Source organism: Asterias rubens, chromosome 3 (genome assembly GCF_902459465.1).
Source record: "Asterias rubens chromosome 3, eAstRub1.3, whole genome shotgun sequence".
Classification (NCBI taxonomy): Eukaryota; Metazoa; Echinodermata; class Asteroidea; order Forcipulatida; family Asteriidae; genus Asterias; species Asterias rubens.
In genome coordinates this window covers 18,812,239-18,884,327 of record NC_047064.1, presented here as the reverse complement: position 1 = coordinate 18,884,327, position 72,089 = coordinate 18,812,239, and the positions used below count along the sequence as shown (strand labels likewise).

At 39.2% G+C, this 72,089-nt stretch overlaps 1 protein-coding gene across 1 annotated transcript; it reads right to left on the bottom strand.

Annotated features, from left to right (window-relative positions):
* Window positions 1–34,145: 34,145 nt before the first annotated feature.
* On the bottom strand, window positions 34,146–62,262 carry LOC117287824. Its single transcript, XM_033768360.1, has 3 exons — window positions 62,061–62,262; window positions 54,815–54,893; window positions 34,146–36,850 (listed from the first exon to the last, which is right to left on the bottom strand). Exons 2-3 carry the CDS (start codon window positions 54,885–54,887, stop codon window positions 36,597–36,599), a joined length of 327 nt encoding a protein of 108 aa, XP_033624251.1. The 5' UTR covers window positions 54,888–54,893; window positions 62,061–62,262; the 3' UTR covers window positions 34,146–36,596.
* Between the last annotated feature and the right edge of the window lie 9,827 nt (window positions 62,263–72,089).

Below are 72,089 nucleotides of genomic sequence, written 5' to 3'. Positions count from 1 at the left end.
CACCTCTTTAATATGCTTTTTACCGGGTTAGTTTTAAAGTTAATGTTTGTTTTGAGTAATTTCCAAACGTGTACCAAGTTCCCTTAAAGAAATAATCCGGTTTTGTGCACAGCCGCAGTCATGGGTACACTTTTTGTTCAAAGCTCCCAACACAATGAACAATTTTTACAAATATATTTGGTTTGCGGTAACACCATGTGTGTATCTACTTGCCAGGTAGGGTTTGTTCTTTAAGAAACTGTCTTGCTATAATTATTCTACAACGTTGAAGTAGATTTATCGGATTATTCTGGAAACTTCTCATTTCTGAAAAGAACTGTCCTGCTTTTTAACTACTACCTGAGCGAAAGGTATAGACAGATTGCAGTTCCCTAAAGAACAAACTCTACCTGGCAATATAGATACACACATTGTGTTACCACAAGCCAATTAACGAGTGACTCTTAGCAGGTCTTATGTTCTACAAAAATTAAGCACTTTTAATTCATCATTGACGCTGTGATTATTGTATATAACATTGTTTATTAAAGTGTACAGTCATTGGCACAATTGTTTTACAAAGATACTAACTGAACAATAAGTAATTTTTTGAGTAACTCTTTGCAGATCTTTTAATACATTCAAGTACTTTTCATTTATCATTTTCATGATTGTTAATTGGTGCGTAAATGACATGCAGACAACTTCTACATCTGATTCAGTGGTTTTCACCATGATAATCGTAAAATGGAGAGAGGAAAAAATACGTCTGGCATAAATGTGGCGGTGCACTTAAACATTCAGCGTTTGTGACGGCGAAAGATTGAAATTTTAAATCATCCCTGATAAAGTGATATTGTAACAAAGTGAGACAACTCTTGCTCTAGTGATTTCTATAGCTGCCTTTATTGTGCCTAATTCACCGAAATGAATTGTTTTAAAGGGAGAAAAAGATACACGTTTGATAATTGTCAAAGACCAGTCTTCTCACTTGGTGTATCCCATCATAACCGTTTTGGGCTTAATCGGTCATCAAATTTGCGAGAAAAGGATGACAAAAAATACACTTGTCGGACGAATTTGTGTGCTTTCGAATAGGAATAAAAGACTTCTTTTATTATTTTAGTGAGCAATTACCTCTTTCTCAAAACTACGTTACTTCAGATGGAGTCCTCTCCCACAATGTGTTAAACTATCAACAACTCTCTAATGCTCGTTACAAAATCAGTTTTAAGTTAATACTTGTTTTGAGTAATTACCAAACGTGTATACCTTCCCTTTAAATCCTTGTTTTTCTTTGAGCGAATTTTGACAGACGAGGGTGTCATTAAAACGAAAGAGCATACAATCCATTTTCACAAGAAAGTTGCACATTAATGCCTTTAACATACCAGTTTTATTGTACGTGGCGGATGTTCAGATAGTTCAGATAGTGACAATAATTCGTTTTAAGTTTTATGATTTATCGTTGACAGATGTATGTTATGCTGTTCCTTAGCGAAGCAATTTTCTTGCATAAACGGGGGGGGGGGGGGGGGTATCGTTTTTCCCCCACGATATCACTACTGTTTTGTTGACACTGGTATAATGACATTTTAATTAATGAAATGTATAAATGAATAAACTGTCTTTGTATGTTTATTTATTTGTTTAGTATTTTTAATGTTTTGTTGGTGTGACTATTTGTGTTTTTTTTGTATGTATAGCCGTGCAGATCAACCACTGTGTTTCCATGTAAAACGGAAAGAAACCTAAGAGACTCGGGTCGGATTCGAACCCACGACAGGCCGAGTGCTGGATGGGCCATCTTTGCTGCTTAACCGACTACTGAACATGCGACGAGAGGTAAGCTTAAGTTAAGTTGTTGCCATTGATATAACAGATGAATCCCTGCATCGGAATTAATTATTATAAACATGTAAAGTTATCGAAAATCATACAGTAGTGGAAATAATGTTCATTGGTATAATATTCCTTCCCCAGGTATAGGATTATATTTATTTCGATTCTAGTCGTGAGCCCGAGGGGGCAACAAATATTTATCTCATAACCAGTCTGCATATACCCCCAACGATTTGATGGGAGTGACTCCTTTAAATTAAACTCGGTGTTGTTGAACAACAAAGTACTTAAACACCACTTTTTTATACACACAAACCTGTAGCTATGCCATTTTCACAGAGCAATCCACCGGTTCAATGATAAGTTGCGCAACATTTCGTGCATGACTTTCATGTGTTGGCTGTGGGCGTACGTTGTTTTCACTGCAATATACTGTCAAAATAAGATTGCGTGACTCTCTCCGTTTCTCTCGTCACGTTGTATGACGCTGTCTTTTGAAATTCTAGACGGGAGGAGCAATCTACGGGAATCTTTATGTCACGTCGCAACTCCTAATTGCCTCCGAATCTCACGTTTTCCTTTTTTTTTTTTTTTTTTCAATACACCGGACTAGCCTCGGTCCAAAACAGTATCAATCTGACAAACCAACCCGGGTGTGAACGGATCGTCTTGTCGGGGGGATGCATGGTTACCGTGTTTGGATAAACGCTCCGTTCTTTAATTCTGACACCGACACGCCGCAGGGTTTTACCTTCTGCTCTCTGAAGGCGTAGAGGGACCGCACGTCACTCATGACCCGCGTCTCAAAATCTTCAGTTGTCTCAGTTTTAAGATCCGTTCGGAATGATCGTGTTTGGCCGAGTGCGCGTGGACAAACATGCCTTCACTAACAACAGATGGGGGCGAACAAACTGCGTTAACATAAGACTGAGCTTGGCACTTGAGAACTGGAACACGATGAGGGGAAGGTGACAGGCACGTAATCTAACGTCAACATTCATTTAGGTAGCTCTGAGTTGGATGTAATTTCCCAGTTGTATGCCCTTGACCACTGCGTAAACACACCATTATTGACTTGTAATTTCGCGAAAATACTTGTAAGCTCTTGCTTAGTTGTAAACAGACAGGGACACGATTAGGGGCCACAAGGGCACTGCTATAAAACAGCCTGAGTGACAAATTCTTAACTCCTAGATTTTACCGTAAAGACATACCTTCTTCAAGTTGAACCTCCAAGATCAAACAGACTGAACAACAAACATTTAATACAAAATAAAGCAACAAAATGTCACAGGGCAAAGCCAATGCTATTTAAGATATTTGGTATAGAGCTTGGAACACTAACACAACCTTAGTGGGGTACAGCACAGCTCGAAGATGATGTAGAAATTAGTGATCACGGCCGTACACACACATAACTTATTTATAAAAGTGAAGTTGCCTTTAAGCACCAGTAATTACTAAAAAATAATTGTTAGCATAACAAATTTACTTGGTAACGAGCAACGTAGAGCTGTTGATAGTAAAACAAATAGACTCGCAACTCCGACGACCAATCGAGCTCAAATTTTCACAATTTTTTTTTTTTTATGCACATAATGAGATACACCAAGTGAGAAGACTGGTCTTTGACGATTACCAATAGTGTCCATTGTCTATTAGTCTCTTGCAACTTAGTAAAAGTTTGCACAATTTTGTTATTGTTTGCATAATGTTGGGATACACCATGTGAGACTAACTTGTCTATTCATTATTCTCTTGTAAACTTCACAGACAAATTGGGAAACTTTTGTTCACAGTTTTGTGATTTATGGGTATGTTAATTGGGATACACCAGGTGAGAAAACTGGCTATCGTAATTACCCAAGGTGCCTTTAAGTCGATCGTCAAGAACAAATCCAAGGATTGGCTAGCCAGTGCCCCTCCCCCCCCCCTGAAGATACAGGAGCTTGAACGGCTTGTTCTCCTCAAAGAAAGCTGCCCAAGTGCTTTTAATAACTCTTGTCACAACATCATGATCTTGGATTTCAATAATCGTCCACCCCAAGGAGTTACACACGGAGTTTGTGATGGTCGTTTTTATGTAGTAATCGTGGAGTGGTGTAATTCGGGCATCGAACAATGTCAATAGACCACAATTTCTTTCTCATCTCAAACCTGGAAATGGACGGATCTGTCATTGGCGGTATTTTTTTTTCTTAACCAGGAAACATTTTTTTATACATAAAAATTGCTACTGTCGTAGTGCTTTTCAGTAGATACATTTATTTATTTTTTCTTTCTAAATCGATTAAAAAAAGGGAATACTTAACAAAAATATGGCAATTCTGTACAGCTACAGAAAAACAATCGCATCCAGGAAGGCAGTCTCTTATGATAAGAAAAAGTATTCCCTGTTGATACATTGGAAACAATAATTACTAGCCCCCCCCCCTTTATGATTTTTTTCCCCTTATTTATTTATTTTTTTTCATGGTGCAGGTTGTCACCCTCCTGCCCTTTGTTTAGGTACAACTACCTGTAAAAAAAAGTCAGCCGTCACCGCTGTAAATAGTTCAAACCTTTATAACAGTTTTGATCAGAAAGTTCTAAAATTGGAAATCCGAAGACAGCAAAAAAAAAACCGCTGACGCAATGACTTTCTGTATTTAGGCAAGCGCTGCCTACACTCACTGAAGATGCCCCCGTAATCTGGACAGCGGTTCAATAATGTGTGGACAACCTAATTGTGAAATCCGGTCATTCTAGATAACAAGATTCTGAAAATAGCAAAGTGTTGCAATTTCAGTTGTTTTCATCCACAAGAGATAAAGAGACATGGAAAGAAGCTTTTAAATGCATGTTTGCAACCACCACAGTTTGGAAACCATAATATATTCTAGGGGTCGATTCTAAGGTAGTCCTATTAAAGATTAGTCCTTGGACTCTTTCTAAGTTAAACATAATTTAAGGCCCGTCTTAAGTCAGGACGAACTAACTCGAGATTCGACTAGTCTTAAATTTCTTTGTGAAATCCACCACAGGTCCGTGAGTGTTCCCTTCCCCCACTCCAAACCCCACCAAACAGAAACCTATTGAGTGAGGATTTTGACATTATTTTGATTTTTACACGAACTTACTTTTCAGTCGTGTAAATAATAAACAACTAAACACAATTAGTAACAGCAAACTTGCCTTTAAAACCGTGTTTTGGAAACGTTCGTGTAAAGTTTTAGGACAATAACCTGTATTCTCAAAATTCGGACACCCTTGTTTCAACACTCCGCAAAGTACACTGCAAAACAAAATGGATGTTAAAAGTCGACACCATGGGTGTGGTCACATACATATACCACAACAGATTAAAATGTACAACACAGGGTATTAAAGTATCGCTTATTTCTGCAAAAACAAAAACATTTAAGTTATTTTAAAACCCCAAAGTGTTAATTGTGATGCTCTCTTTGGTATGCTTTTGGGTATTGTGTTGTTGTGTAACAGCGTCCCCCCCCCCTCTCCGCTTAAAGTAAGTACTGCTTGAGAAAGTCGAAATCACTGGTGCCTTATAATTACTTGTAGACTTATTAAGTTGGAATAAGTTAACTTGACAACTCTTCTGGTTCTATCAGGGTCCCAACGAGGTTTTTGACGGCGGTACCTTTTCTTCCTCATAGAGGGCAATTTGTGTCATTTTGGTCGGAGAGTGCAAATAATATCCAATTTGAGTCTGGGCACGGTCCCTTGCGATGAAGTGGACCTCATATTACGTCTGTTCGGGTCTCATTTTAGACTGCTCGAGAATTCGATATCTCCTCAACGAGAGAGAAGTATTTTGAAAAGGACAGCGGTTAAGCATTGTGTCGACGTTTTGAGCAGTGTGTCGTGAACGTCTTGAGGAAACGGGGAACTCTGGAAAACTTCAGTTCTTTTTAGAACCAACTCGTATTCAGAAAAGTTGTACCTTTCAAGCAGCCAGGAAAAAGATTACATGATGTTCCGTCGACCCACAAACTAAAGATTAAAGCGTTCTGAAAACTTACTCATGTGAAAATTATAATAATTATCATGTATTTAAAAGATTTAATACAATGGACACTATTGGTAATTGTCAAAGACCAGTCTTCTCACTTGGTGTATCCCAACATATGCATAAAATAACAAACCTGTGAAAATTTGAGCTCAATTGGTCGTCAAAGTTGCGAGATAATACTGAAAGAAAAAAACACCCTTGTCACACGAAGTTGTGTGCTTTCAGATGCTTGGTATCGAGACCTCAAATTCTAAATCTGAGGTCTCGAAATCAAATTCGTGGAAATTTACTTCTTTCTCGATAACTATATACGTCACTTCAGTGGGAGTCGTTTCTCACAATGCTTTATACTATCAACCTCTCCCCATTACTCAATACCAAGTAAGGTTTTATGCTATACATTATTTTGAGTAATAACCAATAGTGTCCACTGCCTTTAAGTTTTCGTGCACTCAGTAGGACTTTTGTGTGCACAATTGGTAAATATATCTGAGTTTACCCACCCATAAATCACTATGAAAGAGTAATATGTAATGGTTATAAAGAAACATCAGCGAAATAGATATACCCATTTTGAAGCTACTAAACAAAGGTAAAAAGCTGGTCCTGGGTACGGAGGTTTAAGACCTTTCTATCGCAACGATAAAATTATGCTTACCAAACTAAGGTTACCAGCTAAAATACCATGCCACGTGCAAAACCTGTGACAGGTATCCTGTCTATTTTTGCTTAGCAGAAAGATGTTAAGCATAACATTTTGCAGCTCTATGACATTTGGTCCTGTATCTCAGAACAGCATAGCAATCGTGTTTTGCTCACAACCGCACACATCACAGAACCGTTCATAATATACACCCCGTGTCATTTTGTTGTAGGCAACATGCTGCTACAGACACTATGTACATATCCGCCTCTGTGAAATAGTAACCAGGGGATTACTGACGTAGTCAGGCTTATCCATTTGAAAAGTAGTTAAACTTCTTGTCATGGTCCAATCTATGGTCCAATTAAGGTGTGGTTGATTAAGATGGTTCCAGTTGTTTTAAAATGTTGCTACAGGGACTAGTTGACATGTTAAAGAAAAAAAAAAAAAAACCGCCGACGGTCTAGGCTTCTTGTTGTGTTAGCTTGTGACAAGTAGGTTATTATAAGCACTTGTGATGGTCCAATTAAGGTGTGGTTGATTAGGATGTTTCTTGTCAACATAGCCGCCTTTATGAAATAGTAACCAGAGGATTACTGACGTAGTCAGGCATATCCTTTGAAAAGTAGGTTAAGTACTTGCGATGGTCCAATTAAGGTGTGGCTGATTAAGATGGTTCTTGTTGTTTTAATATGTTGCTACAGGGACTAGTCGACAGGTTAAAGAACATAGCCGCCCCTATAATGATAGCATAGCAACTGAAGTCGAGGTTTATTGTTGATTGGGATGTTTATTGACAGGTTAATGTGAATAGCTTCCTCTATGGTTATAAAATAACAACTGCATAAAACTAGTGAAACTATGGTAAAGCACTGGTGATGTTTCAATAGTGAGCTGTGGTTGGTTGAGATTTTTCTTGAGAAGCAGTGTACGCATGATTGATAACGAAGACACTGCCCATAGCCCAATTTCGTAGAGCTGCTAAGCACAACAATTTGCTAAGCATGAAATTTCTTCCTTGGTAAAAACAGGTTTACCAACAAAATTTCCATTTGATTTTCAGGATAAGCAAACAAAAGCTGAATACCAGTAACAAGCAATATGCAACAAATTAAAATTTTACTATCATGGTAATCCTGCTTTTATCTGGGAAGAAATGTCATGCTAAGCAAATTTTTGTGGTTAGTACCTCTATGAAATTGGGCCCTGATTGCAAGACCAATACAAACTGCATTGGAACAATATTCCAAACCATTACCGTGCGTCGTTGTATTCGTGAAATAACCACATTATTAGACGGCTATGGTGTTGTTTATGGTCGATGGGAGTTGAATGAGTAACATTTTACTCATTCATGTAAGTGCGACATAATTGTGTAAAGAGTAGTTTTATGATCAAGCAAAGTTTACCAAATCAAGATTTATATTTTGGATGTTTGTCTCACATGAGCCCTTTCTCATGCAGGTTACCGCGGTAACGCTTTTCATATGCAAACTATGAGGGATAACAAGATACCGCAATACTTTGAAGAGAGATGTTTCTCAAAATGCATTAGGGTTTCAAAAGCTATATATTGCCATTATAAACGTATGCACACCCTTTAAACCGCCCCCCGCCTGAACAGTGACCTAGTAAACTGAACCCTCGCGGGGGAAATTAGAATATCAGTTTCGCAGTGGTACTAGCCTATCATGGACCAGGGAGTCCTAAACATTGACGGCTGACCCAATAACATCTGACCCAATTCTGGCGACAGCTACAGTGGCGATGTTCACAGATAGTTGTTATCAAAAAAGTACTGAAGATACATTAAGGGAGACTCGCTGGGCACTTGATGACAGCGGATCGTGATTGAGTGGCTAAATGAGGTCGAACTAATGTAGCCAGTCCCGCACAATAAGTAAGACTTGGACTTGCAAATTGTGAACTTGAGGGCAGCTGTCCTAACGGTTGATAATAAAAACAGAAAAGAAACTGACCTTATTTTATTTTTTTGAAGAGAGTGCAGTGGCGTCAGCTCAACCTCTCACTCCCACAGGCCTTGTGTACGGGTTAAATTGTAAAAGCTTCATTCGTCTATTCCATGGTGTGCTGGTATATAAGTGTAAGGAGTGCCCAAAGCTTGCCGATAAACCGCCTTAATTCTTTTTGCCGTCGCCAAACTCTTGCTACATCAACGGTTCGCTCAGTGCTTCAACCCGGCCCCCGGGGCGCGTTCGTAAAACAAGTCAAACAATATTTGGAATGACATGCTGTATTAGCTCCACTTTCACTGCCGATGAATGTTCGAATGACAGGGTAGCTTGGAGGGGAGAAAACACGGCCATTTTAGTCATCCGAGCTTGAAGTTGCACGGATCATGCTCGGACTTTTTTCTTCTTTTTCCCTCCCTCGTAGCCTGGTGTGATATAATGACCTCCCGATGAGACGGTGGAAATCGACAGATTCTGCCCGTTATGGATTACATAGTGTGGCGCAGAGTCGGGTCGATGGTGGTTTATACCCTGTAGAAAAGAAATGAATCCTGATGTGGTTGCTTCTGGAAAGGGTGGCGGGGTGCAACACACTTTATGATCCTCAAAATATTAACACCCCCCCCCCCTCCCGAAAGAAAAATTAATAAATACACGAATAAATAAACACAAGCAAACAGGAATAATAACATAAGAAAAACAATTATGAATAAACTTGTAGGTATACAACCATGTGTCAGTCTCCTTTGAACAAAAAATAATAATTAAATAACTAGTAAAACAAAATACATGATGTAACAAATAAAAACAATATTAAATAGAAAATAAATATTTGTAGGGATGTTTTCTTCTATTATCATCATTAAACCGTGTATGTTGTATGTAAATCAGCCGTCGATTTCACAAAACTCTTCCTAACTTAAGACTTAGTCCTAAGTCTTAACTCTGCACGTAGCATGCAGACCTTCAGATTAATCCTGAGTTAGGACGAGTTACTCGTCCTAACTCGAGATAAGACGAGTCCTAACTCTTTGTGAAATCGACGGCTGTGATCTTAGACGAGTTTTTTTCTTACAATTTTTTAATGTTCCTTTTATAATACCTCTCAAAATGTAGGCAATCTTACAGAGCGCAATTAAGTTGATTAACTTCGTTTCTTTTATATGTGTTTAAATTAGGTCGCGGACATTTTCAGCTGGCAATTTGATAAAAGGCGCTTCACCATGAAACGAATCATGAATTGTTGATGAGTAGCCTGCGAGGATAAACACACGCGTGACATATCATCCATAAATTGAGTTAGTTTTTGTCTCGCATTGTGAGTTATAGGATACGCACACTTAACCAAAATTAAAAGACCTGACGGTGTTCGGTGTTTGGTGTGATGTATTTATTTATTTATTTATCATTCCTCGCTTAAGTGTTGTTTTGTTCTAGGCCAAGGCAGCTTTGCCCTTCAACTAGAAACCTAAATACTCACCTTTCGCACGATTTGTCACATCTTTATCCAACAACAACAGGGTCATGAAGTAGCTTGTGTGAAATAGGGTATGATAAAAGCTATATTTATTGTGTGGATGGTCAATGTTTGTTTGCGTCCCGGTCTTGCCTGTTTTCGTGCTTCAGAAATATGTATTGGTGTCAGATGGAGTATATAGAAGCAAGGGTTGCTTTCATGTTTTAAAGGACATTACAGAATTGATAGGAAGACACAAAATCGTCTAAGATCACAGATTTACATACACGGTCTAATGATGCTGCTTGTAGAAAACATCCCTTGAATTATTTCTTTCGAATTGTCATATTTGGAGAGAAATAATTAAAACAAATAACCCGTCTGGAGGTCATCGCTCAGCGTTTATTATTTTATTTTTTTAATCGATGTCATGCAAAATATGTTTTTATCGTTTTTTTTTTTTTAAAACTTTCTCGTGACCCAGATGGCCGATCGATTTCATGTTTGTCAGTTTATGTATATGGTGGATTACATAAAGTGCTTACACTGCCAGCAACGGTTTTGTTGGCAAAAACGAATTCTGTAATTTAAGGCTCTTCGGAGTTGTAATATACCTTGAACACCAAGGCTCCTTCCATGACGCGACGTGTGTTTGTTGACAGTCACCGTAGACGTTCCTCTTTAATATCTCGCGAGTAACTGTGTAATCTATAATATGTTGTCCTGCCTTTTTCCTGGAACCCGTTTTAAAGCTTTTAATATTGTATGTATTTGTTATTGTATTATGTGTGTTTGTTTACTATACAGGGTCCATGGTGTTTTGATATGCACCATTGTGTCCGACGTCATTTTCAGTTTTCGTAATGCCATATTTGAAACGGAGATGTTTGTTGCTTTTTTTTGTAATTTATACTAAACGCAAACTTCCACATTCATGAGCAACTTAATGTGTGATGTCATGTCTGGCGTAAATCTCAAATTCTTTCCACAGGCACATTTAGGGGCTCACAGTACTATAGCTTTCAATAGATATGAAACAATTGGCTGCAACAGCGAACTCATCAATTGTTGCCAAAATTTAAAAGGACACATTTTTGTTTTCAAATTTAAATAATAAATGAAATGAAGGTAACGAAAATTATATGTAATGTAAATTCACTTTTAAAGCCATTATACACTTTCGGCACAGAAAAAATAAATAAAAGTTCACAGATTTACAAATAACTTAAAGGGTTTACAGAAGGTAATGGTAAAAGACTTCTCTTGAAATATTATTCCATGAAATGCTTTACTTTTCGAGAAAACATTACAACAATTATCAATTCTCTATGTCGAAAATTACGGATTTGTTTTAAACACATGTCATGACATGGCGAAACGTGCGGAAACAAGGGTGGGTTTTCCCGTTATTTTCTCCCGATTCCGATGACCGATTGAGCCTAAATTTTCACAGGTTTGTTATTTTGTTATATAAGTTGTGATACACGAAGTGTTGGCCTTTGGACAATACTGTTTACCGAAAGTGTCCAATGGCTTTAAACACAGGATGAAGTAGCTCAAAATATATTTATACTTTTACAGGGTAAGAAAGAAAAGAAATTGGGGTAATAAAAAGAGGGGGGATTATTTGTGAATGTTAGGCTCATGTAGTCCTTTTTAGAGGAGGCAAAAGCGACGACCCACGGGGCTTCAAAGCCTTTCCACGTCTCAACATCTCTGTATAGCCTCACATTTGTTATAGCTAATGGCAGGCGCAGCTAATAAGTGTATTTAATAAAAAATACCTGACAATACCTCATTCCTTGTAGATGGTTTCCCCAAACGGCTGAATACCTGAACTGAGTACAGTAAATACGTGAGTTTTACAGTAAACACAGGAAAGGTAAAGATTCTCTGGTATAACGTAGAAACTAAGCAAACCCCTCCTCTCATCTCAACTTGCGCATTTCTTTTATTTATCGTATTTGTTTGCCAAAGGCACGGCTAAGAAATGTACCACAGAGACCACTACCACGATCCGAATTTAATCAAAAGACCTGATACAACAAGTTAATTCCTTGCAGATCTCCAAACGGCTTAATACCTGAACAATAAACACACGATACCAGTAAACTGTTAAGTACGGTACAGTAATTATTTTCAACTATTGTACAAACTATTCAGATCCTTCTTCATTTCAACTTGCACATTTCTGTGAAGCCTCTTTGTTTCACGATGGCGCATCTAAGAAGTGTATCAAAAGATTCCAATAATCGATACAAATTCGAATCAAAGACCCGATACAAAAAGTTCACTGCTTCAAGTATATCCAAGCGATACCCGACCCAGTCCTGACGGAGGTATAGTAAACGTAGGAAAGCAAACGAACTGCACGGTTTGTACAGCAATAATGTGGGTCAAGATTCTCCGGTTTAATGTAGAAACAATTAGTAATAGTTTACACGTGCCAACTGGATCAGCATAGTCTTGTTGAGTATCCTCTCAAGTTTGTGTTCTGTTTGCCTCTTTCTGTGTTCCGCAAGTTCTATTTGCAGTGTTCTTCCTTTCAGAAAGCGAAGACATTTTTAACCACTGAAGTAGAGTATTTAGTAAATGCCTTTGTGAACTGACTGAACAGAGACGTCCCATGGTTGTATATACTGCCCCTGTGGCAGGAAATTGTGTCCTCGGGATTCTGTTCCCCCGTACAGCAAAGTTTGTGTAGAGTTTCTCTGACAGCGCCCTATTTCGACACAGGGAAATAAATCTTGTTTATGCTTGTTTGCAGTGTTCTTCTAAATTCCTCTCAAAAAGAGAAGACCTTTTGATAACTGAAGAAGAGTATTTGGTGATGCCTTTGTGATTTTGCCTTTTGTGGTTGCTGCCACTTTGGCAGGAGATTCTGTCCTCGGAGATTCTGTTTACTCGGTACAGCACAATTTGTGTAGAGTTCCCATGACAGCGCCCTCTTTCGACCCACGGAAATAAAACTCAGTACTTGTAATCGGTGAGATGCTTTTACGGACGGATTAAACAGAGACATCCCAAGGTTTAGTGCCACTGCGGCAAGGGACTCCGTCCCCCGGAGATTATGTTCCCCCGTACAGCGAAATTGGTGTAAACTTCGTCTGTCAGCGCCCTCTTTCGACCCATTACTACCGTATGGGGGACGCACATACCGGAGTATACACCGGAGTCTACACACATACCGCCACTGTTCAGTTTGTGCAATCTTGAATAACAAAATAATATGATCTCGAAGTCTCGGCTTGGTTAGTCGTGGATTACACAGTGAGTCAGATTCACAACCCATAGATCTTTTCGCAAATACCGGGGTGCGCGCGTAACGCTTGGAATTAGGTGCATTGTGGTCTAGCTGGTATCCAAATTTGATCCATATCTATCCCACAATGCACCCAATTCAACAGTCTGCGCTTGCGCATTGGTATTTGCGATAAGGTCTATGGTCCTATAGTACCTCTAGATGCTTTTGCTAAAGAAATGTTTCTATGTGGAGCTTAGGTTGATATGGAGAGCTTCTTTTTTTTTTATTATTGCTGTGCACCATCATGGTTAGCTGATTATGCCAACAGTTAGCCACAACTGAGTATCTTAATTTGTAGTAGGCCCTCAAATAATAACGTTTGTTAGTTTGTTGTCTTATGTTCTTCAAAAGTTCATCTGGATTGTTGATATTCATTGTTCTTTCTTTGTTCTTGCTACTTTGGTTTTTAAAGTAGAGGGCTATAGTCCCACGTGTGTGTACAAGCTGTGGTTGTGCATTGCGCAGCTAGCAGTACACTCTTTCCCAATCGTGCACTGCCACAACAAGAACGTGTACCAAGCTAATCAGCGCAACCCAGCGCTGTCTGATGGGACCGGTGGGACAAAACGAGAAGCTTACTAGAGGCTGCCAAGTTAATTTAGTACAATTTAATGAAATGCAATTAATAGCTGTGTACAATAAATATTCTGTCCAAAAACTAGTATGAGATTGGTTACCCAAGTGTAAATAATCCCCTTGTTCTTGAGCAGGTGGTATGTTGCGATTACAATTAAAACCTGAACAGTCTCGCAATCAATCACTCTTTATTTCACATCATAAAGTGGACGCAAGCGAAGCATAGCGTGTGATGCATAGCCGGCAAGCCCGGTGCCACAAGATATCTGCCCCATACCCCGATACGGCGAAATGACCGTGTACACATTTCTCCTGATAGCGCCCTCCTTTGAATCAACCTCCTTCACTCTGTTTCAATTCTCACCTATGGAGGGGTGGGGTGAGGGAGTGAGGGGGGGGGGTGAAACTCCTGGGACAGATTTCCCTATGCCACTGGTATATGTTTTGTGGAAGTATCGTGGCCGAGTGGTCAAGAGCACTGAATTCAAACTCTGGTGTTTCTGATCAGCAGATTATGGGTTCGAATCTCCAGCCGTGACACTTGTGTCATTGAGCAAGACATTCAACCATTGCTTCGTCCTTCGGATGGGACGTAAAGCCGTTGGTCTAACGCATGTAAAAGAACCCAGTGCACATATCGAAAAGTGAAGGGGTTCGCCCCGGTGTTCCTGGCAGTGGCTGCTGTATGCGCCGTAGCAACTTGTAAACCTTTATAAGGTGCTACACAATTGGGTCTCGGAATTCTTCACTTCAAATCTTTCTGAAAGTTTGTATATAGTTTTAGTCTTACATCATTGCAGTCTTGCAAAAGACGTAGGTTCTCTTTAAATCGTTGTTTAAATCTACTGTCTTTAAGAATCGCTCTCTCAATTGAATTTGTGTTCATCTAGTATTAGCATACGCAAACATAAAGTCAGCAGGTTACCCCCTCCCCTTGTATAATGATTTCTGCGAAAGGATTGTGAATGATGTATCCAAACGTTCAAAAGGGGGTAGGGATGTTCCTGTGATGGTCAAAGTATTGACATTCCATGACACGGTATGTAAAACATGCTACGATCAGAGCTATTGTGCTTTTGGTGTAGTGCAAATCCCCACTGGATTGGCATGTCAGATTGAAAACCTCAACGGTCTACACTTCACCTTGAGATTAGCGGAAACTAAATTGCCAGGCGAAAGCCAGTATTATTCCAACTGTTACCCGATGCGTCTTGAATGAATACAAATAAAATGAGAACAAAGAGGGCGATATTTACAATTTACAACCAAACTTTGGGGCCTTGTTGTAAAACCTTGATGAATATGATCCCGATGTGTTTTTGATAAATACCGTAACCTTTAAATAATATTGCTGCTGACGTATCGTGCGTTTCATTGAAACATTAGGCATGTAGAAATTTGTTTCAAAGATTGTTTTTTGAAAAAAAATCAGACTAATCGCCAATAATAACTCTTGTCCTAGCAAAAAAATTCAATTATACAGGAAAGTATACTCTTGGGAAAAGACTACTGAGTGGGTCATCACACAGCAAAATAAATGTAGCTCAAACAACTATTAAGAGAAGAATGTGCGTGAGAATTTTCTTTTTTATTGATTTTGTAAAGTTTGTTTTCATTGGCTTTGGTCCGTAATATAGGTGGGAAAAATGCAATGGCAATGCTAAACACGAACTTTTTATTTCGTCTCTTTAATCAAAGCCACGTCTGCACGCACAGAAAAACACGAACAACATAGAAATCATTTCCTTTTTTTACTTTATCGACATGATTATATTACAATAATATTTCAACAGATTAAAACAAATACAATTATACAAATAAATCATATCAAATAATGCTTCAACTCAACGAACCAATAACAATTTTTTTAAACAACCGATTAACGCAGAGTTGAACCGAAACGAGGAAGTAAAGCCTGCTCAAGGATTCGTGCAAGATTGTTGTTGGAGCTAGTTAAAGCTTTGCAGATCGTGGTTATTTTCAATTTCGGTCAATTATGAAGAATGCAAAGATGGTTGCTCATCGTGTGGGAGTGGTTGTTTAGGTTTTGTTCGGAACAGTGCTGGGATCGGATTATTTCCTTCGGGATCCAACAGATTTGACTAAAACTAAAGGACTATTAGCGAGATTTACGTGTCAGTCACGTAACCCAGTCAGTTGTGACTCCAGCAGTGAAGAATACATCCACTGGGTTAAAAAGTCAGAGAGCCAAAACAGCGTGCCCTTAACACAGTGCAGAGAAAACAGGCAAGAAAACGAATTTACTGCCAAGTACTATGTGACTTGGGACAGCAATCGAAATTTCTACACCTTGGTTATCTGCAATATCTCTTCAGAAGATAGCGCAAGATACTTTTGCTTGATTACAAATGGAACAAAAGATTTCAGGGGTCGATCCAAAGGTGCGACGCTGACAGTTGTTTCCAGTCGTATAACGACAACCATTGAGCCGTCCAGCCCTGCAAAGTTCCCCACAGCCACAGCTACGACATTCACTCCTTCAGGAGCAACAGAAGTCCCCTCCGAAGCTAGCAGTACGGAAGGTACATCTACGGGTCCGAGTCGTGGGAACACACGGCCGCGTAGCTTGCCCTCTGTACCGACTGATCTAGTCTCGACTGGTGGTAATACCTTTTTGGATATGAGTTCGGCAAGTAGTAGTAGTACTCAATACTCATTCAAGCCTACCTCAACAACAACAACAAATATCAAATATCGAGGTGCACATGTAAATTCGTTTACTTCTCTCGCGATGGAACAAAAAACGACCCCGACAATGACCGAGACAACGCCCTACCTGTACACCACCCAAGAGCAGCGATTGACCCACGGTTCGATTGCCGGCATCACCCTCGCCGTTCTGCTCATTTCGAGCATACTAGTGGGCCTCATCACCCTCTTCGTCAAAGCAAGGAAAAGGTCTCGCCATAACTCGAGCTACAGATGGTCGGCTGTGAGATTCCGTACACGGATTTCGGGAAGGGACTTAGGCCCCGTGGTTCTGCCTCTCCGACCCCCGGATCATGTCCAAGTCGGTGATGGACTGTATGCCGTGCCGGGGATGCAACGAGGAACCAACGTGGGCACCATCGAGGCGTCTTCTCCCCGTAAAGACGAGCATGATGACGGTGGAGAGGGTTCCGGTGGAGCCCAACCCTTGGACAGATATCTGGTTGGGGAAGATTTGTATACTGCACCTACGAGGCTGAATGAAGCTGGGGAAAGTCCGGCCCTATCCCTAGACAGATACCTAGTTGGGGAAGATTTGTATACAGCACCAACAAGGCTGAATGAAGCTGGGGAAAGTCCGGCCCAATCCCTAGACAGATACCTAGTTGGGGAAGATTTGTATACAGCACCAACAAGGCTGAATGAAGCTGGGGAAAGTTCTGCCCTAACCCTAGACAGATACCTAGTTGGGGAAGATTTGTATACGACACCAACAAGGTTGAACGACGGTGCTGGAAAAAGCTCCGGTGTGACCCAAACCTTAGGCAGATACCAAGTTGGGCAAGACTTGTATACGGCACCCAAGAGATCGATCTCTTGCCGTTATGATAAAGAATGCTGAAAAATGTGAGTTTGTTCTCCATTTTTCATCCATTATTTGAATTGGGGAAATTACTATCGTTGCTGAGGTCAAGAACATGTTGATCTGGTTGCAAAGGTAAATGGTATTTGATGTTGGTGAAGAAAGTTGTTTATGTGTAGTGACCTGCATCATTTTGCGAGGTTGGTGAGGAAATCTGTTTCCTTGTTTCGATTGCGAAACATAACTAAGGATATCATGAAAGTGCACAAAAGCCAACACAAAATGTCAGCAGATCTTCTTTTTAATGTTTTGTATGAAAACACGACTACTTATGAGTTGATACATATTTTACAAATCATTGAAATGGTGAATGTGTTAAAAAAAGAAAAACAGAACAAAAACAGGAAAGAAAGAAAGAACAAAAAAACGGGCAGATGAGTTTTATTTTATTTCAAACAAAGCTTGAGAGCATGAATGGAGAAGCGACTATTTTATGCCGCACACAATAATATTGTTCCCAGCTGCAGTGAGATGTTTTCGTCATCAAAGAAAGTCCATCGATTTATAGCAAGCCCAGAGAAAAATAAACTAAGGAACCCTAATCTCTGACTGTGAAACATGACTTGCGCCCTCTCTTGAATCTTGACTGATTGTAAATGTGAATGACTAGATCATACACATGTACGTCGGGCTTGACTGCAAAACTCCAGAACCATGATGAAGGACATAATGAAATGATTCAAGGTCAAAGGTGATTGTGTACGTTGGCTCAGCGGCAGATCTCTGTTGTAATTCAGCCTCGAAGTGTGACGTCAGATGTTCAGACTACTAAAACATGGACCCTTTTCGAAACCGCGGCTTCTGTCCCGACTCCAGCTCCGGCTACGGCTCTGTCTGAAACTCCAGCGGTGATATTATACTAACGTGTGCTTTTGGTACGGCTTTGGATTTGGCTTCAAACAGGAGGACTGGAGCCTGAACCCGTGTTTTTTTTTTAAAAGGTCCACATAATTAGATTTTACCTTCTCTTGGATTTGGAAGCGTTTTTATAGTAATAGCGCCATCACGTGGCGGAATTATGATTTTGTTATACGGGATTTGGTGCACTGCATGGAGAGGTACTATTGGGGGATGTTTTGCTGACTCGATTTCTTTCCTGGTGTCCCTTTTAAATGTTTTATTAAAGCCCCGTAACAATCAAGTGTATCAAACCATTGTTTGTTGCTTGGCTGTTATACTGATGACCACACAAAAAATATACAACGGTGTCAGTAAAATTATGTTCACTTTCATGCCTTGGTTGTCGGTTTACAATGGTATACATTGAAGAGAAACATTATGATGGCAGATGGTTTCGAGGTGGCTGGTTTTTGTTTTGTTTTAATGAGGAGTTGTTTGTGGCTCTAAAAATAAGTAAGGGTTAGGTTTCACAAGATGTCTCAAGGTTTTTGAAACCATCGTTTCATATTATTTTTTATAGGGGTAGCAATTTGTTGTTTGCACGCCATTTTTAAACAATCATTGGATTTGTTTATTTTGTGTTCATTTCATGGCAACTCTAGTAAGACGTGATTGCATTTTGGTATTGAGCCCTTTCTAGTAAAACATAATTAATACACAGACCGATTATAGTGTCTGGAGTATTCCGGTATATCGTGGTATTGGTTTGGCGTAGTGGTTTTTCTCTCACCTTGCACCTAGGGCACTATATTGACCCCTTGCACGCGCATCACGCGCGGCGACCAATGCCACGCTCACCATGTTGGTTTACGCGTATTAACGCCGCGTCGCCTAAAATGCACCCTTTACTGCATAACGCGCAGCATAGAGTTATAAAAAATATGAAAACGCACAGTGAAATTGCCCACCAGTATGGCGCACTCAAGATTTCTCTGCTGATGACGTCAGGTGAAATGGGTCAATACTATTATCAGGTCCCTACTTGACTGCGTGAGTTACGCCTGGTATATTTTCTTGAGTTTCCTTCCCAAATCTAAAACTACAACGTCCCTGTTTGTCTTTCTCGTTAGGGTTTGTGGCTAGTGCAGTGATTAAGTTCATTTTTTTTTTGAGAGTCGGTTGCTTCATAACTAGATTGAATGTAATTGAATGAAATGAAAAGCTTTTCAAGTCACAATATCTTTCGAATGATCATGTCATGATGAAAAGCTTATTCATGAAAGTATCCATTGATGGCCATGTCTTATGAAAAACTGTGGAATGGAAACAAAAACCTGCCCTCTGGGGAGACCAATAGCAATCTAAACACTCTTGGGTTTTGTAAACAAATGATCTCTGGTGAAGGCCAGTCACTGTGAGCTCGTCATATGGCCTGTCCGATAAAGTAATCACTACAAGGGTATTCAACATGGGATGAGAAACCTGGTCCTGGACGGGCGCCGTCCGTTGGCTGTCGTCCAGGATGAGTTTTGACAACGCCCCTAACATGTCACCAGTACAAAAAAGCAAGTTTAGCTGTTCCCATGCCACTCTCTTGAGAACAAGGAACAACTGCGATTCAATTTACGTTTTTTAAATTAATTTGTAGAACGGTGTAAAGGTTGTTCAATAATTAAAACCAAGTCTTTCCTGAAAATTAGTTGACCAACTTGTGAAAATATGTATATATATAAATATATATAATAGTAGTCCTAGGGCCTAGTCACATGAGGCAACTTTTACAAGCAACTTGGAGGCAAGCAACTGCAGCGCGTGCTACAGGACCACTTTGGTAGCACATGACTCGATATTCAAACAATGTCATTATGATCAATGAGAAAAATACCTGAACATTGAAGTGTGAATGTCTTTTGTTCGTGGAGATTGCCTGGAACTGGTTGCCTAGAAATTGCCTCTTGTGTGACATGACCCTTTAACTTTTGCAAGATGTTCTTCTTCTTAAATTTAAATAGCAGACTGCAACTAGTGACGGATATGCGCGCTTTGTAATAAACCACTATTTATATTAGTATAAGTGACCACTATACTCTAACCTCGCCATCAATTTTTTTTTTCAGCAGGAACGTTGGCTTTGTACAGTTGTAAAGTAAAATACACTCTTAAGGCCGAGTCACACTGCAAGCGATAACGAAAACGATAACGAACACGGCGCAAAAAGAGAAGTTTTTTGCGCATTCTATTGGTTGAATGAGCGTGTGCGTATTCTGGTGCAGCAATTCAACCAATAGAATGCTTTCTCTTTGCGTCGTGATCGTATATCGTTTTTGTTATCACTGCAGTGTGACTCAGCCTTTAAATTTTCTGAGTTTTTAAAACTGACCCGGATTGCGTAAAGTGTGATGTCACAATACAAATCACTATAGAGATACTGACAATTTGTCTAGCGATAAATTGTGTTGCTTTGTGAAATCGGCCCGTGGACATTGCCGGGAGTTTTGTATTGTGATTCGTATTGAGTAGACATATATTGTAGTGTATTAACTGCTAAATTTTGCTTTTTGTATCTTAAAAATAAAATAGAAAAAAAAACTGTTGTAAACCATCTCGTTAAAACCATGATCCACTTTCGGTACAGAAAAGAAAAAAATTCACCGATTTAATAAAAAACGTACAGGGTTTACAGATGGTGAAAGACTTCTCTTGAAATATTATTCAATGAAATGCTTTACTTTTTGAGAAAGCATTAAAACAATATCAATTACCGATAGCGAGAATTTCGAATTTATTTTGAACACATGTCATGACACGAGGAAACGTGCGGAAACAAGGGTGGGTTTTTCCGGTATTTTCTCCCGACCCCGATGACCGATTGAGCCTAAATTTTCACAGGTTTGTTATTTTATATAGAAGTTGTGATACATGAAGTGTGGGCCTTGGACAATACTGTTTACCGAAAGTGTCCAATGGCTTTAAGCAGAACCAAATTTCTCAGAATATTGTAGATTGAATTTAAAGTAAGTTGTAAACACTGAGATATAAAACAGTGATGTAATTTCAAGTCTCAAGTTGACTTTTACATCTTCCGAATCCTGAACAATCGTCTCCGCGGTAGTAAAAATAATAGCAAGACAACTTCTCAAAGGAAAACAGTCCACGTAGCAAGGAGATACACACACATTGTTACCGCAAAACCAAATAATATGTTGGTAAGCACAACTACAGACACGCTGTCTGTAGTTCTGCTTTATCACCAAAAGAGACAGGCGAGCACTCTATCAAGTTTTTGTAAGGCTATAAACGCCATTTCTGTTTCGGAATTTGCAATTCGAATGTCCCGATTGGGAGTAGGTTACAATTTCAAGTAGTAGCCTATCACCCCGGATCTCCGTCCTTGACTATATGTGGCCGGAGGAACAAACTTCTGCCGGGGAAGTTACTATACGCTGTCATCCGAAAATTGATTGTGTAATCGGGGCCAAGAGCAAACTCTCGTTTACAACTGCGAAACAATTAGGGTGAGATTATCCGTGAAATGACTGCAAACAACCCCCGTTGCAGTCGCCCGCTGGAACTGAGCAAACACTCCTCTCATCTGACAGTCAGTCTAGTCACGGTGCCTTCGGTGATGACGTTGTCCAGGCAGGAAGGTTTTCAATCAATCTCACGCCCCTGATGTCCTTTTCCCTCTAAACATTAACCCCCCTCTCAGAATCACCACTTGAATCAACACTACGGTTGCTGTCTGCCAGCTTAGCGTCATTGTCAAGTTTGGTTGGTCTGCTTTGCTGTTGACGAGATCCGTTTTCTGCACGTGTGATTGATACTGTTTGAATACACGCGCGTGATCACAAAGCGAACTGTCAAACGGAGTAGTTCAGTTTCGTTGTTTGTATTTTGAAGTCCGTGTGGATAACATCTACCGTAGTAATCATTGCCACAATGTGCATCGGCACAGCCCAAACTATCACGACTGCAATTGTGTAATATTTGCTCTATTTTGTGTGTGTAAATTCCTTATTACACAAATACTGAAAATGTCATCCAGCAATTGTTGCAATGACTTAAATGTAGAACAGCACATAACTTTTGTGAACGGTGGTTGCATATAGAAGTAACTATAACTAGTAAACTTGCGGGTACAGGGTCGATTTCACAAAGAGTAGGACTTAGAACCAGTCTTGAGAGATATTACACATTTAAGGCTAGTCCTAATTTGAGACGAGTTACTCGTCCTAACTCGAGATAAGACTAGTCTTAACTCTTTGTGAAATCCAACAAGACCTTTATAAAATCTCTCCGGGGAGTGTCGTGGCTCAGTAAAATACCGGTGACATGGATATTTGTTTTAAATAATTGAGTAAGCATGAAAGCAAGGTTGAAATTAGAGCTAAACATGGAAGAAACATTTCACAATAAGTGGAAGATGAAAGGACAAAGTCAAATTCAATTTTGTGGCGTAGTTATTTTCCAATAGATAGAGCCCCTCATGTGAGTGGGGAAAATACAAGTCTCTAACCTGACTTCAAAAATATACATTTTCATCGTATTCGATACTCACCTAGTGCCAAAGCTGTCAACATCTAAAACGTCAGATGACCTACATTTTAAGTTGGTAACTTACTTGGTAACACATTATTCGAAACGGCTCCTTCTGAGGTAACGTAGTTTTTGAGATAGAGGTAATTTCTCACTCAAATAATAAAATACTTCAGCTGAAGCCTTTTATTTAATATGCATCTTTAAAAAAAACAGAAAATAATGGGTGTTTATTCTTTCATTTTCTTCGTTTGCAATTATTCGATTACCAATAGGTCCCAATTGTTCACAGACTTGTTATGTTGTGCAAACGTTGTGGTCTTTGACAACAACCAAAAATGTGCCCAGCGTCTTTAATAATGAAACCGGCTACTTAAATAATATCCTTTATTGGGAAACTTTGGAAAGCAATTTTTAGCAAGATTCCTTCTTCTTGTTCGTAGTTTTGCGGCTTCTGTGGCCGTCTATTCGTGAGTTCCAGAAACATTACAACACTGTAATTGGCTTTAATTAACCTTCAAAGACTCCTTTTTTGGTTATAATTTAATAGATTGTCTCTAAAACAAACCGGATTACAAAAACAGAATGCCACCACGAAGTTTAATGATTCACGGAGACACTGTTTGAAACAAAGGGGGAAACGAAATGGGAAACCATATAATGGCTTAAAGGCAGTGGACACTATCTGTAGTTTTTCAAAATAATGTTTAGCATAAAACCTTACTTGGTAACGAGTAATGGGGAGAGGTTGGTAGTATAAAACATTGTGAGAAACGACTTCCTCTGAAATAACGTAGTTTTTGAGAAAGAAGCAAGTTTTTCCTAGAATTAGATTTCGAGACATCAGCATTAAATTCGAAGGTCTCGAAATCAAGCATCTGGAAGCACATAATTTGTCCTACAATGTTTTTTTTTTCTCCATTATTCTCTCGCAAATTCGACGACCAATTGAGTTCAAATTTCCACAGGTTTATTATTTTATTATATTGAGATACACTTGGTGAGAAGTCTGGTCTTTGACAATTACCAAAAGTGTCCACCCACATACCTTAAAATCTGCCACCCAGATACCTTAAAATGTGTCATTGCGGTTTCTGAGCACTGCCGTTTGTTTAATCAAAACGTTTTACCAACTTGTTGCTTTCGGGTTTTGTAAAGCTAGAATGGCCCCTTTTCTGAGTGGGTGCGTAGACCTTAACGTTAGGCACCGCCAGTCGAATTGTTTTGTTGTTATTCATTATACGCAGTTATTTAGTGCTCCCAGGGATTCTCATGTTGGATTTTAACATGGGCTGAAGGATGTTGATTCAAAAGAGGGCGCTATCAGAAGAAGTTTGTAAACAATGGTTTGCGGTAACACCATGTGTGTATCTTGCCAGGTAGAGTTTGTTCTTTAGAGACTTGTCTTGCTTTATATTCTACCAACACTGAGTAAATTTTTCATTTTTTACATAAAGTAATGCAACAAAGGTGTTTTTTCTGTCATCCTTCTCAAAATCGATGACCAATAATTAAGCCCAGTTTGTACAGTTATTTTTTGCATTTGTTGGGATACACCAAGTGGGAATACTGATCTTTGACAATTACCAAACGTGTCCAGTGCCTTTAACAAAAAACTTACATTATTATGACGTCATGCCCAACGGCCAATGTAATTCCGAAGATGTTTGACGAGACATAGCCTATATAACAGTGGACCAGTTTCCATAAATTGTTGTGTGATCAGCGTTTGATATTTATTCTTAAGATTAAGTGGCTGTAGCCGATTTCACGAAACGCTATTGGATTAATCCTATCTCGAGTTGGGACGAGTAACTCATCCTATAACTTAGGATAGGTTCGTTGCGTCCAACGTCTCCGGATACGGAACTGAACTCGTCCTTAGTCCTTAAGATCGATCCTAAATTAGGAAGAGTTTGGTGAAATCAACCGCATGTTGCACTTTATGTTACAGCCTTTATTTTCAAACAGGAAACAACAACAAAAAAGGCTCAATTTCAAAACAGGGACCGACATGACAAAAACCAAACCCAATCAAGAGCAAAAACTTAACCAAATATTCCACCCACGAACTAGACAAACACAGCTTCGCTGAAAGACATTCCGATTTACCAAAAATTACAGACAGACAAACCCCAAGATCATTCTAAATTGGTAAATATTGATACCTTTTCTCGGTCAATCGTGTGAAGCAGCGAGACATCACGGCTGGATGGGAGTCCATATCTATTACGATCCATTGTTATGAGGCACGAACACATTGCTGTGGACTTCGAAAACAATCAACAAGGCTATAGTCACATTTGTAGAGAAAATGAAAGAATTGACACTCGCCTATCAGAATAAAACTCCTATATTGTTGCTTTTTCTCTTCACATGGTATAGCTCATATCATTCTGAAGTGGTGTTGTCTCAGACGTTAGAGAAAATCGTGTGAAATTGTGCAACCAGATAGCCACTACTTCAAAACATGTGTCTTATTTACTTGTTGACACGTTACAAGTTTGAATTGTGATGAATTGCTATACGTCACTTCCAACCAGAAAAAAAAATAAACATACTTATAAGCATCTTAGAATGTTGACATGTTAATTATAGAAACCCACATTCAGCTTACAAACACTTTTCTAACAGCGTTTATTTATTTTTATTTCACACAATTCTTTGTTGGCAGGGGCCGTCCAGGGTAAGACAAAAGTTTTAAAAACTGTCACCAAAGCGATATGCCCTCCCAGACCCCTCCAACAAAAAACACGTACACGGACTTTATAAAAATACATTAAATAAAAGCATGAATTTTAAAAATGTAGATAATAACATATAAAAGTAAAAACGCCACATTAGTTTTCATGTACACAATGTTTTGTAAGTGTTGAAATCCTAAACGTTGTTTCTTTACAGCGTATACAGTCACATTCGTAGAGAAAACTAATAGATATGAGACTTGCTTATCAAAATAAAACTATCGTGTTGCTTTTTCAATTTCACATTGTGCAGTTCATGTCACTCTGTTTTAAAAAGGGTTGACCCTTGCCCATATACGTTAAGAGCAACTCGTATGAAATCGATGTTTTCAGTCCCAATGCGCGCCACTTTATGAAAAACGCGCGCTGATGTAGTTAGTTTTCAATTTAAGTTGCGACACAATGCTCGGCGTTTTCGGCACATTGAACGGGAAACTTAGATGTTACTTTTCTGTTTTCTTTTCTTGAGAGTCGATCAATAGATCTTCACGACTGTGTGTGATGTTCTAATCCATTCTTGCTATAAGATGGATGAGGTGGTCAGTGATGAAATATTTCACACTGAGTGCTCACTGGTTGAGAATTTATCATTTTTACCGGCCGTTTTATAGAGGTATATTGAAAAATTGCGTCTATTAATGTACCTATTATTTGTTGGAATGTTGTTTCTGGTTCAGATTGCAAGCAACGTCGTTCACAGGTTTCCCCAAGGCTTGCGAGCTACACTCTGATGAAGTTTACTGATGAGGCATCATTGCTTTCATGACCAGACTAGATATTTACACTCAAACTACTGGGTCAGAGTTAACCCGGATCTATGTATCGTGGGGGCCTGACCGATTATGGGTCAAACTAACGCATAATCCGATTCAAAACCTTATTGTTATACACATTTCCGGATCAACCCGACCAAGAAAAGAGTCAGCCCCTCTGGGACCCGGCATCCTTTATCTGACCCCGATTTTTTTTTAGAGTGATCCGTGTTCTCCGTCTACCGTAATGCTTCCCCCTGTATATTAACAGTCTACTACAATTACATTTGACGTTCAGTATATTGATTAGATAGAATCATAGTTCTTATTTCAAATGCCTTACATCTGACTTATAAGTTGGTTGTCATCTTTCAGTTCAATTGAAAGCTTGCTGCTTTTGATCCTCTAAAGGATCCCCTACAACCTTCTCGTCTAGATGACCGACCTAAGTTTTCGATAGGCGCGTAAACTGATGGGCTTTGCCCTGATTTATAGTATTTTCGATATTTAGTTACACCCGTAACATAGACGAGGGCCTAATACATAGGGAGTTCGGCCCGTAAAATGTGGCTCTTCTGAAATTTGACTCCTTCGAAATGTCATAGAGCGTAATGTGAAAGGAGGTCAGCGCTTTTACGGGATTGGAGAAGGCTTGGAGAATGTTGAATCTTGTTGTTTAAAATAAAGCATGGAACATCCAAACTATCGAAAAACAGACTATAAGCTCCAGCATTTACATTTTAAAATAAGTCATTATTTTCAATAGCTTCTTTCGTAGCTTGCTTCTGCAAATAGATTTCAATAGCTTATTTCGTAGCTGGCGACTTTTAACGAACAAAAAAATACATTACATTTTGTAACGAAATGAGAACAAATTAAGACGTAGTTTTTATTTGAATTTATGTGTAAAAGTTTAAAACAAAACCAAACAATAGAACGATCCTGAGATATACTTATCTCATGTTATCACTTATATAACAACATTATTTCTGTATAGGGTAATTTTTATAGTCAATATTGAGACATAGTTGGGGAAACAACAGCTGTCATCAGCGATAACTCATGCTTATTTGTACTTCATTTCCATGGTTTGAAACAAGATTTTTAAATGTGATAACAAATAAACCCAAACGATCACCACTATCAGAATTTAGAATGATCTTGCTTTGTCAACATCCATCTAAAATGAGCATACCCCTTTAACCCTCTCACTTTCCCCCTGTCTAACGCGCCTCCCTCAGGTGCGATGTCTCCCGTCGGTCCGCCCCTCAAACACAATTTCTATATTTTGAAACTTCGTACTCCGTCTTGTTTGACAGCATCTGCAAGATGCCGTGTCAAACAAGTTTCCATGGCAAAGAAAAAAGAAAGAAAAAGAAACTAGACGAAGACGAAGCAGACGTTCCAATTAGGGATGTCATTTACATGTAAAGAGGAGATCCAAGCATGGGGAGCCTAAGGGGAGGCTGCCCCCCTCTCCTCCTCGTACCGGGGTGATTTCAAGCAAAGCACCGGGTACTTCACCGTGACACGCGTCGAACCCCTAACCCCCCGGCATCACCCTGGCCGTGTTGTCTCTGCGCTAACAAGGGGAGATACCACCATCTTGAGGTGTAGTGTGTGATTCCCTTAATTTTGAAGCCTTCTCTGGGCTGTTGGGATTTTCAATTTAGTGAAGGGTGAGATCTGTGGCGACAGGGCTCGAGAGCCGAAGCCACGGTATGAAAGCCAGCCTTGAGAGGAAGCTGAGCCCCGTGTAGGTGGATGCATATTTTAACATGACTGCTGAGGATATCTGGAAGTTTAAAGAATAAAGAAAGGGGGGGGGGCTTTCAATTTCAACACAACAAATAAATCGCGATCGCAGGTTTGAATATATCAAGGGATGAATAGCTTAACATGCTTTACTACTGAGGATACAGGATGGCACAGGATGAAGAGAAGGAATAATTTTAGCGATGCTTGATCGAAAAAATGGTGTTGCCTGGATTATGAAGGCGGGAAAGTGCATGGTGAATTCACTAAGGATAGTTATTCTCATAGCGTTTACACGGATCAATGATTTCCATATTTAAAACGAGAAAATTGTGTGAGGATGGAAAGAGACGCGCTGTGGGTTCAGCGGTGATCCTCGTGCCCTCCGGTTCCATGTCTATTATTTTGATTTCTCCAAGTTGGAATTCTCTATTCTGCATTTAATCCACCGATGAAAAAAAAGGAGCGGAAGCGGCAGCATCGCAACGCGATCCACCGGCCGTGGATTCGCACTCATTGACGGGTGAAACGTAAGCCCTGTCCATGTCTCGTGCTGAGATAATGTGATGTTTTATGCCACAGTCTTCCCGGCTTGGGTTCGGTGAGAGGGGTGATGAGGGTAGGTGGGCGCACCGTGGCGTCCCATGTCACCCTCCCCGTGATGGACAGACAGCGTAGTTTACTGTCAGGCTGGTGGGGGACGACCGCTCCGGGCTACGACATCGATTAACTGTCTTGACCCCGAGGCGACTTTCTTCAAACGTCCGGACACGATCCCTAATAGGGAGGCAATTGATAAAGAGGCGAAAGACAACTTGTACAGTCATCTGGGAACTGATAACCTCGAAAATTCAATGACGCACGGTCATTTGCAATCACTGTTACCCGAACGTTAACATTTAAATCTACCACCCCATTAAAAACAACTTAAAACCAAATAGTTTTGTACTGAAAGGCAGTGTGCTTTACGCAAATGCTCTGCTCAAATTACCGTTACATAAGTGAACATTTCTGTAAAAAGATATTATCATTCGATCCCAAATTGGTAAGAGTTCTATGGATCGTTAATTCGTTAAGTGAGGTTTTTAATTGATTCATTTATAGTGCAGGTCAATGGACCTGGCGAGTTGTGTCCATGGCAATGAATAAAAAAAGCTGACCATTAAACTTTCAGAAAAAAAACGTCACAACGTGTTGAAAGGCACTGGACACGTTTGTTAATATTGTCAAAGACCAGTATTCTCACTTGTTGTATCCCAGAATATCCATAAAATAACAAGTCTCTGAAAACTTTGGCTCAATTGGTCACCAAATTTGCAAGAAAAAGACGGGAAAAAAAAGAAAAATATAAATAAAACGGAAAAAACAACACCCTCGTTGCATTACTTTGTGTGCTTTCAGAGACAAAACACATGTTTCTCAAAAACTTCGTTTCTTATGAGGGAACCGTTTCTCACAATGTTTTATACTATCAACAGCTCTCCATTGCTCGTTACCAAGTAAGTTTTTATGCTAACAGTTCGTTTGAGTAATTACCAATAGTGTCCACTGCCTTAAAAAGGTCACCTCCAGATTGCACGTCATCATCAGAGTTTGAAGACACCAAGTAATAGCATAGAAAGCACAACTGTAATAGTGTACACGATTCGTCATACTAGGAGTAAATTACATCCATTAGCCACTATATAACATTTACAAAAATGAAGAAAATTTATTTTTTTCCCTTGCCACCCCTTCTTTACTAACGCCATACAGACGAGGTTCTTAAGACAGAACTGTATACACTGTTCTCCTACGCAGTGATCTTGTTTGGCGTTAATGTCCCCTATATTTCACTCCAGAATGAAGAAAGAGGGTATCTTGTTGCAGCTCATTATGACATCATCGTTTTTTTTTTGTTTTTTTTTCCTTTTTTGTAAGGCTGAGGTTTGCTCTAGATGTATATATCAGTTTCTGCTTATGCAAGTTCAGTTGGAGAACACATTATTTCAGTCTCATTACACCTTCAAAAGAGAAGGTTACGTTTGGTCACCATTCTTATAATTAATGGCAACAAAAACGTCCTTTGTAATAAGTACCGAAGCTTTTGATAGTATAAAGCATTATGAAACTGGTTTGACTTGTAATGTGGTTATGTACAAAAAGATCAGTTTTTACGCTCCAAAATTTGAATCTGCGAAGCGTTACTATCAGATACGTTTCTGAGATTGTCCATTCCAATTACGGATGTCCTTCCTGCTGCGTGTTGACATAACCGCTCTCGATGTTTGGCGATATCTCGAAAATGCGACCGACTTTTGAAATGCATTGACCACATGCAAGTTTGATTAAAGGGTAATATGTACTTTTTCCTCACAAAAACACAATGTCCACAGATTTACGTTAAACTTACACAGTTTGAAGATTATGATAGTAGAAAGCTTCCATTGAAATTTTACTCACTGAGGTGCTTTAGTTTTTGAGAAATGAGTAAAAGTAATAATTTTTGTCTCAGTTTTAGCATGTAAAAACGTATTAACCAGTTATGCTATGGTTTTGGTATAATATCATAACTGGCTAAGGGGATTTTACATGCTAAAATCATTTTGGTCTCATGAGACGAAAATTATTTTGTGACTTGTTTTACTCGTTTCTCAAAAACTACACAACCTTAGTTCGTAATATTTGAAGGGAAGCTTTCCACTATCATTCTCTTCAAACCCTGTAAGTTGAATGTAAATCTGTAGACATTTTGAAAAAGTACCCGAATCCTTTAACATTGACATAGAATTAAAACATTCGAAAACGTTCCAAATGAATGTGTAAAACCATTGAGTTAGGCTAGAATATGGTAGCCCGAGACCTACTCGAACCACCAAGGGCTAGCTTAAAGTAGGATTTGTAAAGCAACCAGTCGACCTGTGAGCATTTTATTTATTTATTTTTTTTTATTTAGAAACCTCATCATCTTTGAGAAACGAATGGCAGGAACTATTTTTTAAGGAAGTTGCTAAGCTATACAATTGTTCAACAAATTTGATATACGAAACCTGTTCAACTAAATTTGTATTAAATACTTCTGAAAGGTTAGAATGTTCACTGTGACGATATTGCACCCCAACTGTTCCAATTTCCTCTTAATACAGAATTATTTCAATTTATTTTCCCCAGTTTGACGTTAATGAAATTGCTTTACTCCAGGGTGATTCACATGTGGAAACCATTATCGTGAAAACGGCGTCGTCTTTTTTCTGTTTTAATTAATTGTCGAGAAGATGACATTTTTACTTTCTTTTGAAACGATCGTTGAATAACGTGGGCCGTAGTTCGCACAGAGGAGATGTGAAGACTTGTTGGCATCACACCATGTAAAAACTGTGTTTATTGTTTAAACACATAATGCTGTACCCACTTTTTAAGCAGTCCCGTTTAAAGGCAGTGGACATTATTTGTAATTACTCAAAGTAATTATCAGCAACCAACCTTACTTGGTAACGAGTAATGAAGAGCCGCCGAGTATAAAACATTGTGAGAAACGGCTCCTTCTGAAATATCGTAGTTTTCGAGAAATAAGTAGTTTTCCAAGAATTTGACTTCGAAATCTAATAATTAGATTTGGAGGTCTCGAAATCAAGCATCTGAAAGCACACAACTTCGTGTGACAAGGGTGTTTTTTTCTTACATTATTATCTCGCAACTTCGACGATAATTGAGCTCAAATTTCCCTAGGTTTGTTATTTTATGCATAAACCAAGTGAGAGAACTGGTCTTTGACAATTACCAATAGCGTCCAGTGTCTTTAAACACCATGTTGTACCCACTGATAAACAAGTTATGATGAACATAGTTATTTTTTTGACACCTGCTCACTTGGCTTTTAAATATGTGAACAAGTGAGTAAAAAGCTCATGCTTTGAAATGTTTTGACAATCTAAACGCTGTTTTCAGAGTGTACGGTATGTTAAAATTGTATACAGGCGTGGTCCTGCATCTTTAAGAACAATTTAGCAGACTTCTCCATGTAAAACGGTCCCGGGCCAACCTTCTCCGTCTCTTCACATCTCCCTCCCTTTAGTTCCACCAAGAAACTTGTTGTTCTGTTCTTCTCTGCTTTTATAAGAATAAGTTGATAGACTTCTCCATGCAGCGCGGTCCTTGGCAATCCTCCCTCGACTCTGCGCTTCTCCCTCTTTTTAAGTATGTCAAGAAATCCTTCTGTTTTGTCATTTAGGTCTCTTTATTTACGTAACTTCCTTCCATGATATCGTGTTATGAATGCCTCTTAAACATGTGCCCTATCCACTTTAATAATGCTTTTGTTCAATAACTTTCAGCATCAACCCTCTCTGTTCGTAGACACTTTGCAGCAGTTTGATTGACTCTTAAACTACTATGAGCTGATAACGAGTCGCACACCATTGAACTAGAGCTGTTCACCATGGTGTTAGTACCGCGTCTTTGTTGGCCAAAATGTGCTTCAAAGAATCTCGCAGCTTTTGCTTTAAAGGCAGTGGGCACTATTGGTAATTGTCAAAGACAACCCTTTACAGTTGGTGTATCTCAACATATGCATACAATAACTAACCTGTGAAAATTTGAACTCAATCGGTCATCGAAGTTGCGAGATAATAACGAAAGAAAAAAACACCCTTGTTACACGAAGTTGTGTGCGTTTAGATGGTTGATTTCGAGACCTCAAGTTCTAAATCTGAGGTCTCGATATCAAATTCGTGGAAAATTACTTCTTTCTCGAAAACTATGGCACTTCAGCGGGAGCCGTTTCTCACAATGTTTTATACCATCAACCTCTCCCCGTTACTCATCACCAAGAAAGGTTTTATGCTGAAATTTTTTTTGAGTAATTACCAATAGTGTCCACTGCCTTTAAAAAGCGTGTGTGTCTAGAAGCTGATTGGGTGTAATGCTGCGAACAAAGTGGATATTATTTACAATTAAACAGGTTTGATTCCAATAGGCAAGTCTGATGAGCACCCCCCATAAAGTATACCATAAAACAGTCAATACTCGATGTAACAAGGATCACTGGGACTGATTGCCGATGTTTCTAAACAGCAACGTTGTTTTAAAGCCATTATACACTTTCGGAAAAAAAAAAAAAAAAAAAAAAAAGTTCACAGATTTACAAATAACTTGCAGGGTTTACATAAGGTAATGGTGAAAGACTGCTCTTGAAATATTATTCCATGAAATGCTTCACTTTTTGAGAAAACATTAAAACAATATCAATTCTCGATTGCGAGAATTACGGATTTATTTTAAACACATGTCATGACACGGCGAAACGTGCGGAAACAAGGGTGGGTTTTCTCCCGACTCCGATGACCGATTGAGCCTAACTTTTCACAGGTTTGTTATTTTATATAGAAGTTGTGATACACGAAGTGTGGGCCTTTGGACAATACTGTTTACCGAAAGTGTCCAATGGCTTTAAGAGAACTCGAACACAAAGCAACACAACATAGAAACGAGTTTCGGAACTTGTATGTACTCTATGGAGAACCATGTGATCTTTCCATAAAACATCTTTAAATCCATTGATGAATGGTAGTCAAGTCCGATAAGCACCCCTGTTTTATACCTAGTTTCCATGATATAGCGTAAAACAGCCATGTCTTGTTACATAACAAAACATGGCATTTGGCCACAGTTCATCTTTTTTACAGCAGCTTTGCTATAAGAGGACTCAAAATCAAAGCAACACAAAGCAGAAATGAGTTGCGTATTTTCATAATGTGCGCTAAGGAGAAGCACGTGCTCTCTATAAGGCCGTGTCCGAAACGACGACTTCGGCTACAGCTACGTCTAGATCAGCGCGTCTTCCAGTGTTGAAGAATAGCCAGACGCGGGCGCCCTAGCCGTAGCTGTAGCCGAAGTCGCCGTTTCGGACACGGCCTTAGAAGGGTTTGATTGTACAATGATCTCCCACCGAATCATCTGAAAGGTTGAACACAATTTATGTTGCTGTGAAAATGGAATAAAATATATAAAAACATCTTAGTGCATTTCAATAAATCTCCGTGCATATAAACACATTGAAGCAACCCATTTGACAGGTAGAATGTGTCGACACACTTAGCTGAAACCCTATTTGAATGTCAACCTACATTTGGACGGTTGTAATAAACAAAATGAGATACCATACGCTAGATTTAACCGCTTGAATTTTATATGTGAACGTTTTTACACAATTTATTTCATATAAACAAATCTCTAAATTAACCATTACTTTTTGGATTGAAACCACTTGTGACATAAAGTTCGTTTGCATTTCATCCCATATTTACAAGCGTCAAAACGATAAACAATGGTTTTAATACAGTTATTTAAGTATGCAGTCTTTGAGGTGACTTTAGTAGATCCGATAGAACTGATGTTGTGTTTTGTTGCGAACCCAGACTTGATGTTTTCAGATACCATCTCTCAGAATGTCTGGTAGGGGTCAAGGGTCAGACTGACTCTTATCACGGTCGGCATTAACCTGTTTATTCACACTAGACTCTGATGGCTTCCGGATTGGTGTTTTGACCCGGTTTGTTCATGCCTTTCTGACTAGCAATCAAGTCAGCCTAAACTATAGCAGAGTTTCCGGTCAGGCTGACTCTATCTGGATCAACTGATTGTAAGCAAAATGAATATTTTACAACATGGATCTGTCTTTGAAATGTCGCCATCAACACTCGATGGCCATGGCCATTGGTACACAACTAAATAAGGATATTATTTCGTCGACCTTCTTACACTGAATCTAGGTTTACGTGTTTGAACTATACTGTACATGTATTGAAACTGTATGGGGTTGTGTTTTCTTACATGTGTGGAAATCTACATTTAGTTTATACTCACTATGAGAAATAACCACAAAATGATTGTTAAATTCCACACTATTTTATTAGTAGTATTGGTTAGTGTAAAGCAAACATGGTGGCACAACTTTGTTAGACATAAAAGTAAACACACACAAACACACCCCAAAGACGAATAACCGTTAAATCAAGGACGTCTCATTTTCCCCTCATTGTTTTGTTTTCTTTCTGCCGATTTTTCCCTTCGGTTTTGTACAAAGAAGAGAATTTCACAACACCCGGATTTCCTTTTATGATAACCAGATATCGTTTTGTACACAACCTTGTCCACTGGGAATAAATAACTGCCTTCATTGCTCGCCCACAAGATGGGTAGTTATTCCAACCTGAGAACGAGGTTTTCATTTTTAAAACGGTTGTAATAATTAGTAAATTTTTAAAACAAACCGCCATCACGATACAATCCAAGGACACTACACTATGGCCATTTACGTAACCACGGCTTCGGCTTTGGATTCGGCTTCAGGCTCCGTCCTCTCGTCTGAAGCCCTGAGCGCGTACGCGAAGCTAGCGCAATTGTCAAAAACAACCGCGGGGCCAAGCTAGCCTGAGCCGAAGCTGAAGCCCGAAGCCGTGTATTCGAAAAGGGCCTAAGACATGGACTAATAGGCTATATAATGCGACCTCGGGTGTTTCTATTCACCCGTGCACATATGAGCAAGCTCGAGTGCGCACTGTGTTGACTATAATGTTGACTCGCACCCAAGCTGGTCGACCATTTGTTGACTACTGCGGTCGACCATTTGGAACCAGCCTCATGACTGGTCCCAATAGCCAGTTACATGCTAACATGTGTATAGCGCAGAGCGGAACCAGTGACACTATGGCGAACACGCGGAAAGCAATGGAGTAGTGTTGAAAACCGTGGTGTCGATGGTTGACTGGGGTTCCAAACGAAACGTTCGAGTGGGTGCGTCACTGCGCATGTACGTTGCTTGTCAGTAGATGACTAAAACATGCGCACTCGAACTTGCTGTTTGTGAATAAAGGCGGTGAAAACCAAAATGGACGACGACAAATAAAACAAACACGACACAAACTTCCTCGTAAACTCGTTTGCCGCGTGTGGCGCGTGGAATCAGTCTGTCGGATTTCAATGCACCGCCCACGAAGTGCAATAAGTTTGAAAGAATCGGCGCTTCTCTTTTCACGTCGCACGTCTTCTCAACAAAGACAACGGGAATTAGAGAGTCGCCTTGACAATACATAATGCTTCTGTTTCAATATCTGTTAACAGTAATGAAGGCTTGGTATCGAAATTATAACTGCTATGGTATCAATGGACCATTCTCACCGAATCTACAAGCTGGGCCCAATTTCATAAAGCTGTTTACCGGTTAGCACATTTTTGTGCTTACTGTAGCAGAACATTGGGCGTTAGCATCGCGTACTTCACCATAATTTCCCAAGTAAGCAGGCAAATTCTCGACGCGCATGCACGTTCAACACGAAATTGCATTTGTTAACGTCACTCTCGTGCTAACCGCGGGTTATCGAGCATTTACCCTTGCTTACAGTATTAAACAGCTTTATGAAATATAACTTCTTCTAGGGGACGCCCCGTAACCACCACGGCTGCTTACATGTTTTATGAAATTGGGCCCAGAACTGAAATTCAGTTTGAAATGGTTTCTTTATCTTAGTGTGTTTTAATCTTTGGTCGGATTTGTTTGTTTTTTCTTATCTAAAAGTTAAAGGGATGTGGTGTTGGTGAAAGTCTGTTTTAGAGGGTTTAATACCGACGCGGTCTGTTGAAGTATTTGAAAAGTTGGTTCTCGAGGGGTAGGCGCCATGTGCCGTCAGCCATGCCTGGTTCCATTTCGTCAGCCTCGCCAGGTATCGTGTTCAGGATCTCGTTCATGTGTTCTTCCCTGTTCTCGGCGTCTTGAATGGCGTTGTTCTCGTCGGTTAAGGGCGGCAAGACGAAATTCCGCCCGAAGCGCGGATTCAGGCGGCGAAGCTGTCCCGTCCGTTCGGCCTGCATGGCTGTAAAACAAATCAACAAACAATACGCAACAGTTAGTCGTAAGCTAAGACTTGTTTCAAACCATGGTACGCAATACATCGTTCTTATCTGGAATTAATTTGATGCCACGAAGGTGGTCATGCCCTGCTATTGGCCTTTGTGTCCCTACAAATATTTTCCATGAACATTGGAATTTTCAAACGGAAGTGCCCTTAAACAAAATGAAAAGGGCCTGACAAATCTGTCTTCATTTTGCATCGACATTTTTTTGTCAAGCTCTCTCAAAGATGATGACAACACGCCTGTTTGGGCAAATCAAGACGGAGATGGCAGTACAACAGACAAACAGACAGTTAGTCATATGCTAAGATTTATTTAAACCATCCTTTGCACGCAATTCATGCTTTTCTCCTTTCTTAATTATTTCATCGACAGTTCTCAAGTTCTCTCGATTAGGTCAATTCAAGATGGAAGAATTGCAGCAATTGAACATATTTTTGCATTGGTAAGCTGCTCCCCTGCATGGGAGGGGGTGGGGGAGTTGTACACACGTTCGTCGGATATGTAATTGTAATATATAAATAACCCATCACTGACGGCCATGTTTCCAACTTTGATTTTCTTTCCCTGATCCAAATCCTGTGTTAGTTCTCTCAGGACCTTGAGGGAGTCCATCCCTTACCGGTTACAATCAAAGCCTGACGATACTGGATACGCTAGTGGGGGTTTCAGAACCATAATTACGGGCTCGCTCACGCCTATTACCCGGTCTACATGAGAGCGTCTGGAGTAAGAGACTAATCCCTAGATACCATCCCTCCACTTTCATTTTTTTTTCTTCTCTTTTTTTAACACACCGCTCAATTTCTGAATGTTGTGCATCGATGGATAAGGGGACATTCTGCCCCGGAGCTCTTGTTTGATAGCTTATACTGCACGGTGTTTGAGAACTAATACTGGCACGATGTATGTGCAGCTGATTGGCGCGATCGATCACCGTAAGAAATAGTTTAATCCCAAAATGCCTCAATGTGTAAACAGTGAGCGACCAAACGGCTACCGAAACCCCCCCTATGTATGTATATAATTTCTATAAAAAAAAATTGTTATCGAAGGGTTAACTAGTGTAAAGCCTAAATTCCATGGCATAAAGCACATATCATCGAATCTATCTAGGCCTATTGAAGCAAGACTCCACATTCGTATTTACACTCTCTCAGTGCCCATATTCATAGAGCTGCTTAGGCAGAACATTGCTTCAAAACTTTCTGCAAAGCAGAAATTAGAAGGATACCAGTCCAAAGTCGTAAACATGATATGGTAGTTTGGCCGGTAACCTTATACTGGTAGGCACGTTTGTTTTGCGCTTGGTTGTGTTTTGTAGTGGACACTATTGGTAACTACTAAAAATAGTTGTTAGCATAAAACCTTACTTGGTAATGCGTATTGGGGGAGAGGTTGGTAGTATACAACATAATGAGAAACGGCTCCCTCTGAAGTAACGTAGTTTTCGAGAAGAAAAAGTAATTTTCCACGAATTTGATTTTGAGACCTCTGATTTAGAACTTGAGGTTTCGAAATCAAGCATCTGAAAGCACACAACTTTGTGTGACAAGGGTGTTTTTATTTCATTCATATCTCGCAACTTTGACGACCAATTGAGCTCAAATTTTCACAGGTTTGTTACTTTGTGCATATGTTGAGATACACAAGTTGGGAAGACTGGTCTGTGACAATTATCAATAGTGTTCAATCTCTTTAAACATTTTCATGAAATTGGGTCCTTATCATAATTCAGAAACGAGTCAGGCTGACCCGGAATTGGGTCAGGCCTCCCGAGGTTCTGAATCCGGGTCAATTCTTACCATCATTTTAAATACACGAAAAGTTCGGCACATTCCCTTTGTTGCATTCCTGTGGAGACATCACTTGTTCTTTCTATTGTCCCTGTACCTACGTCTTTCCCAGAGACTTTGAACACAAAGTTGAGAAGCACCCCGGTCTTTAGAACTTGCCTATGGAGTCCGTTTATTTTCCCTTTTTTTCCCCTGGTCTCAAGAAGGTACAGAATATGAGAGCACAACTCCCGATACACAGGGTTTGCGCAAGTTATACTTCGGTACCTGTCTCGAAAAACTAGCACAAATTGCACAATTTGGTTACCTATAGACGCAGAACACCTTGGTTGCAGCTTTTAAGAGGAGAGCCGTATTTGATTTTGGAGACTGCGTTCGTTAACTTGTTTAATCCACCCCATGGCCATACCCCGGATCGTAAGAATTGGACATGCCATTGTGTGTCCCTCCATAATTTATCAACCGTTGCGTAGGAGAGAAAAGAAGAAGAAGAAGATGGTGAAAAAAAAACCATTAACATAATTCCGTCGGTTCAGCACATCACCTCCGAAAAATATGCTTCGATGATTTCAAAGTGTTCCGTTTTTTGTTTATTTATGCATTTTGTCCATTAATATTTTAGATTGATTTGGCGCAATACAAAGTGCCTGCTATTATTTATAGTTTTGTAAAGGCTTATTGTGACCAGTCTGGCCTTGACACATTTATTATGCATGTATTGGCTCGATTCTATAAGATGAGTCGGGCTGAAAATCGGACACAATCTGATGTATGCTCGTCCACAATCATGGTTACCCGTTTTGTAATGCAACAAGACACAACATGAACAACATAAAAATAATAATTAACTCAGTCAACTGGTGCGAATTATTCATTGCGAATTTGTGACGTAAAAAATTCGTATCGAATTTGCAGGAAGAATGATCCGGATTAAACATTCTAAAATGCATCATTGATACAATGATTGCTAATTGATATAAATTTGAAACTAAGATCTTTGCTGCATCAAAGGTTTTCAAACCGTTCTTTATAGGATGGCCATGAAAACAAATGTGTACCAATGAGTTTGGCTGCGCACATCGTCATGAGGTCTGGTTAAAATCCGAACCGAGGGTCACTGACACTAACTGTGGTATATAATGATTGGTTGATCGATTGATTTATTGATCGAGATCTAATCTTACTTGAGTTTGTGGGTCATCGGTGTGACTCATTTCCAAATATTGACAATACAGCGCTGTACTGTTTTTGTTTTAACTTGACCAGCATTGTTCAGTTTTGTTACATACTAGTGTTCGAGCAGTTGTTCTTGAAAGTTTGTTTGTCTGCCAGACTGCATATGGATATATGTGTGTCATTTGCTTTCCCGGATAAAGAGTCTATCTTGGGCATGTTCCCGGACAATGGAAACGGAACAATCCCGGTCAAGCTGACCAGAATCCGGGACAAAAGAGACAGAATAATCCGAGTCAAGCTGATCGCATTCTGGGACATTGAACAGAACAAAACCGGGTCAAGCTGATCGCATTCTGGGACAATGAAAACAGAACAACACCGGGTCAAGCTGATCGCATAGCAGGACATTGAACAGAACAAAACCGGGTCAAGCTGATCGCATTCCGGGATATTTAACAGAACAAAACCGGGTCAAGCTGATTGATTCTGGGACATTGAACAGAACAAAATCCGGTCAAGCTGATCGCATTCTGGGACAATGAAAACAGAACAACACCGGGTCACAAGCTGATCGCATTCCGGGACAATGTAGACAGAACAAAACCGGGCCACGGTGATCATATTCTAGGACATTGCAGACAAAGCAATACGGGTCAAGCTGGCAATATTCAAGGACAATGGTGACGGAACACTTCGGGTCAAGCTGACCGTAATCCGGAACAATGAATACATAGCAATCCGGGTCAAGCTTATCATAATCCGGGTTAGTCTGTTCCGGAGTTGTCAGTCAATATAACGGTAGTCCGGACCAGGCTCATGGGTATTGAATCGGACTTGAATTTGAGTACACGCCATGTTGGCTTGCATCAAAACGCTAAAAACGGCTTATGCCTTCTTCTCGTACACAATTTGTAAATACCATCGAGACCTAATATCGGTTTTAATTATACAGTTAAGAACAGGAACCCTCGGGCGAACTGCCGGTCAACTGAACTTCTTCCTTTGGATAGTTCCCTGATACGGTTCACGTTCCAGATGCCAGCAGATAATGAAATTGTTTTGGACACGATAACCGACGAATTGCATCACAAATTCAAACCTCACTGGACCCCCAAGTGCTGTGTAAAACTAGGACTTAAAAGAATGTCACACTTTGAACTCCCACTTGAGGAGGGTAGTCACCGGGAAAAATGAATAATTAATCACCAGAGAAATTGTACCACTTTTTAGTCGACAGAGACTCCGCGAGCGGTAATCGGAGTTAGGGCATGAAGGAACCTGATTACAATTCTCTATAAGACGTTGCAACGACTCTGAAAGGCAAGATACACAAATTCAATATGGCGGTTGTGGGAAATCTTTGCTGAGGATGTTTCCGACTCCACTTCGTGAGTGAAGTGATTACTTATTTCCTTTCCTTTGAAAACTTAAACAGGTACTTGAGCGAATTATGGTTGACGGGAGTGCTAATTGTACTTGTTTATAACGGTTGTTTACAATTGAAATGCTATTTTGATATTTATTTTGTGCACATCTGAATTGTTCGTCATTATCGATTGAAAAATCAGGCCCCAACCTCAATGTTATGTCAAACCAAAAACACTTCGGTATATCCAAACCCTTCCCTTTATAAGCACTGACACAAAGCGTCTGCTGACACAAAGCGTCCAAAAAGTCTCCCATTCGAGACAATGTTTTCCTTTAATAGTGTTATAATGGTTATGTATATTACGCAATAGTTGTGCAGCTTGACCGAATCGAAAAACTACTACTTTTTTTACCCCTTTTTCTCAAGTAAAACTTGTGCATAATATGATTACTCCAGTTCCACTGATGTGTGGTGTTTTGGGAATGAAGGCAAAACATGTTTCTCGTAAAATGCGTCCCTGCCGATTGTTGAGTTTACCTCATCCAAACCCTAATTCCAACATCCGCGTATGTTGTGTTGTTTTCCATGAGGGGAATCATGCTTTGTATTCCTTGGGAACAATATGATCGGTTAAAGGTACCGGACACATTTGGTAACTGTTAAAAACCAGTATTCACACTTGGTGTATCTTAGCATATATGCAAAAAAAAAACCAAAAAAAAAAACAACAACAACAACAATTTATGCTGAATTGGCCAACGCAGTTGCAAGAGAACAACAACAACAAAATCCACGTGTTGCAAACATGTGCGTGCTTTCAGATGCCTAACAAAAGGCCTAAATCCTGAATTCCTGAATTGAGTGAGGATTGTGCTACTGCAGAGGGAGCCGTTTCTCACACAACAGCTCTCCATTGCTCGTTACCAAGTATGTTTGTATGCCTACTTATTATTATTTTGTGTCCTGAGCCTTTAAAGTGAGCTGAATTTACAGGTTCGATACGTACTGTTCACTGTGTTTCTGTTTGCCCCAAATGAATGTATCACGTTCGGTGTGAAGTTGACACCGAGATCGTAACGGTTTTATATTCACACACATAATTTGCAAACACTCGCACAAAATGAGTTCTCCACCCACATTTTTAACATAATTTTGTTGTTTATTAAGTAAAAAAAAAAAAAAAAAAAAAAAAAAAAAAAGCACGTCACTCCCATTAATCGAGGTTGACAAAAGAAATGTTGTTGAAAGATTGTATCGACAGTCGTTTTTGAGACAATATGTTTATTATATGTTTATGATTTGAGATGAGATTGTAGTGTGCGTGGGATATAATTTGCAGCTTGCATGTATATAGAAACCCGACATCTAACACAAAAACAACAACATGTGTATGTTTTATACATTTATTCTCGTCAGGATATTCGTGTTAACTCGTCATTCTTTCATGTCTTATGCACAATCTGCCAATGCAATGCGACCACAGACAAAAACGAGTTTAATACAAGCAACACTGAATAGGTGCTATACTTTTTCCCTTTATACCCGAGCCTATGTACAACCGCTGACCGGGCGGTGACCGATACACCAAAGGAAACTCGAAATGGAAACATAGCCGCATTTTGTTCACAAAACCTCATGAGATGTGGAGAGGTTGATAGTATACAACTTTGTGAGAAACAGCTCCCTCTGAAGTGACGTAGTTTTCGAGAAAGAAGTAATTTTCCGCGAAATTGATTTCGAGACCTCAGATTTAGAATTTGAGGTCTCGAAATCAAGCATCTGAAAGCACACAACTTCGTGTGACCATGGTGCGACAAGGGTTTTTTTTTTTCTTTCATTAATATTTCTCAATTTTGACGACCGATTGAGCTCATGTTTTCGAAGGTTTGCTAGTTTATGCATATGTTGAGATGCAACAACTGTGAAGACTAGTCGTTGACAATTACCAACAGTGTACATTGTCTTTAAAGTGACTGGTCAGCATGTTCTTTGGTCACTTTGAACAGAGCGTAAACGGTTCGTTACCGATTTTCTGTGCGCGTCCGTTGGGGCTCGTTCCGATTGCAGCATTGGTGATTAGGGCTCCAATTAAGACGCATTTCAGAGAGAAACATTCCTCCTGGGAACTATTATCGGTGTGGGCTTTATAATTATTGTGATTTCAGAGTGAATGCGGTCATCTTTTGTCCATATATATACTGTATTTTTGTCGTTAAGGGGAAGTAAGGTGTACAATAGCACATCGATAAATTTAAATTACCGTGTGAATGAAATATACAACATGGGGCAATAATTTTATTAGAAGGGCCAGGATAAGACTCTGCCATCATCCTCTGTGCAAAATCGACATGACATTTACTGTCAATGGGAAATATTACCAAAATTATTACACCTGTTACAGCTTAGAGCGCTGCAACAAAAACAGGTTGCTAACTGTACGATGATAATTTCCTATTTTTAATAATTTTGATTCCCATATTGTTCTTTTCAGAAGTTGGTGTTATCAATTTTTTTTTTTACAAAAGGACACCTTCAGTGAAACAGAACACAAGAGTCAAATGAAGGTAAGATACATCAACATGCTTACTTCCCACCTATACAATAGGTGAATTGAACAAGATTGGATTGTTTATAATCTAATCCGAAACAATTAAAACATAATGGGGGACAGAACATCATTTTTTGTATTTTTCTTTTAGTCGATTGTCAGATACTTCTTGCAAAGGGAAAACTTGACTTTACAAGATTCGGATATAATTATCTTGCACTGCCATCTAGTATGGTGTCTACTTACGTCTCGCTTAATGAATTTTAAAAAGGTCAAACCTTTCTTTGTGTAGTTCCATTTCCCCAAAATTAACATGGATTTACGTCTGAATGTTTACAATAAACCCAACTTAAATCATATTGCGAACCAGATTATGCTTACTAGATTAAGGTTACCAGCCACAATACCATGTCACATATACAAATATGGACTGGTATCCTACTCATTCCTGCTTAGCAGGGAACTGTTAAAGACACTGGACACTATTGGTAACTGTCAATGACCAGTATTCTCACTCGGTGTATCTCAACATGCATAACATAACAAACCTGTGAAAATTTGTGCTCAATCGGTCGTCGAAGCTGCGAGATAATAATGAAAGAAAAAACACCCTTGTCACACGAAGTTGTGTGCTTTCAGATGCTTGATTTCGAGACCTCAAATTCTAAATGTGTGGTCTCGAAATAAAATTCGTGGAGAATGACTTCTTTCTCGAAAGCTACGTTACTTCAGAGGGAGCCGTTTCTCCCAATGTTTTATATTATCAACCTCTCCCCATTACTCGTTACCAAGTAAGTTTTATGCTGATTTTTGAGTAATTACCAATAGTGTCCACTGCCGTTAAGCAGCATGTTCTGCTTTAAGCATTATCTGGAACGTGGTCCAGGGCACTGGCCCCAACGTCCCTGTAATCAATGAGTCGTGCTCTGGAATCCAGTACTATAAGATCGTGGGATAATGATTTCTGCAGTCTATGAAGATGACAGTCATTTTGTCCTCCCGAAGGTTACAGAAGAAATATTGAAGCCAAGAAGCACCGAGCAAACAAGCGGCGCACATCCAATACATTTGCACATATATACCCTCTGCAAACTCGTATCCGGTTACCGTCTCTTTTAATCCGAAAGCAAAGAGAGAAACATTTCAATGAATCCTGAAAAAAAATCAAGATTGGTAACTCTCTACCACGCGGGCAAGACACCCCCACCCCTCTACACACACCAATTGTACAAAAAGAAAAAACGGGAATCAGCAGATGCCAGAAAACAATCACGAGGGTAAATTACGATTGCTAACCGGCACGCGTGCGTGTAAGGCGACCTCGCTAAAACGACGGGCTTGAAATCAATCCGGACGGTGGTTTTGTTTACAGAAAACAGAAAGAGAATACCTCCCCTCATGGACAACGTAGAGACGGACTATTAAATACCGACAAATATGTTTTTTGTTGAGTGGCCTGACGATTAGGCTGGCACCGCCGGTCTGGGTTGCTTTTTGGAGAAAACCGGACCACTATAGCGGAGAAGAAAACAGGGGTTTGTTTATGAATCGTTCTGAATCATTTAGTTCGATTAGTATTAACTGGTCGAGAGAAACTTATCTGTTTTCGTCAATATAAAGCTACGACATAATCGTTTCGGCTCACCTGGCAAATCGTATACTTTCAAAGTACTTTGGGCTGCTGTGTGTTTACTATTTATATTGTTTAATTCTGATGAAGACCACTCGAATATTATAAATCGAAACGTTGATTGATTATGACCTTAGTTCTGCATAACACTGTGTAGTTCTCAAGAGTAACACTATAGCCTTCAATTGACAGATTAATCCATTGCATTTAAAACCAAGTAGTAGAAAGCAAACGTAACAGGTGCTTCCTGACTTTACGGTTAGTCCCCGGTAGTCCATTAATTACTCGGTAACGAGCAATGGAGAGATGTTGATGGTATAAAACATTGTGAGAAACGGCCCCCTCTGAAGTAACGTAGTTTTTGTGAAAGACGTAAAACATTTATCACTCAAATAATAACAGAAACGTTTTATTTAATGCATCTGAAAGCACACCAAATCAACAACTGTGTTTTTCTTTTATTAATCTCTTGCAACTTTGATGACCAATTGAGCCCGACTTTTCACAGGTTTGTTCTGTTATGCATATGTTGGAATACTCCAAGTGAGAATACTGGTCGTTGACAAAATTACCAAACGTGTTCAGTGTCTTTAAGATTGACAGCGTAAACACATAGCTGGGCATCCGCTGGGTTATGCGGTCAATGATATGTAATAATGACATCAACTGGATCATTGTGCTTATATTGGCCTGTTTCTTCGATTGTAATATGCAACGTTAGTCTGGGCTTGCTAATGTGATGTAAAAAAATAGTTCACTGGCCTTGTCGGAAATGTTCGAAATGAAATTAGAAGAACGGATTAAAAATTTTCCCAAATAGGATTACGAGCGCTGCGAACGCATATATGCATCATTGGCGTATTTTTTTATTGGACACAGTACACACGGTTGGCATGGAGTAAATACATATAAGTATCTAGTATAAATACCTATAACTTACATTTATAAATATAAACAACATATATTATATCTAGAGTTTAGTCCGGGGATTTGAGGCATTACATGTTTAGGTATCAATATACATTTCGTTTTGTGGTAACACCATGAGTAAATCTATTTGCCAGACAGAGTTTGTTCTTCAAAAAACCGTCTTGCTATATTCTACCTTCCACTTGTCAACAGGCTATGTTACCGATCTAAACGCACGTACATATTTTCGGAGTGGCAAAAAAAAAAGAGATACCAAATCTCAGTTGAGTTGAACCATGGAAAGTACGCGGAGTTCCATTATTCGAATCATTGTGGTCGTTCACCGAAATACAAGCAGACAGCATGGATAAACTCACGGCCGAATCATTACTAAAACGATCACAGCAGCCCGGCTAACGGTAACCGGACCACTGCTGGCCCGACCCTGGCTTCGTAATGGGCTGCTGAGGTTCCGAAACGGGGGTACCTCGACGTCGCGGTCCGAAACAGGGTACCTCGACGACGTTGCAAACCACAAGAGTGTTTCGACTACGTACATGTATATCTTGCCAGCATTTACCCCCTCCCCTCGCAAACCATCACTGGTCTGGTTCAAAAACCAATAGAAGACATTAAAATGTTCTGTCACACTACGCATAAGACGCTGTGAAAACATGTTCTCCATATATTTTGTTTAATCTCAAACCCTCACTTTTTTTGTACCCCCCCCCCCCAAAAAAAAAAAAAAAAAAATCAATAGAACACCTTCAAATGTTTCGTCCCACCACTCAGAAAAGACGCTGCAAATACATGGGGAATGTTCTTCCATACAGGTTTTCTTTTTTGATGATTTTATCTAATAGAGTGTCTTCTGCCATTTCTATGAGGAAAATTCATGTATAGCCTAACGTTCGAGTGCAGTCTCTCCTGCGCTGGAGGTTAAACAAATAACACTCCCCAAGCAAAATTCAAATCAATCGGAAGCTCTGAGAATTGATGCCACAAAATAACGACTCTCGGGTTTTTTTAATAGACATTTTTATGATAAGAATCTTGTTTTCACACTGAAGCAGTGCAGTGACCATTTTCTATCAACGTGTAACTCTAGACATATTGAATAATTGGATAGAGCGAGAAAACGGAACGCGTTTAAGTCCCCGCGTTCACTGTCCCAGAAAAAAGAAAATCAACCAGCAATCTTTCTGGGAAAAATCATTTGCACTTTTCTCCCCAAACGATATTTGTGTGACGGCTAGAAGACAAAATAATAGAAGAACAGTGCCAATTAGCTCGACGTATTAACAACGGGTTACTACAATCATAATCATGCTACTATGATTAAAGAAGGACTGAATTGGCACACCGTTTCAGACGAATTTGTTTTCCCCCAGCGATGATGTGGTGATTGTTTTGTAGGTGTGTGATGAAACGTTTTGTGTTTGGGAATATCAAAGTGTGCAACGTTTACTTATGCGGTGGTGGGGGGGGGGGGGGAGGAGTGCAGAAGGCCTTGAAGTAGCACACTCAAACTATAAAGATAGTGATGTGCAGCTAATAACGCAATGCATTGTTGAACTCTTTCATTGTTTACCCAAAATTTGTAGAGTCTATAATGTGTACATTTATTGAGAATGGGGACAGGCTGGTTAATTTATCCCGTAATTCATACGTAAGGTGTGAGAAATTCAAGATTTCTGCTTTGTTATGACAAGAGGTTTTGACAAAGTTGATCGTGTTTATTGATATGTTGTCATTAGTTTGTAAGTTGACGTCACAACTAAGTGGAACAAAATAGAATGATGTTCAACACGGTAATATTGATTGCTGACACTGTAGGCTTATAGTGAATGATCACGTATATATCTAGAAGGCAGTTTGTAGGTATGTGTGCCAGGGTTCGTTGATGGGCGGCCGACAGAAAGATTCCCATAAAGCTGTGAACACGAGGAAACGGCTTGGTGATGTTTCTGTTGGCGCCATGATGAAAAAAGGGCACCGCTTTGTACAGGCCGTTAGCATTTCTCCGTCAGATTAGATTTTTGTTTTTCTCCAAACCTTGTTTAACGATCAATAGACTTGATGTTTTAATTGTATTTAATCCGTCAGGTCAGTCCGATAACACGCACACGCGATTGTTCGAGGCCTATGGAGGGCATTCATGTAACAGTAATCGTTTTGGCTGTTTCGCCGAAGCAACCAAGTCGCAGAGAATGGCACGGGTGTCCTATTCGTGTCTTCCAGACCAATATCCGGCGAGTCCGTGCAATGCGGATTCGATTGGGAACGATAATTAGGCCCGGTGGCAAGCTAACTCCCGTCAAATCAAGGTCTCTTCTGCACGCAGCATCCCTATATACAGTAACAGATACCAAGTTAAACTGCATTATTAGCCTCCAAGGGGGAAAGTGATGGGTCTCCTTTTTGCATATTGACTTCTAAAGATCACGTATCTCCAAAGGTGCCCCTGTAAACAATCAATTACATGTTGATGCCTTAAGTGTCAAGTCAAATGCTTCGAAAACGTGTCTGCGCGGAAACTTAACAGACACTGTGTTAAAGCATGCCGATATTAATTCCAAACTGATGAAATTACAAACCTCGGGATTGGTACAACAACCTAGATGTTGACGTCTCCTTTCCACAAGAATCCCCCCAAAAACAAAATGTCCCTTAATTCATTTTCTCTCGTTTTGATAGCTCACAAACGGTGTTCTAACATCCGAATCCCCTGTTTAGGTATGAAGGTGATGAACAGGTTAACACAACGCAGTGTGCTGGTCTCGAACACATCGTAAAGGCATATCAACATTTCTCAAGTTAATATTCCACGACCATCGATTCCCCAACTCAACAGCCGCGTAAAGTAAAGTGAATGCACAAAATGCCGGTATTGATTTTGACTAGGGTTCCCCGTAGTTTGGTGCGTTTTTTGTTTAAACCCTTTTTCAAGATTCCTATAAACTTCCTCTCTCGGACCGGGACTACATTAACAGCAGAAACGATAGTTTGCCGTGGATATACCTTCTCTAATATACGTTAAGTGATTCTTGCTGTGTTTTATTGTGTGTTGTTTTACCTCCTCGTTTTAACCTAGTGATAACCTCGTATTATCACGTTTCGTGTTTCCTTTATTTTTTTTGACAAGAGACCTTCCAGTCTTCTCGATTTACTAAATAAACATCATGGCAACATAACACTGAGGAAGTTAGAAGTCTTGCAAGCTTTTAAGTTGTATTGAAGCGCTTTATATGGACCCCCCCCCCCCCCCGCGCCACTGTGTAAACGTTTCCGCGATGTTGGGAACGTTGGTTGACGCCTGTCCCATTCAGTTTGAGCCGGTTCAATCCAGTCCTCACCAGAATCATATCTTTTATTTATCGTTAACTGCAAAACCATCATACACTTTTGTTGTTTGAAGTTTGTATACACCCGTCTGCATACACCGTCACAATTTAGTAAACTAAAGTAGACAGTGGAAACGTACAGTGCAGGGACCAAGTTTACATAGCTGGGAGCTAAGAGCTGCCTCAGCAGATATTGTTACCAGTGGCATGCAGGATACCTGTCAAAGATTGAACATTAGAAATGGCATTTTGGCTGGTAACATTATTCTTGTAAGCACAATATTGTTGTGCTTAGCTACTTTTTGTGCTTAAGCAACTCTATGAAATTGGACCAAAGTTTATGGCTCTGTTAACCGCCGAAGTCTGCGCTTGCAATCACCGTTCTTGGGGAAAATGGCGCGGCATATACCACTGGGTATGAGGTTGATAAATTGTATTATTTGGTCAAGACAGGGATGTGGCGGATTACTTTTTAGTACCAATCGCACCCAAGCTGCAATTCAGGAGTAATTGTCGTGTCTTTTTTCAATGATACACTTGGATAGTTCATTAAGAATTTACAATAGACGGCTGATAAAGCCATTTGCCCAAGAATTGTAGTTACAGAAACTACCTCCTCCTCAATGGACAGCAATTAACAATAAACTTACTTAACTGTAAGGATTCATTTTATTTTATCGTTTATTGTATGTCATCGGACTAACTCTCGAATGCGTTTTACAAATACTCATTATATGTGCTTACAGACCTAATGCAATGACGTCATCACGCCGACACCGTTAAGGTAAAACTCTGGTACAACAATGGAAAGTGCACAATGTATGCGCGGCGCGCAAATTGAGCAAAATGAGCAACCTAATATGTTGACCTTTAGTCAAGTGCGCTTTACTTAAATGACATCATGTGTTTAGGATCTATTATATAATAACGTAACAAGATACTGCTAATTGATTTGTTTTCCCCTTAGGGTCAATGGGGGTGGATTATGTTACCAATTACTGTAATTTTAAGTTTGTGACAGCAATATTGTACAATCCGTCTAATTGTTGTCTTCAATAGAGATTTGGAGCACTACTACCGTCTGATTGTTGTCTTCAATAGAGATTTGGAACACTACTATATTATATTATATGAAACGAGATAACTGCTAATTGGTTTATATTTCACTCTGGTCAAAGGCGGTCGGGGTAGGACTAACTACCGAGTTGTTTAGGTTTGTAGAATCAGTTGTGTAGTATGTGGAATTGTTATCTTCAATAGACACTTGGGCAGTATCGCAAAAAAAGCATTTCACTCCCACCCTCTCCTATTGTCCTCCGTTGAAAACGGGAAACTCGATACATCTGATCTCTAGTCAGAAAAGGTCCTAAATTGTATCACAAAACTCGTTCTTCGTCATGCCACAAGTATCGACCAGTTTGATACTTGTTTTGTTTGTGTTTTCAACCCGCCACCACCCTTTCCGCAAGCCCACCTTCTCCACTGCCGACGCCCCACCCCCATCTCCCGCGCCCGCTTAGCTCTTGAACGGCCAACAAGAGTCACGGTCATCCCATCCATTCCTTCAGGAATTTACTCCACGCGGCTGTTACACTCCCTGTCTCTTCCAATCATAATGGGTCGCTGAACAGGATCCAAAATTGTGCAAAATATAATTATTATCTAATTTTTTTTTTACGACAGGGGGAGCTTGGCCGCAGATTGCTTTGCGAGCTGTTCCGTCAAGGCCAACCTAAATGCATCTTTACCCTCGGGACAACCTCTTTTACGTTATAATAATTCAACAAAATATGAGAAGCGTTTTTTTTTTTGTATCATGCATCGTTACACGCCATTTAGTTTCAGCCTTTTTGGTTCATAGCCGATATACAAAAGAGGCCTGGAGGAGCTCGAAAATTACTGTTTTGGAAAAACGGTCTTTGACTTACTAACGGCATACCGCCAAAGAAATCAACCGGCCAGCACTAAACACCGTGCAATTTGACAGCGCGGTAAAACAAGATACTCTTGGATTGTAACAAACTCATGCCTTTCAGCCTTTAGCTCTCACATAACCTTCATCGCAAAGTCCCCGGCTATCAACATTTCAATTCGCGTTTTGATCGATATGAAATGAAGGTGGATTGGCATGGGGATCCGGAATCAAGGGTGTTTCAAGGTATAAGGTATAAACTAAATGTAGGTGGGGGTTACTAATGCGGCAGTCGAGTGGGTGGAAATGGGATAATGATGGGCGTTAAAGTTTGACATTTACGGGGGAGTGGTGGGGTTTGATCATAGGTACATTAGTCGCTGATAGTAAAAGCATTATCAGTAGTACAATTTTTTGTTGAAAATTGTTTATTCGTAATCAGTAAGATCTTCCAAGAAGGTTTAGGAGGTTCATTTCATACTCTTGATAGATAATATTGTCAACATAGATGACGGGTTATTTTTGTTAAGTATACTAGAAGTAAATGTAGCACTTACGTAAACGGTGTCTTCATACTTAGAGCGGGTTTTTATACGTGATACCATAGAGAAAGGACCATTACGGTGAAACTTATTGTACTTAAAGGGAAGGTACACGTTTGTTTATTACCCAAAACAAATAATTAACTTAAAAACTTACTTGGTAACGAGCATTGGAGAGCTGTTGATAAGTATAAAACATTGTGGGAAACGACTCCCTCTGAAGTAACGTAGTTTTTGAGAAAGAGTTTTTTTAGGTTTCTCACTAAAATATTTTTGCTAGAAGTCTTTTATTCTGATCTGAAAGCACACAAATTCGTCCAACAAGGGTGTTTTTTCTTTCATCATTGTTTCGCAACTTCGATGACCAATTGAGCCCAAATTTTCACAGGCTTGTTATTTTATGCTTATGATGGGATACACCAAGTGAGAACACTGGTCTTTGACAATTACCAAACGTGTAGAGTGCCTTTAAACATGGAACTCTACTTCTGCGACGACCTTTTTCTCTGTACTACTGGGCGCCGTACAACAATATCGAAAAAACGTGATGCTCAAAAATTCGACATTTTAATGGAACAAGTCGACAAGGTGGGAATAAGAAGGAGCTCCCATCCAAACAATTTTGTTGAAAAAAAAAAACTAGTTTCTTAGCAATTTATCGCAGAAATGATATCTTATTCTGGTATTGTATGGCAATCAGGGGATCCGCACTTTCAAACCAGTTTATCTGATGTGGTGGATATCTGGTGTGTCAACAATAATTGATCCGTTCAGGTTTGGCGATGGGCGCCGAGTATGGAACTGTTCGAAGAAAATACAAAAAAGCTTACCCCGCTGCGATGGAATACCTACTCTTGGTAGAGCAAGGGTTTCGTCCGCGGTGAAACTGTATTCAAGAACTTGGTAAATATCTGTTCAGACACACTGAACAATTCATGTCTTGAAAGAGACCTGCTGTTGCCCGGAGACCTTCACGGGTCTTTGAAACGGCACAGGTTATCAGATTTTAATTTTAACACTCTTGAATATCATTGAACTTGCGACCGTGGGAAAAGTCTCAAAACCGATTTAAAGAGACTGTACACGTTCTTTAAAGAAGAAGTTAATGTGGGCGAGTGCCGAGTTTTAGAGTGCGTTAAAGATAAGTGTGAGGATATTGTATTTAAAAGGGTTTTGGTATATGTCATCGCCAGATATCTGAATTGGATATGAAGAATACCGCGCGCGGTAAACGCTTGTTAGATTGTGTATTCCTTGGGGATTAATCTTCCCGCTTGGACGAAGACGCGCCGGAATTTCCGTGATATCTGGGGGGAAAAACTAAAAGAAAAAAAAAAAAAAACGCGACCATCCTTTGAAATAACATTTCTAAGGTTAGTTTTGTATACAACTTTTTATTTGGGATTAAAACAATCACGATGGAGAAGTACTCGTGTTCCGATGCGTCATTATTCAAAAAGACAAATGAAAATAATGTATCGTGCTTAGTGTACATTTAAAAAAATAAATATGAATCGTTACAGGTTTTTACCTAGTCAAGTTAAAACAATTTCCGGTGATAGTTTCAATACAAAACAGCTGATTTTTTTTCGATTGTTTTTTTTCCATTATACTATACGTGTCATTAAGTGCCACTAAATTGCTCAGCTACCGGAACTGGTCGGTGAGTAAAACGGCCTCGACATTGCAACATGTGCCATTTTCAGATCAACGCTGTATTCGCTTCAAATTTTTGCATCGAAAAAGCTTTTATAAAGTAATTAAACACAAACAAAGTTAACGTCCTGAAGTTTCGACCTTACAGAGTCTTTCTCAAAGGATAGCCTTTCAAGAAATAACTAGTTAAAATCTGCGTATTTGTTGTGACTTTTTTTCGTTTCAGGACACGTCCTGATCTAAGATAGCCTATATCTTTATATTCCATAACATACGTTTGTGTTGAGCTGCACAGCATCCATATATTGATTCTGATATCGCGTCTTGATTGACCGCCTATTTCATCGCTTGATCGCCACGGACGATGCATCAACCGAAATAAAACTTAAAGGTAGACTGCGTACAAACCTTATTTAGCAACTCCAAAACAATGTATTTAACTAATAAGTAGGATTTTGAAACTGCATATACCACTGATTTCATATTCGCTATCTCATGGAGACAGAGAAAAACTTGCTAGATAATGGGAACTGACAAAGGGTCCCCCCAAAGGGGATTTGATCCACAAGGAATGTTGTGTAAAAAGTCCAAGGGAGGTTCCACCACAGAGACAGAGGAGAGAACCATAGATGGCTCCACGGGATGCACAAAATACAATATGTGTTTATACACGTGGAACCTTGATGTCCCAGCAGCACATTCAAGTCAACTTGAAGGCAACTGAAATAAGATCAGGGCCCAATTTCATGGCTCTGCTTACCGTAAGCACAGAATCGGCGCTTACGGAAGCAGGGAATTATGTGCTTACGGCAAGCGTATTTCACGGGTTAGCGGCGAATTTGGGCTTCTGCGCGTGCGTACTTCACGTTACTATGCATTCTATACGCTTACAAGGCTAGCGCAGAAATTCGGCACTTGCATCTAAGCGGTGAATCGCGATCGTAAGCGCAGAATTCGGCGGTAATCAGAGCCATGCAATTAGGCCCTGATCTCTAGACGCAATCTTATTGTAATCGAAGAAATGAAGAGATTGTGGGCTTACCTTTACTTCTGTCCTGTGCTGATGCACGGAGCACACAACACACTCCAACTAGAAGGAATAACTTCAAATCCATGTTTGTCTGCCGAAGAGGAGAAAGAATAAAACAAGCCAGCGTTATTTTGATGTAAAATAGGTTTTATGACATGTTTTGTGCATGATCTTTTGCGTATAGTTTCAAACAGTAAAAACAAACTTCCAATATCTTCACACAGTTATCTTCTATTTCACTTGTTTATTGTTTTACTTGTAACGTGACATTGTCCAATGGGTTCGGGTTAATATTGTATCATATACAAACGGCATATAAACATGTGCATATTATGTAAGGGATATTATGTAAGTTTCCACACTACATACGAAGTGTGGACCTGAGAACAAAAGGAACCCACGTAATATAGGGAAATATATTTGTAAATATATACGTAAATTTATTTGTTTTTACACTTGAATAAGGTGATTTTCCTTAGAGTACAGAACTGGAAGTTGAGACGTAAACCCTATGTATTGTAGGCTACTGGAAGTTAAACGATTGTATTCATAGAAATGTGTTGCGCGGTGCCTGTTTTTGTCATTGGTCTTGCATGGATGAGATGCTGGGTTTATAAGGTATTCTGGTTCTGTCCACACGGTCCTTGTTTGTACGCGAACATGATGATCCAAGCAGGAAATGGGGCTTCGCGATCAAGAAAACAGACACGAGAATGTCTTTCCCGCCCAAATATTATTGCATACAAATATCCACGTGCAGGTTGCGTTGGTGAAAAGCCACCGAGTGACAGTGCATGGTAGCAGCATTTTGGAACAGGGTGATATAAATGCCCAGTTATGAAGTGGTTGTTATAGGCATTTCTAGGAAGTGCCGAAAATCTGCCTGATAAGAATGAAATGCCGGTACGGTAACTGTTTGACTGTCTCCCGAGACACATTCTAAACCAGCTTTTCAAATGTTTTTGATATAAAACAAAACTGGGAAAGAAACCATTTAGATCCCTTTAAACACGACGTTGCCCTACCAAGCAAGGTCAAACCTTGTTCATCAGGTCAAAAACTACACTTTTTTTAACAGAGCACGTCACGCAATCCCCCAATTTATATCAATTATTTGGCTTGGAAGTTCTACTTATAGATCCCTTTAAACACAGGTTTTACCCTACCGAGCAAGGTCAGTCTATGTTGACCGTAACAGGTCAAAAACCGCTCACCCTAATTACACTTTTGTTCCTAACGGAGCACGTTACACAATCCCTAGATTTCTATCAATTATATGGATTGGAAGGTCTTATTATTTATTTTCATTTTCCCGTATTATCAACATGAACGGGTAGAGGAGTAAAGCAACTGACAGGCATCCGGTTTCAGCATCAATTTACTTTTTTTTATTTGTTTTCCTTTTTTGCGATTGGGGATTTTTTTTTTAGCCTGTCTTTTAAGAGATTGAAGTTTACAGTTTCTTGTCTGGAAAGGTCATTACGCTAATGAGTCTGCTTGCTGTGGAATCGGCTTCAGAAGGAACGGCGTTCTTTTTAGTTTCAGTACGTAATTATGACGCAGCGGAAAACAATACGGCTTATATTATGTTACCCGGATTTTATGACGCTATACCCGTACTTAAATAACAGCGAAAAAATGTGTTTACACACAATAAAACATGTTTTGTACGAAAACATATTTTGCACATCAACAAGACTTATAGCACTTGTATAATATACACACTGCCCAAAACTTTGAGTTTGCAGTGATTATCTCTGCGGGTGACAACACCGACGTGCTATTAATTTCACCAATAATTTATCGGAATAACAACACCTTGGTGATGTTGTCTAATGTCTAGACCGAAAAGAGTATAATTTTACACCGCAGTTTTGCAGAGTAGGCCTGGGCGAGAAGACCAGTAGGCCTTTGTCAAATAACTGTACTGATGACTAAAGGTAGTTATTCTATCGTACACGATCGGATTGGTAAACACACTCCTTGTTTGTTTAATCTAAAAACTAATTTATTATGAAGTTAAGACGTTGTGTTTTCATGCTGAACAATTTGCAAAGTGTTTCACTGTTTTCGTACAATTTGGTTGATCACACACATTATGAACACTGTCTGCGCCTATTTTGTCAGCTCTATATCAATACAGTTTGCTACATTTAACGCCGGATAAAAATGTAGGAAATTAAACCAGCAATATTGTTTACCTAATGGGAAAAAGACTCATAACATCATCCCTATAAATAATACAAAATTGAAAGTACCGAACCAAAAAATGATCCGATAAAAAAAAAAACACGTGTAGTTTTCGGTGGTGTTTGAATTAACTCAGCATCACGGCTTCGACACAAAAGGAGGAACGGAATAAAAGGACAAGAAAACAATCTTTAAAATGGCAGCCCATCTCTCCCCATCATGCTTGATTGGCGGTGTAATAAAGAGGGTGGACGATCACAAACCAACCACTGACAGGCCCTAATGGAATTACGCGCATGGCTGCACGCATGACATCAGCCTGTGTGTTTAGGAAATGGCGTAGGCGCGCTGAGCCAAAGTTGACATGAAGCCTTTGTATTGCCTTCGGATAAATTGCAGGTATTTTTACGCATGGCGTGCCGTTATAAAACTATCACTGACTGTCTACATTACGTCAACCTCTTTCGTCTTGTAAGTTACATTTTTAATCGAGATTATCCGACAGCGCACTGACAGCTATTGCTTACGCCCATCATCGTTTTTTTTTCTTTTCTATCTCTTGCTTTTGTTGTTAACCTCAGTAAGATTAGAAACTATAACTGGCTTTTGAATCTATTAGTCGGCCCAATTGTGTCGATTGCGTTTTGCGCATTAGGACACAGTGCAAATGGGTATGCGATAGTTTTGTGCACAAAATTAAATATAGTAGTTGAAAGTCTAGAATTACATTAAAATAGTTTAAATGTAAGGGTTGCTTTCATTTGATTTTTTTTTGTTTTTATTTCTTCTTGTTATGACCGATTATATCCTGCAGGGATACAGATGAGTTTACCAGCCCCCGAAAGGCAAAACGTCAATGGCGTGACGTTTTATTTTCTTGGCGCGAAAGAGCAGTTTTATCATTTACAGGAGGACATCAGACGTCTTCATTTAATTTGCAGCGTGGTAATTTGACTGCTCGGGAAAAACGAAGCAATAAAATAAATGCCGGGAGTTGTTTTTAATTGAACGGAACACTTTTTGTTTCTGTCTTTCATGTAATTTTGTTGTAACGCCAAACCTCGGTCGGTCGCGGTCGGGTTGTAATAGTATAGACGGTCATTGAAACCTCAGCGGACTGTTCTTTAAAAGTAACACGAGCAACGTGTAGTGGTAACATGTTGTGGATATTCACACCGTGGTTGCGGAATATTTCACAAGATCAAAAAAAATCCTCAAGTGTAATCGACAGTGTTGTTTAGGAACAACCTGAACAGCGATACATTTTTTTTCATTACACATTGTTGATAAAACCTCGATCGTGTTCGTGAAGCGTGGTGTATTTGAAATGGGCGAAGGGAACGCGGATGCCTGCGATACACTGAGTGTGCGTGAAGCAATTAATATGTTTCAAAAAGAAAAATCCGCCACAGCTCTTCCGCTGTTAGTGTGGTATCTTTGTGTGCGCAAAGGGAACGCGATTACTTGTATGTTTCTGAAGCGATTATTTATGACGAGAGAAGACAAATCCGCCTCATATCTTTCAAAAATACATCACAACGGAAGCTTTGAAAAAACTCAAAAGCACTTCTCCCTAATTTTGACCGTGGTGATTCGTCACTGATTCGGTTATCCCTAAGCGCGGCAAAAAATACGAGAGAAAACAGATGCAATTATTTTTCCCATGTTAATGCCCACCTTCAAACGCTCCTCACCAAAATAAAAAACCAGAGCAGAATTTTGTGTCCAAGCAATATGGTTTGAAGCGCTAACTTAATAATAAGGCCGTCGTTTTACCGCTCAGGAATGTTGTGTAAAGTAAGCAGGGTTCGGAGCTGCGGGCAAAAAACCGTTCAGCATCAATATTAATATAGAACAAAAACTGCTGACCATGAAAGGTAAAAAAAAAAAAAAAAAAGGGAAAATGAAATGTAATAATCGAAACCTATGAATATTATTCTTTCTTTTTTTTGCGGCACCGCGTGCACCCGGGTTCTTTTGAAGCGACCACGTAATTTTTTAGAACAATTAAGGGTGGAAACTAAATTGCCACTGTGTGGCATTTTCAGTTAACGAGTACAGACCCTTTTCTTTTCTTGCGGGCAAAGGGGTAAAACAATTAAGGGGAAAGGCTATAGACATGATTTCATTGTATACAATTTCCTTCCGCATCTAGTAGAACCGTAGTAGAATGTAATTTGTATGGAAACGTGGCTCGCGATGTAATTGCTTTTGAATTCTGGCAACTGAGTGGTGCGTACCTATACCTGAATCTAGCGCTTGTTGTAATGTGTTTATGAACAAACCGACTACCAGTCGTTACATCAAAGGGGACCGATGGGCATGTGGAGCCATTAAACCTTCTTTGAATGAATATTAATACAATAAATGTGCCGCAGATTTTGTAAAATGATGTCAGATTCTTCCCCCATAGCTTCATAAGTTTGAGGGTATAGGCGCTTTGGCATCAATAGAGGCATTGTGATGCACCAATCGTTGCTCTCCTTATGTTAAAATGACAATGGAAACTGCCCTGCAAAACTTGGGTGTTAAAATTGACACATTGGTTTTGTCACATTAGGCATTAGGTATTAAAGAGGGAACAATTTCTGATTTGGTAGTTGGGTTGATCTGCTGGGCAGGCATGGATTGTGTGCGTTTACTTCTTAAAAATAAGGTGTGAACAAATCAAGCAATAGTGACTCAGTAACGTAGACTAAAATAATTATTCTAGTCCTTGTGAAACCAGCAGTTAATCCCGGGGGATTCGAACCCATAACCTTTTTTTGCAATTGCAAGCCCCGCGGTCCAACCACTTGACCACGGTGACCACACAAATTAAGCATTGACAACGATTTACGCAAACAATGTATGCATCAAGCAAAGGTACAACATTGGTTAACTGCTACTACTTGTGTGCCAATCGGTACCACCGCTCTACGTTCGCCCATTTTGAATCAAAATAAAGTACAGTAACTTTAACCTTTTGGAAGCTGCTACCTCTGATATGTAAATGTATACTAAACAAGAAACGGGGCAGGTACAACGCAACCAAAACAAAACCACCGTGGAATGAATGAGTTTAATTCAATCGCTCCAAGAGTACAGGGATCTTTTTGAAACTGGATAAGACATTTCCTCACCCTTGCAGAAGTCATCGCTTTTAGCTATTCACACTCAAAAGGGAGCTCGCTGGGCCGTTAAAACACTCGAAAGTGAGCAAGTGTATGACAGTGATTGTACTTAGTACTGTGATATCTAACTGCACTTTCTGTTGGTAATGAATTGGCTATACCACAGACGCAAGAGAAATACCATTATGTTGATAGTTTTCCATCGTTATACCAAATCTCATTGTGTTTTTTTGCGATAGATTTTTTACTACCATTTTGATGATTGATATAGCATACAAATTTGTGTACCCTTTAGAATAGTTTCATTGTGCTACTTTTGTTTAATTTAATGTATTTATAATTTCTGATATTTGCACGCGCTGCTGGATATTGGATAAAAAAAGCATTGCATCCATTCATGAATACCACTCAATCGCTGGTTTTTTTTTCTTCTGCTGATTTGAGTGTTTCGCCTCTCGACTTTATTATACTTTGTTTGCATTATTTTTGCTCTGCTCGTGAGGAAAATAAATTGCATCATACATTCAAAGAAAATTAAAATCAAGAAAATGCATGTTGCCTTAGAGATAGAATCGGCAAATGTCCAAGAACTCACTATATTATTAACCGGAAAACACTAACTGTCAATATGCAGCCAAAGTATCGGCTCTGTGTGGATTCATCAACAGCCTCCTTATCAAAAAAACTGACTTTATTTATTCAAGTTTGACGAGTCTTGATATTTAATTTCATTTTGGTGGGTGTTGTTGCCATTCCGTTTGAACAGAGGCGACGATACAGACTTTATTATTATTATACGGGCCCAGTTATGATATTCATATTTGTTTGCAGAATTTCAATATAGTTTAAGACCGGAGACACTCAAGGCACATAGGCCTATGCAAACATAACTTGTTGGTTGCATATACACGGACCGGGGAGATGCATAGAAGAAAAGGCTCGATATTAATTAAGATACACCTTCTCTCACTGTCACCGATCAGTCATTGCGATTGTAAGCTAGAAAGTTCAATAACTGAAGATAACATATTTCCTCTATACCAAACATTGATAGCGCAAATAAAGCTCATTTTCGTTGTCATCTTCGCTGCATTGTCTCAGTTGTCTGTAAGGTGTTTCTTTGTTTTTAACTTTAAAGACAGTGGACACTATTGGTTATTGTCAAAGACTAGTCTTCACAGTTGGTGTATCTCAACATATGCATAAAATAACAAACCTGTGAAAATTTGAGCTCAATTGGTCGTCGAAATTGCGCGATAACAATGACAGAAAAAAAACTCACTTGTAACACGAAGTTGTGTGCTTTCTGATGCTTGATTTCGAGACCTTAAATTCTAAACTTGAGGTCTTGAAATCAAATTCGTGGAAAATTATCGAAAACTACGTCACTTCAGAGGGAGCTGTTTCTCACAATGTTTTATACCACCAACCTCTCCCCATTACTTGTAATCAAGAAATCTTTTTTTGGTAATCACTGCCTTTAATAAATATTGATTATTTGTTATACGTACTGTTCGGGTAAATCATTTTAGTATATAAATATTTGTGGCATAACAAATTTGATCTAAATCGTAGAAAACTAACCGAGAATGAAAACTCTTATCTAAATAATCACATCGCTGTTTATTCAAGAAGCTGGTTACATTTCATTTTCAGCTAATCGCAACTATCGCGATCTACAACATGAAACAGATTGCATAAAATGTATAGTACCGAAGAACGAACATAGACAAAACAGTTAAGGTTGATGTACCTCAGTAGCCAGTCACTGCCGGGAAAACTCCTGAAATGAAAACTATTGTCTAAATAATCACACCGCTGTTCATTTACGAATTCATTTTGATAGCACACTGTCTGTGAAGGACAGAGCGAAAAGGTTCCTCACTAAGCGAAACCAAATTCTTCATCCCTCTAAAACAACTCAAAAACCGAACCAAATAACACTGAAATCTTACCTTTGTTATAATCAGGAATGTAAAACCCCAAAACGTCTCTGTACACTCTTGTTGGCCTGTTGTCTTTAGTTGCACTGTCTTGCTCGCCTTTTGACTTTAGTCCTCACTACCACCTCTACCGTACACACACACACAAGCTAATCGTCTTGGTCGCGTATATGATGTTGTTCCGTTCCGGTGAGAATCGTTTTCTTATCTTCGTTAAAGCCGACCAGCAAATTTTATAACGATCCGCTGCGTAGCTTCGCAAGCCGTCTGCTGACGTCACTGGCGCGTCACGTGGACGGCTTCTCTTTTGACCAATCGGGTGGCTTCGGTTGTTGGCTGTGCAGTCCTTGCGATCATAACGTGTACACACACACACATAGACATTGGTTCCATCCAGAAACCGTGTATAGACCATGCATCCAAACCAAAAGCTTTCATGTTTTCGCATTGCCCTTTTATTAAGTTTCATACATTTGTATGAAATTACATATCATAAGAGGAACGCCAGCAACCTGTTTTTTTTTTTATTGCATTTCAAAATATGCATTTATTTACATAATATTGGGTCTACATTTGGATTCCTCGCGTTTGGTTAATGCGGAAGTCCCCCGACTCAATCTCGGGGGATTCGATTTAATATTGTGTTGAGGCTAGGCGGGCTGATTGTGGTCACCGTTTTATATATAATCACACTAGGATGGCAAACCTGTGAGGAATACGGGAAAATGCAAAATGTATTTTCACTCAGATTTTTGTAACCCTATTTGGCTGATCTACAAACGGGAGTGACATAATTTTGAGAATAATAATGATAAACCAAAATTCTGCAAGTTTAGTATTTGTTTATGAATTTATGTTTGTATTTCATAATAATTGTGGTTTGTTTGATTACTGATTGTATTTAATTTTTTTAACTATAAATTTTTGTTTATGATTTTTAACTTTATTTGATATTTAACTCGTTCATTTTCCCCCGTATTTGTTACATGTCGGTGTTGTTTGTTAGGTCGTACTTTTTTGCGTCTGTTTGTTTGCTAGTTAGTTGGGGTTGTTGGGGTATTTATTTGTTTTGTTTGTTTCGAGAGGAACTTCAAATAACTACAAACTGAGGGCTTTTAGCTTTTTTAAATTCCTTTATTTATTATTAGTTTCAAAATGGTAGATGTTTTTGTTTGTTGTTATTATTTCGGTATTACTACTAGGAGGTAATGTTTCAAGTTTTCAATAATTTTATAAGCCGATGGGATTTTTTAAAAAAGGTCGGGTAAAATATTTCACATGGAAAACGTTATCCTTAAGAATGATAGTTTTGTTTAATTTATTTATTTATTTTTATTCTTACAGTTTTTTTGTTTTTCTTTTTCAATTTTTTCTTTTATATATACTTGTTGTTGTTACTAGTTCGGGATGTTTTAAGTTTAACATAAGCCGATAGGAACTTTAATGAACTACACACTGAAGGCTCATGGGTTTGTTTAATTTCTTTCTGTCTTTATTATTATTTTTACAATTTGTAATGTTTGTTGTTAATTATTTTTGTTATCGATATTCGTTTTATTGTTTTTTGTTTTTTACTTGATGGGGGGGGGGGGGGGGGGGTAGTCTTTTAAGTTTTCAATATAAGCGGATAGGAACTTTAATGAGACCCGTTGACATATTTAACATGGAAACCTACAGCCCGAAGGCTTATAGTTTTGTTGCATATAATTACCGGTTCTCTAAACTATGCGATGATACACCCTAGCTAATTATAATCAATGACTGGGCACAAACGGGGGTAGTCTTGAATATTTTCCCTTATTTACAAATCAAACCACAAGTTTTAATAACAACTTAATTTAAACTTACTTCGTAACACACGATGTAGAGCTGTTGATAACATACAACATTGTGAGAAACGGCTCCCTCTGTGAAGTAACGTTATAGTTTTTGAGAGGTAATTTCTCACTCAAAATATATTCAAAGACTCCAAGTATTTTATTATACATCTAAAAGCACACAAATTTGTGCAACAAGGTTTTTTTTTTCTTCTTCATTATTCTCTTGCAAGTTCGATGACCAATTGAGTCAAACTTTTCACAGTTTTTTTTTGGTTATTTTATTCATATGTTTGAATACACCAAGTAAGAATACTGATCTTTGACAATTTCCAAAGGTGTCCGGTTTCTTTAATTGGTGCGCATTTTTTGTCTTACAGCGAGACATTGTATACGAAAAAACACAATTATAGACCGATCACGAAGATGTGTTGTCTGCACGAGTCGTTTTCACGGAGCAGTGGTAAAAGCCAATCCAAAAGACAGTCAGAGCATCTGAACTAAACGTCGAGACGTACAGACCGGCTCTTCCCATAACCAGCACTACAACAGAAAATGTGTACATGCTGTCACCGTAAACCCTATCTTCTTTAGTATTTCTCAATTATGCATTGCCTTTAGTCCTATCTTACACGCCAACTGCTTCCAGAACAAATAAAGCTGCGGGCAGCATAAGCTTAGCTCTTGCCTTGCCGTGGTGCTAAACGTAAGCTGCTTATAGTGACAGCCCGTAAGCAGCAAACACTTTTTGTATTAATGATTGACGAAACTCTGACAATACTCTTTGATTAGTTTTTCCAATCGTCCTTTTTAAAAAACTTTTCTTGTGGATGTTTCAGGGCGATGTACACACAATCCGTGTCCCGACCGTGTCTCGGGAGGATTGCGGTTTAATTGGACGTTGAAATTACTGGCAATGCCCTGATAACATTCTGTAATGGGAAAATTTCCTTAATCTGTTTACATTACGCAAATGTTCCTTTTCCTAATCGTGCCATCGCTTTGCAACGCTGGGTTTAAGTGTGTGTTTGAACCCCGTGTACGTCAGCATGATATGGACACTTTGACGCTTATTTTGACGGATTCGTCTATCTCTTTTTGGCAAAAAAAAAGTTGATGTCTTCTAATACTCCCAAGCACACAAGTTATGTTATTATGGGAGTAATGTGCAGAAAAACTATTTAAAAAAATCAGTTTGCCGTGGGCCTCTGCAAATGAAGGAATAAAATCTACTTAAATCATAAAGACTGCAATTGGAACTGCATTCACTTCTTTTGAGTTAGTCCTATTGCAAATCATTTTCTAAAGCCATTACATTTTATTGTGGTATGGAAATATTTTGCAGAAATTGTGGAATTGTGCCCTTTGATGTTATACGAGTGTGAGATTTTACAAACAGTCAGAGTTATACGAGTGTGAGATTTTACAAACAGTCAGAGTATGCTACTAGATAGATGTTTAGCTAACGGGGCATCGCTGATCTAATAGGAAACAGGAAGCACATAAAAGCGAATTCAACATTGGCAAAAGGCGTTGTTGTTTTACTCATACATAAAATAAAATAAAATATATATATAAAAAAAAAAAAGACAAATCTGCGATTGCCCCAAGGCCGAATATCTTTCTCAAGACATGCTATTACTGTGTGGGGAAAATTGTTTTCCTGTATCATCAATTGCACAATACCGTAACCCTACCTGCTGTGCTGTGTGGAATTATGATGCTTTGAAATAACGAATTGAGCCTAACACTTTGCATAACAACTCACCACAAAAAAAAACACAAAGTATTCAACACCAGATAATAGACAAGAAGTATGGAAAGACTGTCGGGGGGGGGGGGGGGGTTAGACAAAACTCTAGTGGAAACCTAAGCTTCAATTCATCGTCATAATTCCAGCGGAAATCGTTTGTCTTTTTCCATCCCCAAAGCTGCTCCTTTACGAAAGATTCTGACTGTTTTTTTTTTCTTCGTCTCTTCGTTTTGATAAATGGCACATACCGTCACCACATCATACTTATCATTCTGTGGTTTTTAATTTCAACAGACGTGACTAGCTGGTAGCAACGCGCTTTAACTCGTGTTATAACGGACCACCACCATCATTACGAGAAGTCGTTATGCTTCACTACCGCACGTGACTGTAAGGTCTCAAAAATGAAAAGAAAAAAGACGGGCTTGAAGTCAAGTTTTGGTTAGATGGGCATAAAACTTCCGAGTGATGAATTTGTCATTGCAGTGATGGCTTTCTGCATTATTATTATTATTACTATTTCTTTTTTGATTTATCATAGATGTGTACATTACCGAAAGTTCAGAAATAAAAAAAATCAACCAATCAAAATTTTTCCACAGGAAGCAAACAAAGACAGTTAAAAGATGTGCAAAGGGTAATTAATTGGCCCGTAAACTACACGAGTTGCTACACAGTGAGCTTGTGTTGCCTGATCAAATGCGTATAGACCACCTACATCTATCTAATATCCTTAACCCCACCCCCCCTCCAAAAAAAATATCATTAAATAAATAAACTCGAAACAAAATAAACAAATAAATCACAATAAAAAGAATTTGAAGAAGATTTTTTATATATATATTTTTCTTTTATATTAATTGCTCAAATTATATCATAAAAGCTACAGATAAGCATAATTATTCATATGAAATCCGACTTAATGACGTCATCTTCTCCGTTCGAGGAAAATCCTTGAACATATATGGATATTTTTTCCCCAAAGCTTGGCCGAAACCTACCTTCACGGTCTTACAATCATTTCGGGAAATTTCATTGTTAGCCCTTTTTATTTATTTTTTTAATAAATTGAACGGAGTATTTCGTCAGGTCTGAAATAATGATATGAGCTTTAAATACTTTTTTATTTTAAAAACACCCGTGAAACATCTCTTCGCCGTAGTAAAACATACAGACGTTATTTAAATTAAATAATTTCCAATCCGACTTTCCCCCCTAGAAAAGTTCAAATCAATCTTTAAGAAGTGCCCTTGACTAAACAAAAAATAAGCAAAATGTAAGCCTATTGTGTCAGAAACACTTGAAATAACTAAGATGACCGACCACAACAATCCCATGTACACAAACAAAATCTAAACAAACGAAGCTCTGACTATAGATCGACAGTGATTGATACGGCTTTTGTACTTGAAGACATTGTGTACTGCTGGGATTCCCTTCGCGGATTGCCTTTTATTAGCTAAAAGAGGAAGACAACAAAATTTAATCTCTGATCTTAAGATTGATTTCAGAAAAGATTGATTGGCTGAAAATAAACTTGTATTCACCTTTGTTAAAAAAATAAATCTTTGTAAAATTTTACTCAGTTTGTGTCATGGCCAAGCTTATGTTATTGGGGTTCAAGCCATTAGAAACTTTTGGTACAGAATTTTGTTTATAAAAGTTCACAGATTTACAAATAACTTACAGGGTTTACAGAAGGTAATTTCTGAAAGACTTCTCTTGAAATATTATACCCTGAAATGCTTTAACTTTTTGAGAAAACATTAAAACAATATCAATTCTCGATATCGAGAATTACAGATTCATTTTAAACAAATGTCATGACACGGCGAAACGTGCGGAAACAAGCGTGGGTTTGCCCGTTATTTTCTCCCGACTCCGATGACCGATTGAGCCTAAATTTGCACAGGTTTGTTATTTTATATATAAGTTGTGATACACGAAGTTTCAGCCTTGGACAATACTATTAACTGAAAGTGTTCAATGGCCTTAAGTCTTCAGTAACGTGGGTTCAAATACTGGTCCTGACACCCATCAGGGGCAAATGGTTACCTTTGAGGGCAGCGATTGATGTTGTGATTGTGTTGGAGCGCTTTGAGTGGCACTGAATGGTAGATTGGCGCGCTGTAGAAGTCAATATTTTTGTTATAATGACAAGAGAGGGCGGTGCACTTTGAAAACAGGCTTGCGGACTGAGAAAGATGAGACATTGAGGGAGCATTTTTCATTGGCCAAGTGGTTGCTGAACGTCATTTTTGTTTTTGTCAGAATGCAGAACAACCTGATGTGCAGTCCATAATCTGGCTTATGCTTCGCCCTTTTTCAAAAACGGCTCATTATATTGCAAGTTGCTCCAACTCCCAATAAACAGCTTTGAGAAGCGTAAGAACAGCCCACCCCCCCCCCCGAAAAAAAAATGCTAAAAGAAATCCTCAAACGTAAACCCCTTAAAATCGACTAAATTGAAACAATGCATTCGAACACACAAACAACAGGAAGACTTATTTCTTCTAGAGTCATTTGTATCTACCTGACTAAGGATACACTCAACATTATGCGCCGGTTCAGCCATTGCAGTAACCTCTGCTGACCTGACTCCAAAGAGGTGTTCGCTTGCTAAAGCTTCTGTACAGGATAGAACAAAACTTAACTTAGTATACTAAATTACACATAATGTATCCACAGTATATTTATAACATTATTACAAGCTGGAATCAAACCTCTTTTTTTAAAGGCAGTGGACACTATTGGTAATTACTCAAAATAATTATTAGCATAAAACCTTTCTTGGTGACGACTAATGGGGGAGAGGTTGATGGTATAAAACATTGTGAGAAAAGGCTCCCTCTGAAGTGCCATAGTTTTCGAGGAAGAAGTAAATTTCCACGAATTTGATTTCGAGACCTCAGATTTAGAACTTGAGGTCTCCAAATCAACCATCTAAACTCACACAACTTCGTGTGACAAGGTTTTTTTTCTTTCATTATTATCTCGCAACTTTGATGACCGATTGAGCTCAAATTTTCACAGGTTTGTTATTTTATGCATATGTTGAGATACACCAACTGTGAAGGCTAGTCTTTGACAATTACCAATAGTGTCCACTGCCTTTAAGTATACTTGCGCGGGCCGGTGTGTCGGTATTGTACCCCCTCCCCCATTCTTCGAATAGTTGTAATAATTATTTGTGTTTTCATTTTTGGGGGTGGAACAGATTGTTTGGAAAAAAAGTATTAAACCGAAATATGAAAAACAACGACAATCATGCAAATGCATAGGAACACATTGCCTTGGATCGGTCGAGTTGGTCTTTAAAAAGCGATTGTAACCGTTTGTTGTAACCGTTTGTTATAAAATGTAGAATATAATGATCCACACACGTATGACACGAAATTGCGTGGTTTTCCTTTCACCTCGTCGACTAATAACACGGTCGGTCATTTGGGAGTCTCAAATTTTTGACTCCCATCCAATGGCCGACAGTGTTGTTCGCAAAGTAAAATGAAAACCACGCAATTTCGAGTCATACTTGTGTGGAGCATTATATTTTACTTTTACAATATCTTTCTTATCATACGCATTTTATAACAAACGGTTGCAAACGCTTTTCGAAGACCAAAAACTCGACCGATCCAAGCCAACGTGTTTCTTTACAATCATTCCTAAATTCATCGTTGATAACTTTATCCCCAAATCTCTGCAGGTTTCATGTAGCCTAGTTGTGCCATTGAAATTACCCACTCTTCATCTTAGAGCTTGCTTTAAAACAAATTATAATAAAACTATAGCTCGGGGTTGTTTTCTTTCCAGTTTTCAGGCAAAACTGATTTAATAAAGCAACCCGAGAAACTGAGAAGGCTCTGAAAAGATTACCAATGACCCGATAAGGTGTGCGTTAACATCTTGTTAATTATCACGTTTGAGAATTGTGTTGGCTCTGAACAGAAATGATGTTTTTACTGAGAAGGCTCTGAAAAGATTACCAATGACCCGATAAGGTGTGCGTTAACATCTTGTTAATTATCACGTTTGAGAATTGTGTTGGCTCTGAACAGAAATGATGTTTTTACATTAAGGCGTATTTTCCACCGCGGCGGGTCATGGCCGAGAGGTTTTAACTGGAGTGCACTTATGTCCTTTCTGAGAAATATACTCATTGCTTCGTCCTTTGGATGGGACATTCAGCCGTAGGTCCCGTGTACTAGCTCAGTATCTGTAGTGCACAGAAACACCCTGAACACTTATCGTAAAAGAGTAGGGGTTAACCCAGTGTTAATGGTTCACATTAAAGCAATTACCCTTGTTTTGTTTTCTCAGGATTGCGAGCTACAGTGGTGAAGTTCACATGTGGTATCACTGGTGTCACCACCAGAAGTATGTAATGACAATGGAAGTTTTTAAACTTAAAAGTCTTTCTTCAGACACAATATCATGAGCTCCTCAACCATTTGGGTGCGTATACAGGTTTGAGCTTCAGCTTTCAAGCTTCGGGCCGTCTATTGGTGTGTTCACTCCTGTGTTCCTGTGTCAAGGAATGGCAATTCCCATCACGGTCCATTCACAAGCATCGCCAAATCTGTGTTAAAAGATAAGAAGTAAATACTTCGTGCGGATTATTTTTATTTTCGTTCTAGAACACAGAGGAACTATATTTAATATTTAAACTTAATTAAAGACGGGAACGGGGGGGGGGGGGTAAATTAGATTTGTCTTGTTCAAGGTTACACGCACACGTAAAGAATACTGCTACTTTTTTATTGAATCTTAGAGGGTGAAAAACGTCAGTCAGAAATTTTTAAGCAAGACTTCCCAAAATCTTTATTGTTGTATGTGAGCGATGTTTCTCATTTTAGTAAAAGCGGATATGTTTGTTCTTCTTCTTAAGAATTGTCTTGACTTTTTTATTGAATCTTCAAGGGAAAACAACCCAGAAGTCTCCTCTCAGAATTCTTGATCAGACTTCCTAAATCTTTCTTTTTGTTTGGGAGCGATGTTTCGCCCTTTATTAAGAGCCGGACATCTTGTATAAACTGCCCGTAAATTCACCGGGTTGTCTGGAAGATGGAGTCAGACAGTCTTATTTATCCGAACGGTTTGAGAGTCAATCAAACTAGTTGACTGAGGACCATGCGTTGCTTGTCTAGCTCGATTTAACCTCAACTTAAAATGCAATCTTTAGTTTTCATTATCCTCGACATATGATCCCCCATGTCGCAAACAATAATACTTAACTAAATGGAAAACAAAAAAACCGATCCGGCGTACTTATGTGTCTTGCTATAGACGTATACGATGCAGCGTTTCTCAAAACATCGAAGGAAGGGGGGGGGGTGGGTTGATTCGTAGTGGATTGTCCCAAATATCGAAGAGCAGAAGGCTTGTACTTAAGCTAGCGAATCAATGGTGGTGTTTATGGCGTCATTTGGTTTTTGACTTGGACTCCTGATGGCCGAACGACAGTGCCTGTCAGCGCAGGGAGAGACATGACGGGGAAACAACACAGTTTGTTTCGGCACGGCCGCAGGAAATCTTGCCTAGTTTCCCCTCAACCGAGGGACGTGGAGTCGACTTGAAAAACCGTTTGCGTGGAGGGTGCCAACCAACTCCCTATGCAAGCCCCCTCTACTAAATCAATGCCCGCCCTGGGGACACTGGTATCGTCTTACGGGTAGAGAGAGGGGCTGCTGAGGAAAATTTGTTTTCATGTTTAGACCGGATCTAACTGACAATTCCCAAAAGGAGACAGCCACTTACAAATTGAGTGTTTCCCAGTTTGAAAATTCAGGTTTGGCAGCGGTGCATTCCTTAAAGAGTAGTTTGTGCACCTGTCAGGGAATGGCTCGGACCAGTGCTCACCTGTGTTCCACGGGGACACAACGAGAGGCAAAAAAGTCTTACGTTTTATTGCTGGCGAAATCTCATCATCCTTGTTTATTTAATAGGTTTTTTTTGGACATCTTTCATAGCTTTGAATTCTATAATTGAGTTTTGAAGATCGGAAGCGCGTCGATACAACGCGTCATGGCTATATTAAAACGGTTTTACAATGCGGACTCTCGGAAGCATAGATTGAATTTTAAAATACCCTTTGGTATCTTGATTCTAATTTGTGTAACAGCGTCAGCGTGACTTTAAAGGCAGTATACACTACTGGTTAATGTCAAAGAATAGCCTTCACAGTGGGTGTATCTCAACATTTGCATAAAATAACAAACCTCTGAAAAATGTGTTTCACGAAGTTCTGTGCGTTTAGATGGTTGATTTCGAGATCTCCAGTTCTAAATCTGAGGTCTCGAAATCAAATTCGTGGAAAATTACTTCTTTCTCGAAAACTATGGCACTTCAGAGGGAGCCGTTTCTCACAATGTTTTATACATCAACCTCTCCCCATTACTCGTCACCAAGAGATGTTTTATGCTAATAAATATTTTGAGTAAGTACCAATAGTGTTCACTGCCTTTTGAGTAT

Coding starts and splice junctions, on each gene's coding strand:
- LOC117287824 (XM_033768360.1), bottom strand. CDS start 54,887: ATGGATTTGAAGTTATTCCTTCTAGTTGGAGTGTGTTGTGTGCTCCGT. Junction 36,851..54,814: donor AGCACAGGACAGAAGTAAAG/GTAAGCCCACAA, acceptor TTTGTTTTACAG/CCATGCAGGCCGAACGGACG.